Source organism: Chelon labrosus (genome assembly GCF_963514085.1).
Source record: "Chelon labrosus genome assembly, chromosome: 18".
Taxonomy (NCBI): Eukaryota; Metazoa; Chordata; class Actinopteri; order Mugiliformes; family Mugilidae; genus Chelon; species Chelon labrosus.
In genome coordinates, this window is record NC_140351.1 from 24,132,212 (window position 1) to 24,204,300 (window position 72,089).

The window sequence follows — 72,089 nt, forward strand, 5'->3', positions numbered from 1 at the left end:
CAAACAAATTAACCAAACAAACTATCGACAATCAAACTACAAACAAAATTTACCAAAAAGAAATTCTAATGAGAAAAGAAATAAACAAAACTACACCGCACCTTGGCAAACTAACTTTAAAACACTCACACCCACGCATACCATCCATACAAGTTCAGGGCATCCAGCCAGAGCGGTAGCCACACAAATGCACACACACACACACACACCACACGCCACAGCAGGGGTAAACAGGTTCGGCGGCAGAAGACAAGCCGGCGAAGACCGCTGATCAGGACCCCGATCCAAACAGCAAAGCAGCAGTAGCAGCCTAGCAGTGAAGCAGCAGCAACAGCAACAGCCTAGCAGCGAAGCAGCAGCAGTAGCAGGCTAGCAGCGAAGCAGCAGCAGTAGCAGTCCAGCAGCGAAGCACAGTAGCCGTTATCATTCAATTTTCTCTTGACTTAGCTTTAGCGTTATGTGCTCCGGTCCTCGGTCCAGATAATCAGTGTCCCTTCCAAAGAGGGAGAGGGGTGAAGAGGATCAGCACAGCAGGGGAAACAGCCACCACATTTCCTACAACCGGCAGACTATGCTCCGGTCGGTGGCGATAAGCAACCCCAATATATTGCTTCGACCGCGATGGAGATGTCGGATCTGTGCTCTGGGGCGAGCGGTGAATACAACAACCCGGAAGTGGGCGGGCTGCAGAGGCAGGAAGCGAGAGGTCAGGGGGAAGTGCACAGCCTACCTTTATCCCCTCGACATGAGCAATGATTGGCTTATAGGCCAAAGAGGGCATATTAAAACAAGCTTATGTCCGATGTGACAGTGGCACCTCATACCACTACAATAAGAATTCATCACACGACTCGCTCTACTCGGGTAGTAGTAATAGTAGTGGACTGCTAGTGGTGATACACACGCACACACACACACAGGGGCAAGAAGCAGACTTTTCAATCTCAAATCCCAAAATTTGAAGGGGCACTCGAGTGGGTAAATATATAACCCCCAGACAGATGAAACCGGTAGTTTAAGCTTCTGGTAAGGCTGGGCAGTTTGACTGCCAAGTTGTCTGGCAAACTATCGAGCCTTTTTTATTTGTTGACACGTAGAGAGGGGGGTGCACCGTTCCCGGAGGTACTGCAATACCAGGTCGATGCGTGGAGTGGACGGAGCAAGCCCCTATTCCATCTCCCAGCTCCAAAAATCTATTTAATATATGGTCCCCGGGTAGGGGACGTATCAGATATTAAACTAATAAGAACAGATATTTTTTTTTTTTTTTTTTATTTTATTCAAGAAAAACACAAAAAGAAGGCATAATGTCTTTCAACACCTTCAGTGAGGTGGCCCAATAAAATACATAAAAAGGAAATAAATATAACATAAGAAAGCAAAGGGACAGACATAACACATAAACTGTCACATTCAAATTTCAAAACAGAAACTTCCATCCCCTTTCTTATACAGCGATCTTCAAAACAAAACGATAAGAAAAAAATCAAATTTCAGACTGCACAGAAATTTGGGGTTCGGTCAAAAATATAGGTTTCCATCTGTCTTTTATTGCATTCCATCCCCATTTTTGGATTTCAAAAACACATAATTTTTCAATTTCCAATTTGATACATTCAACTACACCATAGAGTGTCCATTCAGACGTGTTGTTAAGGACATCTTGTCTAACGTTCCACAGTTTAGCCTTTGCTAACGAAATCAGGATCACCACCGGTAACTGTTGATTACTGTCCCCTTTTTTTAGCTTCAAACTTCTCACGACTTCATAATCAACAGGGGATGAAGACACAAATTTACCTTTTAACATTTCCCACACTGAATTAGCAAAAGGACATTCCCATAATACATGGCAAATTGTTTCTTCAGCCAAGCAATCAGGTCTAGGACAGTGCTAATGTCTGGACAGCTTGTGTCTGTACAAAATGGAGCGAACTGGAAGTTTTTTGTGCAGTACTAACCAGTTAAAATCCTTCAATCTGTTTTCCAATCCTTTAACCTGTGCTTTAGTCCAATCTGTTTGCATTGTATAAATGTCATTGTGGCATAGCTTTTCTACCAACTTCTGGTATAAAATTCTGTGTTTTCTGACATTGTCCTTGTTTTGACACTCTACATTTTTCCTAAACCATTTTGTAATATAACAAAAGTGCCCAGGCAAGACTTCGGCTTTAGGGGTGCTATTGTCCCACTGCACAACAAAACGAAAGGGAATAGTAAGCCAAAACTTTAAAAATACCTGACATTTGTGCGTATAATTTCCTGATAATAAGTGACATATATTACAAAAAAACAAATCATCCAACTTAAGGGGGATGTTAGGAAGATCCCTCCCCCCATCTTCTATGGTCTGATAAATTCGTTCTCTTTTTATATATTCGTACCCACCCCAGAAAAACTGAAAAATTGTCTTTGTCAATGATTTACGGAAAGAAAAAGGCATTGGATATACATATGCTAAATGTAGCAATGAGGGCAGAATGTCAGCCTTGATGGCCATAACTTTGCCTATGTATGTTAAAGTCCTATTTCTCCAGATAGTTAATTTTTTATCCACCAATCTTAATTTCTGCGACCAGTTATAGAAACAATCTCCCTCAGGATGTCCGAAGGAGATGCCAAGAATGTTCATTGGACCAGTGCATAGTGTTAAGTCAGATAGAGTGTCTCTGTGATACACTTATGTGAGAGCATAAGAAAATTCGTTATTTACATGAGTATTATTCTAACCAGTGTTTTTTTTACTGTCGGCAATAACCAGCTCAGTGTTTAACATAATTTCAACATTTTATTGAAAAGATCAGTATTAATGTAGGAAGGAAGTAATCAGGTGGAACCAAAGTGCGGGTATCGTTGCACCGCGGTCCCTAAGGTGAGAGACTCCTCCCTCTCCCTCCAGACAGAGTTTCGGAGCAGAAGATGGCGGCTTGTTCTTTCACGCACTAACTTCATTGGTTCGGTTTTCCAGGTCAGTACCCGGTAAAACTGATAGAGACTATTGGTAACACTTTCTATGAAGATCTAGTTTATAACGCATTATGAGCACATGCATAAGACGTTATAATGCATTTATAATGCTTTATACATGTCATTATAATGGTGTATAATCATGTATAAGAACTTATACCAAGGTTTATAAAGTATTACAAGTGTGGACATAATGTATTATAAATGAAGCACTTATAATGTTTTATACCTGCATACTAAAGTGACAACAGTGTTTGAATGAAGAATCTGAAGTCCTGGGTCATATAATTAAATTCAATTCAATTTTATTTATATAGCGTCAATAACAATACAAATCGTCTCAAGACGCTTTACAAAAACCCGGCCTGAAACCCCCAGAGCAAGCCTGAAGGCAACGGTGGCAAGGAAAAACTCCCTTTTAACAGGAAGAAACCTCGAGCAGAACCCAGCTCATATGGAGGGACCCATCTGCCTAAGGCCAGCCGGGTACAGACAGAAGAAAGAGAGAAGAGAACAGCAAAGAGAGAAGAGAAGAGAACAGCAAGATAAACATACATCTGTCATAGATACACATATATGACTAAAGTGTACATGTGGAATCTTATGATACAGACTGATGATATTTACTATTTTATTCCTGATTATTCTTCCATAATTCTTGTACTTTCGTTTAGTTTAGCTGCACAGTTATATATAGCCTTTTTATTTCAATTGATTATTTCGTTTTTCCATACTTTTACTGAGTTTTTCATCTGGAGACGGGGACGCTGGCGAGACTGACGCCGCTCCGTCTGGCTTGTTTTTGTTTGGGTTTTTCATTTTTTTTCGCAATTTAAGTTTAATTTTTTATCCTGACATTGCTGTAATTTTCTTGCACTTTACCCCATCGTGGGTTTTATTTATTTTTTTTGGAGGACTAAGTTTACTGGCCTGGACTGAGTTGAAGGCTGACGTTACTCACAGCTGATAAGTGCGCTGCGCTCCACTGTTACTGAGCTGGTGGTTATTGGACTTTTGGCTACACAGTGTCTCTCTTTCCATCCTGTCGGCGAGTTTGTTTTTTGACCAGCTGCTAGGTCAGTCGGTTGACTACCTTCCAGGGAGATCGAGGCTTTGTGCTGTGTTCGTGCTTCCATTTTCCACAGTGTTTGTCTTGTAACGTTAACGTTACATGGGCAGATTTGTCTACACCGCCGAACAACTCCGACAGCATGTCTACACCGCCGAGCAACTCCGACAGCATGCCATCACTTCCATCGATGAAGATGTGCTCCACATTTGCCAGGCTGCGGGGATCCTTCGGAGGAAGCGCTATATGCATAGAGGGTCGCGTCGCTCTCTCACCATCCATCATCGAGCGACGGAGGATGCCATCCCGACTCTGCAGTCTCGGTGCGGCTCTCCTGGACGGTCCACTCCTGTTTGCAACTCTGCATACCACACTGTGGACTCCGGTGGGGAGGCAAATCCCTGCCAGATGCGTGGAGTGGATTTTAATGTTTTGCGCTCTGTACAGAGATTCACCCCACAGTCACTGGTCAAATTCGAACTTTTTAACACTCAATCTATCAACAATAAATCCACACGGATTGAAGAACACATCAGGGAGAAAGGACTTGACTTCATGTGTCTGACAGAAACCTGGCACCAACCCGAGGTTTACTCTGCCCTAAATGAAGCCTGTCCCCCCGGCTACAGTTACTTGGAGGCAGCTCGCAGCACTGGCCGCGGTGGTGGCCTAGCTGTCATTTACCGACAGGACCTGGAGTTATCCCCCATCTCGCTGCCTACGACATCTTCCTGTGAATGTCTTGCATTTAAATGTAAGCCCCCCTTTCCCATGACTGTTCTCCTTATCTATCGACCCCCAAAACCAAATTCTGCCTTCATCCCAGAAATGTCTGATCTCCTCACAACACTCTGTACTACCTCTGCCAATACCATAATCCTGGGTGATGTAAACATTCATGTCGACACAAAGATCACAAAGTCGTGTCAATGGAGCTGCCTTTCCCCCCCACCCACACCAAACCAAAGCGACAGATCCATTTCAGAAAAATGAAAAACATTAATGCGGATGCCCTGGCCCTGGACCTTCAACTTCTCTCCTCTGGCTCTACTGACTTCCTTTCTGTTGATGACTCTGTGGACTTCTACAACCAGTCCCTGAGTAATCTCCTGGACCTCCACGCCCCCTTAACATCCAGGACAGTCTCATTCTCGTGCTCAGCACCCTGGTACACCTGCGAGCTGCGAAAGATGAAGGCGGCTGGGCGTGTCCTTGAGCGACGGCTCAAGGCCTCTGGATTGACTGTCCACAAACAGGCATACAGGGAACATAGAAGGGCGTATGCAGAAGCTCTGAGGGATGCACGTTCCAGGTTCTATTCCAACATCATCAACAACAGCCCCGGTGACTCCAAACAACTTTTTTCAACAATAAATCACCTTCTTAAACCCCCCTCACCCTCCCACTCGGAGACCACCGAAGAGAGGTGCAACATGCACATCACTTTCTTTAAACAAAAAGTTAACACCATCCGCTCTCACCTCTCCACCACTGCGGCCCTGCCCCTCCCAACTGCTGAACTACCGCTTGAGATTGTCCAGCCGCTCTGCACTTTCTCTGATGCCACACAGGAGGAAGTAGAGGACATCATGAAAAAAATGAAGCCGTCCACCTGTGCCCTTGACCCTTTCCCTTCAGCCATGCTGAAGGCAAATATCTCTGCCATCTCTCCATTCATCACCAAGATCATTAACTACTCCCTCCTGGCCGGCCATATCCCATCTGCATTAAAAACTGCGGTCATCAGACCTCTACTGAAAAAACCCACCCTAGATCCAGAAGTTCTCTCCAACTACAGGCCCATTTCCAATCTTCCATTCCTATCAAAGGTTCTGGAAAAAATAGTTGCAGCACAACTCCATGATCACCTCAGACTCAATAACCTGTATGAGAAGTTTCAGTCTGGTTTTCGCCCTGGCCATAGCACAGAAACAGCCTTGGTCAGGGTCACCAACGACCTCCTGATGGCAGCAGATACTGGTTCCCCATCACTACTCATCCTCCTGGACCTCACAGCTGCCTTTGATACAGTAGACCACAATATCCTTCTCCACCGCCTGCAATGCACCATTGGACTCTCAGAAAATGTTCACAACTGGTTCACCTCTTACCTGACCGACAGAACTGAGTATGTCGCCCTGGGCAAAGCCAAGTCACACACCCACAACGTCACCTGCAGTGTTCCTCAGGGCTCTGTGCTGGGCCCCACCCTCTTTTCTCTCTACATGCTTCCCCTTGGCAATATTATTAGCAGACATGGCATAACATTTCACTGCTATGCGGACGACACGCAGCTCTACCTCAGGACAACCCCCACTTCTTCTGCTCCCCTACCAACTTCCACATTGACCACCTGCCTGGAGGAGATAGAGGCGTGGATGAGGTTCAATTTTCTTCAGCTAAACAGTTCCAAAACAGAGGCCATCCTGGTTGGCACACCACATCTGCTCCGCTCTTCTACCATCACCAATATCACTTTCTCTGGCAAAACCATCTCCCTCTCCACATCTGTCACCAACTTGGGTGTTAAAATGGACCCACAACTCACCTTTGACACCCACATCAAACACCTCTGTAAGACAGCTTTTTACCACCTCAAGAACATCGCGAAACTCCGTCCAACACTCACCCTAGCAGATGCAGAGAAGCTCGTCCATGCCTTTGTCTCCTCCAGGCTGGACTACTGTAATGCACTCCTCATTGGGATCTCTGGCAAGAGCATCCAGAGACTCCAGTACATTCAGAACAGCGCTGCCAGGATCCTGATGAGGGTACGCAAGCATGACCACATCACCCCCATTCTGAAATCCCTTCACTGGCTCCCTATCCCACTCAGGATTGAGTACAAGGTCTCCCTCCTCACTCACCAGTGCATTCATGGACATGCCCCCCTTTACCTACAGGAACTCCTTACCCCCCACACTTCCTCATGCACCCGGTCTGCAACCTCAAACACCCTTCAAACCCCCAGAACCCCCAGGTGATAGGGCCTTTGCTTCTGCTGCCCCCAGGCTGTGGAACGCCCTCCCTGACCACCTGAGGGCCCCACAGACTACAGATACTTTTAAAAAGGACTTAAAAACATATCTTTTTAAAAAAGCCTACAACTAAATTGTATTTTTTTCTTTCTTCTATTTTTATTTTTTAACCTTAATTTTAAATTTTTGACCCTGGATTATTTAACTTACATTATTTTTAAACTGTTTGCCCTGTAGCACTTTGAGATTGCTTTAAATGTAAAGTGCAATACAAATAAAATTGATTATTATTATTATTATTGATGATGTTACATGACAGTTTGAAAATGTAAGAGGAATCATAGGCAGGTTGGAGAATTGTTCATTCAGGTAGGAGTGGATAACTGCAGGATTCCATGAAGACTGGGCAGGCTGATGAGACCACGACAACAGATGTAGTATAGAGCTCCACAGGAAACACACCACTCCAGGCCAGAGATACTCACAAGAAGAGGGGGGAAGAGGGGGGGAAGAGGGGGGAAGGGGGGTGGGACACACACAGCAGTAAACATTCTACATAGTAATAGCACAGAATTGTATGACTAGTAGTATATAGGAAATTAGAGGGCAAGAGCTCTGTGCCAGAGAAAAGAAAGTGGCGGATAGCAGCATAACTAAGGGATGGTTTAGTCCAGCCCTAACTATAAGCCTGATCAAAAAGGAAAGTCTTAAGCCTGACCTTAAAAATAGAGAGAGTGTCTGCCTCCCGAACCCAAACTGGGAGCTGGTTCCACAGGAGAGGAGCCTGATAGCTGAAAGCTCTACCTCCCATTCTACTTTTTGAAATTCTAGGAACCACAAGTAGGCCTGCACTTTCAGACCGAAGTGATCTGCTGGGATGATATGGTACAATAAGGTCTTTAAGATACGATGGAGCTAGGCCTTTAAGGGCCTTGTATGTAAGGAGGAGGATTTTAAATTCTATTCTAGACTTTAAAGGGAGCCAGTGAAGAGAAGCTAAAACTGGAGTAATATGATCTCTCTTGCTAATTCCTGTCAATGCTCTTGCTGCGGCATTTTGAATCAACTGGAGGCTTTTTAAAGAGCTATTTGGACAGCCAGACAGTAATGAATTACAATAATCCAGTCTGGACGACACAAATGCATGAACTAGTTTTTCGGCATCACTCTGAGACAGGATATTCCTAATTTTGACGATATTACGCAGGTGAAAGAAGGCAGTCCTAGTCACTTGCTTTATGTGACATTTAAAGGACATATCCTCATCAAATATAACACCAAGGTTTTTTACAGTAGTACTGGAGGCCAAGGTAATGCCATCCAAAGACACCATGTGATTAGATAATGAATCTCTGAGATGCTTAGGACCGAATACAATAACTTCTGTTTTGTCTGAGTTTAAGAGTAGGAAATTACAGGTCATCCAAGCCTTTATGTCTTTAAGGCATGCTTGGAGTTTAACCAACTGATTAGTTTCATCTGGTTTCATAGATAAATATAGCTGGGTGTTGTCTGCATAGCAATGAAAGTTTATGCCATGTTTTCTAATAATCTTGCCTAATGGCAACATGTATAACGTGAAGAGTATTGGTCCTAGCACAGAACCCTGAGGAACTCCATAACTTACTTTTGTATAAGTAGAGGAATCATTATTGACATGAACAAACTGGAATCTGTCAGATAGATAGGATTCAAACCAGTCTAATGCAGTTCCTTTAATCTTGACCTCACTTTCAAGTCTCTGTAGTAAAATATTATGATCAATAGTGTCAAATGCAGCACTAAGATCTAGCAGAACAAGTATAGAGACAAGTCCACTGTCTGAAGCCATGAGGAGATCATTGGTAACTTTAACCAAAGCTGTTTCTGTACTATGATGAACTCTAAAACCTGACTGAAACTCTTCAAACAGACCATTCTTGTTTAAGTGGTAACACAACTGATTAGCAACAACTTTTTCTAGAATTTTGGAAATAAAAGGAAGGTTGGAGATTGGTCTATAGTTGGCTAAAACATCTGGATCTAGAGTGGCTTTCTTGAGTAAGGGCTTAATTACAGCAATCTTAAAAGACTGAGGCACATATCCTGTTAATAAAGATAAATTTATCTGGTTCAATATGGAGGTGTTAATTAATGGAAAAACTTCTTTGAGCAATTTAGTTGGGATTGGATCTAGAAGACAGGTTGATGGTTTAGATGCTGTAATTGTTGAAGAGAGCTCAAGAAGATCTACTGGGGAGAAGGATTCCAGATATTGATAAGGTCTTACAAAAGTTTCTAATGTCGCTGTACTTGCATCTTTAACAGCTGTTGGAAGGATGCCTTGAATATTTTCTCTAATGCCGACAATTTTATTAGTAAAGAAGCTCATGAAGTCATTACTACTGAGGGCTAAAGGAATAGATGGCTCAACAGAGCTGTGGCTCTTTGTCAGCCTGGCTACAGTGCTGAAAAGAAATCTGGGGTTGTTCTTGTTTTCTTCTATTAGTGATGAATAATATGCTGTTCTAATACTACTGAGAGCTTTTTTATAAGTTGTTAAACTATCTTTCCAGGCTATGCGAGCTTCTTCAGAATTAGTGGAATGCCAAATTCTTTCTAGCTTTTGGACTGCCTGTTTTAAACAGCGCAACTGTGAATTATACCATGGAGCTAGCCTCCTCCTATTTATGACCTTCTTTTTCAGAGGAGCAACTAAGTTTAAAGTTGAACTAAGCGATGCTGCAGTGCCATCGACAAAATAATCTATTAGTGCAGGGGTTAAATTGTGGTTGCTGTCGTCCACAACATTGGTACATGGCACTGAGGTAAATAAAGAAGGAATTAATTCTTTATATCTAGTTACAGCATTGTCAGACAAACATCTACTGTAATGAAATGTCTTTTCAGTTCCTGTGTAATCCATTATTGCAAATTCAAAGGTTATGAGGAAATGATCAGACAAAAGAGGGTTATGAGTAAATACTGTTAAACCTTCAGTTTCTATGCCATATGTTAGGACAAGATCTAAGGTGTGATTAAAACTGTGAGTTGATCCGTTTACATTCTGAGAAAAGCCAATTGAATCTAATAATGATGTAAATGAGGAGCTAAGGCTGTCACTGACAACATCAACATGGATGTTAAAGTCACCTACTATAATGACTTTATCTGTTCTAAGAACTAAATCACATAAAAACTCAGAGAATTCAGCTAAAAACTCAGAATAAGGAGCAGGTGGGCGATACACCACAACAAAAAGAATTGGTTTTTGTATTTTCTGGTCTGGATGGGGAAGACTAAGAGTAAGACTTTCAAATGAATTAAAGCTCTCCTTAGGTCTAGGATTAATAGATAAATCAGAGTGGAAGATTGCTGCCACTCCTCCTCCTCTACCTGTGCTTCTAGGAATATGATAATTACTATGACTGGGTGGAGTAGACTCATTTAAACTAACATATTCATCATCCTGTAGCCATGTTTCAGTCAAACTAAATAGATCAATCTGATGATCAGTTATCAGATCATTCACTAAAAGAGATTTAGATGAGAGAGATCTGACATTTAAAAGACCACATTTAATTTTCCTATTCTTCTGTTCTACCAATGAACTTGTACTGATTTGTATCAGGTTCCTATGAGAAACTCCTCTGTTGTTATTTTTTGGTTTAAATAATCTGGGAGCAGACAGAACATCTATAGAGTTGATAGAGTTTAGGGTGTGAGACAGTCCTAGAGAAGCGGCAGAGAAGTGTGTAAGACTACAACTCCGCCTCCTGGTCTGAACTCTGCACAGCAAATTTGCCAGTGTTAAATTAACACACACAGTGTTAATTTTAACACCAGCAAAGTGTCTATATGCATCCACTCTCAATCGTGTTAAATTAACATTTATGAAAGTGTTAATAAGTTAACACCCAATTTTAGTTGATTTAACACTCTGTATTGTCAAAAATCAACACTACATAACACTTTGTGGTGTTGTATTCACACTACACTGGTGTTAGTGTTAAAACAAAATGTTAAAAAAGAACACTGCTTTCTTCAACACCAACACCAGTGTAGTGTGAAGACAACAAAACTCGGGTGTTGAAAATGACTAATGGTTACACTACTAGGTGTATACCAATAACACTATCAGGTGTCAAATTTCCCCATACCCCACCAACTGAAATAAAAGGCAAATGGCAGAAATTGTAGAGAAAATGACCTTTGTATTAAATCCATTTTAGACAATTCAATGCACATTTGAGACAAAACTGCAGTAAGGCACAATATACATACTTTCATCATTTTCAGGTGAAAACTGTCTGTCATAAGGCCTATAGTACAACAGATCATCCACACAAATTACTCTAAACACATCATCCACCTCCTCAATGCTGAATGCATTCAGGTGGTCATCAAAATGCATGGTAATAACTTTAGTGGCCAATAGAAACACTTCATCATCTTTGATAATGATATTGTTAATCTTATCAAAAGTAGGCATTTCATTTTCAACACTTGTACAGACAAACATTCCAATCTGGTACTCTGTTCCATGGATTTTCACCCAGGAAGTAGTGGAGACACTAGGCAGATTCAAAGTTGGACAAGACCTCAAGACCACATTTCCCTCCAGATTGCTAGTTGAGACATGTTTAACAGGACCAAACTGTAATCTTTTGAAATAGAAATTCTCCCAATGAAAAGCCAACTGATGCTGATGTTTCTTCACTAATGTTTTGGTTAAGTTTTTAAAATTCTTCACCGACTTCTTAAAGAAGTTGTGCTTGCCTTCGAACCGCATACACCACATATGTATAAGTGGACCTATTTTCCTAATACATCTGGGGTAGTGTATCATCAGATGATGCTTTGGAATGAGCCTCTTATCTGTAAACACCAACTTAAAAAGTTTGTGATGGTCAGAAATGAGGTGCTTCAAATAATAAGTCATACCATCTGTTATAACTGGTGAGAATACAATGTTTACAATCTGAATCAAAAGCATAATCACATTCCAATAACTGTTGTTATGGTCAACTAGGTCTCCAAAAATCAAGGGAGTATTTCGCAGGAGGCACCAAGACTGAATGGCATTGAGCCCGAGGTCATTGCCATCATCATTAACTTTGACTCCACTGGGTCTGTTCTTTCTCTCACTGTAACCATAGTTAAAGCTCTGAATCCTTTGAGAGAGAGTGTTTAAAGAAATGAAGTCCTTCACCAAATACTGAAAAAGAAGCTTTAGCTCATACTGTACAACCCCTTCTAGTAGGTCGTGCATAATATCCACTGCATAATTGTCTGAGGAATGAAAAAATTGCAGTGCATTTAGGGGACAGGTTCTCTTAACACCAAATGAGTGAACTAGAGTGGGATTTTGTGCTATGGCATTGCAGTGTTCTGAATAGAGCTCCTTTGTGCGAAGAATTAAGTCTGGGTCATCCTCACTAAAGACTGACTGCAAATGTGTTTTGTCAGTTAAACAAAATCGACAACAGTAGGTTGCACTGAACGATTCAACCATACCAAAAAGTCCATGTATAGCTAAATTATCCCCAGTAACCTGAACAACAGACCCCTTTAATGGTGTATCTGAAAAGGGCACATGGATTCCCTGAGTCTCCAAAACTTTTAAATCATGAACAAGAGGCTGTAGGATTGGATCGAAACCATATTTCTTCAAGTCCTCTGAGTGAAAAAGCGCCACAAGATGAATGTTCATCAAAACGGAATTCAGCTTCATTGGCAAATTTCGTAAAATAAAGTAAACACAGCCAAGTTTGTGAATGCCCTTTTTAGTTCCTAGCGGATTGGCCGTTTCAAAATCATCATAATAAAGCTGAATTTGAAGAGCGTGTTCTTGTTGTGAAAATAATGGATGATTTCTGAAATATGAACCATCATTAATGTCTTTGAAAATGCCATCTTCATGAAGCTTTACTTGCTGAAAACAGTTGCTGAGTTCCCGGTTGGTAAACATGGACTCAAGAGTTCCCAAAATAGGCACATAAACAAATTTGTCATTAACAGGAATTTGACTGTATACACCAGTAGTTCTATCTTTGCGGAGATCATAACGTACACCAAGAACATGCTCTACTGGTTCAACGATTTTCCATTTTTTCTCAAAATGTCTTTGCCTCTTAGTTTCTGTATTGAGGAATGAAAATGGATTTTCAAGCTGCTCAAAACAGTCTCTAACTTCATTCAGAGTTTGTTCAGTTACCTCAGATGAAAGACATTTAAGAACAGTGTCATGTGCTTGGACATGGACATCATTGACAAATTCCTCCATTGAACCAACTAAAGATTGCACAGTACTTTCAGGGACTCCAGATGCTTGTACTTGAGCGACAATAGAGCTGCACATATCCAGTAACTGTCTTTTTTCAAGAGGAGCTGGGTAACTGACGAGAGAAACTGCACTCGGCAGTGGATCAGGAACACAAACATTACTGTCAACATTGTCCAAAGGATCAACAGAACTTGAACTTGAAGCTACACAGTCTGTATGCACTCTTAATAAATGTTTCTTGAATCCACAATATGTGTAAAAAACAGAGGAACACCCACTCTCGCCACATTTCAATCGCAATGTCCGTCCAGGGTACAAAGCATGACTAAACTTCAAATGTTGAAAAAAAACTGAGCAACTTTTGTGCTGTACCTTGCAAACGTAGCAGGTAAACATGTTCAAACCTCAGTATGATCGACTTTTGCCCGGATTTCCTTGACCCGCGGACTCTCTTTTGTAGTGCCGACATCAATCCCATACACGGTAGTCTGAATGAAGGTGTAGAAGTTGCACAAGGCCTCATCGTAGGATACAGCGAAGACGAAGTGGGCCTTAAACAGTTCGTCGAAGGCAGCCACAGCTGTCTGCGCCACACAGGGGATGGCCTTCTGGTCGAGGATGACGTAGAACTTCTGGATACTACTCTTCTTTTCTCCAACACAGAGGAGGAAGGGCTGTGCTGATCCAACTCTGCCAAGGAATGTCACCATGCTTGTCCCCACCTAAGAGTGTTAGAGGGGAAATTAGGAACAGTATTTTATGTTTGTTTACTTACAAACACAAAAAAAATAATTTACCGCATTTACGCAAAAAAAAAAAAAGGCATCTAAACACCTCTAAATGACATGGCACGTTAAAACTTTCAATTTGAAGCTTTATCCAAATTCTCAAGAATCAGTGGATTAAGAGTTAAAAGTGGCGAAGCAACATTCAGTCACCATCTATATCCTGAACGTACCTTCATGAACTTGACAACATGGTCAGTAGCTTCAGTGGCACTGATTTTCCCGTGCCTTTTCCCTTTTGCGGTTGGAGGCAAGAGATGAATAAGCAGGAGGATAGCTGCCAAGTCACTGTCCCATCCTAGTGGATTAGTATAGTAACACCCACATCCCATGAGTATACAGTCATAGCTCATAGGTGCATATGAAGAACACTGGCAAGTACAATACGTGTACACTTACCATAATCATTCGCTTCCTCTTGAGCAGACAGAAGGTCATCCACATGAGTACCAGGGCGAAGGCTTTTGCAGACAGTGATAATCCTAGGTTTGTAGAACATTGGCCATTTTGCGATAAACTTGCCCGAGACGTCTTCTCCAAATAGCATTTTGAAGTCTTGGTTAATCTAACACAGACAGAAACCATGTCAAAACATGGTACAAAACACATTTAATAATTGGTACATCAAGCTAGTCTCTGTTTTTCTTACCAAGCCTGGTGTATCCAAGAATCGGGGGAAGTGATCTAGGATGACTGAAGACTGGTCTGGATCGTGTAGCATACTCTGACGGTGCTTGAAGGTTGCCTTCATTTTCTCCCTCACAACTGGTTGGTCTGCTGAATGCTTCATCGCAGACATCGCTTCTCTGCATTCATCACCTGACAGCTGCTCAGATGTTGACGTCTCACGCAGAGTCTTAGGGCCATGTTGATCAGCAGACTTGGAGCTCCTCTTGAAATCACTTGTGGTATTGCGCTGAACAGTTTTCAATCTGTAGGCCAGGTAACCTTGGCCACTGTGAGGATCGTAGTAATGTTCCTGTCAGACAAGAAAACAGGCAAGAGGTACTGTCAATATTAAAAGCCATCAAAACTGATGCCTGTATCAGGACCTCAAAATAAGGCTTTTCTCTATACATGACCACATAATACTCTGCTACATAATACTCACATATCCAGTTGGTGAGGCCTTATCCTTCAAATTGGGGAAAAGGGTGACTATTCCAAGGGCATAGGTCACACGGACATTGATTGGTGGGACTCTCCTACACCATAGCAAGATATTACCATATTACAAAATTACTCAGAGAATCCATAAAAATCCAAAAACAATCAACTTTTTTCTCTGTCAAAAGTTAATATGTTGGTCTTTGCACTATTCACGATTAAATAAAGGGTTAACATAACTTGTAAATCATAGCATTCTGTTTTCATGAACATTTTACACAGCGTCTAAACTTCTCTGGAATTGGGGTTGTATTTCATTGGTCACTTACCCATGACTCTCAATCATATCTGCCACCAGGATGTTGACGAGTTTCCTTCTTGTTTGATCAGAAAGGCCTTTGGTCGCATTGTACTCTTTGAATATGTCTTCACCCCCGTTTTTTTGATGTAGAGCTACATAGACCATCTGCAATATAGAAGTTGCATGTAAACTTGCAATGCATTTTGAAAATGGCTCGACATTCTACCCCACAATCTAAGAACAACTTACATCTTTTGCTGCCTTACTGTCAGGTGGTCCTTCTAACAGTTGCCTTCTCCGTGCTTTGGTGCAGTCTGCAATTACAGTGGAGCCTGAACTCACAGACTCAACTGATGAGAATGACCTCACAGACTCAGTGGGTGAGAATGATCCCTCATCTGAGCAGAAGGAGGCCTCAGAGACCTCTTTCTCAGCTAAGAGTAGAAAGAGGGTGTGGCAGTTTTATAATATTTAACTTTAATTGGAAAATATATTTTGTCACTGTTCCTATTGTAAATGCAATGGGAGGGGCGTTTCTGTGTCTTACCAGAGTCCTCAGTAAACACTTTGAAAGATACTGCAGCAGATCTCACTAACTCATCAAAAATGTCAGCATCTACATCAACTCCTGAGGAGTCCTTCAGGTTCACATCAGGGTCATTTGGCAGGCTGAATTTAGCTGAAACTGAGATCCAAAACACTTAATTTCCCAACTATTAACCGCTGTTGATACAGTAGCTTTGTAAAATTCCTGCATCCCTGCAACTAATACTTGGGTGCCTATACACAGAAATGCCTTATTATCTCATTGGACTATAAGAAATCTGGTAGTAAGTAATGCACTACCGCGACAAGGTGGCAGTAAAAGCTGTTTAGCAACAGCACCACAACCACATGCCATTAAGTATAACCTATGTTGTGATGAAATAACTTCAGATAAACTCTCAGTAAGGTTCTGTTTTAGAAAAGTACATAAAATAATCATAAGGTTTATACATTTTGCTATTAATAATCAAAAACTGACACATATTGGCATGCAATAATAGGTGTGATGTGAAAAATCAGTAGGTTACCCTTTTACTTACCTTCTTGAATGAACTGAAAGTAATCGTAGCTGTCATCCTTCATTGGTATTCGAACCCATTTCAGGACACCCTTGCACTCCACTTGAACAAGCATTTCTTTGTTAAAAAAAATAAAATAAGATACAACACAAATGTCAGGTAAACAGTAAAACATGCCAATGCACCAGTATGTTCATGGTGATCTGACTCCATACTGTCCAATACAACTACTAATACAGACCATTTTCACTTCCACGAAACCCAGCATAGCCTAAACAAACATATTTATTTGAAATATTTGACTGATGGTCAGTGGGAAAATGTTATTTTCGATTTGTGCTTTATTCGGTGAAAATGAGCATGCATGCAAGTCGAACTGCCGAGGGAGGATAACGTTCACTTTTTCCCTGTTCACCACAACTATGTTTTGCATAGCCTATTTCCCTTAACTAGGCTACCAGACATATTGCCATTCCCTCTCTCACTACAATCTCAGAACGCCATCCTGTTCTTCCTTTATCTTTCTTCGTTGTTGGTATATTTACTTTTCATTCATTCATTCAATCTTTATCTCTATTTATTTATAACTTGATGAATTCGCTAGATGGAAGAGCGTTCAGCTTTTACTACGAGGCGCGAGGACTTTAGCAAAGATCCTTAGAACATTCTCAGCCGTCTCTGCCTGAGTTTCGATACTAGCGAGTGCACGAAATCATAGACATAATAAAGAGTAGACGCCGCATCGACCGCTACTGCCTATTGGCGCTGACGAGCCGTGGGGCCGCCATCTTGGACCGGTCACCCGCTCCACTCAGTGTAATCTGTTTAGCAGGCGCAGTGAAGTGTCAGCGCATTTAATCAATCATAACTCGCTGAATACTTAACTGATTTTCACGCGGGTTTTTTTTGCTGCAAACGTCATACATGTAGCTATAAGCCTATTCACAAAGTACAACCAATAATAATTTTCAATCTTACTTGTGAAAAGTAATCCCCTGAGCCCTGTTATAAATAGTCCGCCGGTTTTTACAGAAATACGCTGCACAGTGCTCATGCAGATCTGTGCAGATCTGACCATAGAAATAGATCTGACTTGACGTGATGCATGCTGGGTTATTATGCTCATAGACCTCGAATATGATTGGTTAAAATGAACTTGTTCTACCCAGCATGCATCACGTCAAGTCAGATCTGCATGAAGTCGAACGCACCTACTGTCTATGCACGAAATAGCGCGAAACCGCTCATGTTTGTGGGAGATGTAGTTTTTAAGCTGCATTCGCAAAGTCTTTCTACAATTCGCACAAGTAATGTGTTTCGATGTTGCGGTGTATTTATTTAGACAAATATGGACATGGTTAGATGTCCATGTCACAAATCAGACCAATCATGTCAATGATGGCTTAGCATGTGTTTCTCCATCTCAGCTTGCAGCAACCAAATGTGGCTAGCAGCTACGTTAACTTTAACTTAACGTTAGCCTGCTTGCTTAGCATTAACGTGCTACTCCCGCCGCATTGTAACTTTCAACACTGACATAAATAGTACAGCCTAATAACTTTTTAAAAAGAAGCATTTTAAAAAAGGCCAACGATATATTCCCGCTCACACAGTAGGTTCATTATCAGGGAGTAAACTGTACACTAACGTTATAACCTAAGAGCATTGAGTTATAACCTAAGAGCACTGAGTCATGCTAAAAATCATTGCTATAACCTAGCTATTACCGAAATCATTGCTATAACCTAGCTATTACCGAACGTTATCGGATAGTACTTTGCCCTAGTGGAATTCATACAAAACAGACGGTTACAATTAAATAAGTTATGAAGCTAATATATATTATCATCAAATATCATGCGTGTGACTAGTCTTGATTACCAAGTCAGTCAGTGAAATTGAGCACTTACCTTCTACCGTCTTCCCCGAGAGAAAATGGCGCAGGAGAAACTTCTTTCGTCTTGATCACGTCCTGGAGAACCGTTACGTGAGGGTGTGGCTTAGATCTGCCTTAACACCGTTGACTGCTAACACTCCGATTTGACAACGTCAATTAGTCACAGGCAACACTAGCAGTGCTATTTTATAACTGGGTGGTGTTAAAATAACACCAACACTCTTTATTCAACACCGACACCGACATTTTAACACTCATATATTTGCTGTGTGGGTTGTCATGGTTTCGGGGGGTTAATAAAATCGGCCATATTCCTAGAGATGAGAGCAGCACCCGCTAAAGTTGGGTGGATGCCATCTCGCCTAATCAGACCAGGCTTTCCCCAGAAAGTGTGCCAATTGTCAATGAAGGCCATGTTGTTTGCTGGACACCACCTAGATAACCAGCGATGGAATGACGACGTGCGACTAAACATGTCATCATTGGTCAGGTTGGGCAGGGGACCAGAGAAAACTACGGAGTCCGACATAGTTTTAGCAAACTTACACACCGATTCCACATTAAGTTTTGTGACCTCCGATTGACGTAACCGGGTGTCATTACTGCCGACGTGAATAACAATTTTACTGTATTTAACCTTAGCCTTAGCCAGCAGTTTGAGGTAAGATTTAGTGTCGCCCGCTCTGGCCCCTGGAATGCATCTAACTATGGTCGCTGGTTTCTCTATCTTCACGTTCCGCAAAATAGAGTCGCCAATCACCAGAGTTGGTTTCTCAGCGGGTGTGTCGCTGAGTGGGGAAAATCGGTTGGAGACGTGAAGGGTTTGGTGGTGATCCACGGGCCTTGTGGGACTATGCTTCCTTCGAACCGTCACCCAGCCGCCCTGGTTTCCCGGCTGCTCGGGAGCTGTCGGGGGACAGCTAACTGGAGCTATGCTAACAGGAGCTACTCTTTGTCGGTCCGCACCGGCTACAGGGCCCTGGCTAGCTGCTGGTTGTTTTTCAATGGTGCGGAACCGTGCTTCCAATTCGGAAAGCCTCGCCTCCAGTGCTACGAATAAACTACATTTGTTACACATACCATTACCACTAAAGGAGGCAGAGGAGTAACTAAACATGTGGCACGAGATGCAGGAGAGAGAAGGGGAAGCAGAGGGAGAAGCCATGGTTAATTCGCTAACGTTAGCAGACAAAGTTGATTAGAAGAGAGAGTGTGTGTGGTTCAAAAAGTAGCTATAGAGGACAGGTGGTTGAAGATACGTAAGAATTCCCCGCAATAAACAGAACGTTTTTTGGAATTTGAGCGACGCTAACACTCTGTAAACAGCAATACCACACGGTGCAGAAGCAGGAAATGACGCAATACGCTTACTCACGTGACGCTAGGAGCAAAGTTCTAAGCATTAGCTTCTATAACACATTATAACCATCCTTACTCTAGCCAGTAGTAAAGACACACATAGAACTGCTCAACATAGAACAGATACTAAATGCTCAGTTACGGAAAGGACGTAATGCCTTATAAATATCAATAATATGTTATAGGATGACTTTAAGAGCTTTTAGTAAAGTGACAACACTGTATAAAGTTATTAGCAAGTGTATGACATTATAACACATTTATAATCACTTAGGAGCAGTATTTTGCTGGCTGTAAGTAAAGTGTAAGTTAAAAATTAAACACCATAATGATCTTTGAAACAACTTTATTTTGCAGAAACAAAATATAAAGAAAAGGTGCATGTTATTCTGTACATATCAATACAACTGAAATCTGTAAAAAATGCATAGCTCACAAATTAAAATTCTTGCACCTGAGAGACTAAAGAATGCAATTTATAATTTAAATTAAAACTTGGAACAGACTAGCTTTTTTGCACATTTAATGTGCAATGGGTAGCAAAGTACCATTCTCTTTCATTTCGCTTATGCGCTCTTTAATCTCAGCTGTAATAGCTGCGCGACATCTATCCACAAAGGTGGAGAGCTTTTCAAACTTCTCATTCCACTGGCCTAGAGCTGTGAAAGCTTCAGGGGCTGCAAGGCTGAACTCTGCGATGACTGCCGTTCTGGCGATTGTGTTGCGGTCAACACCAACTTCTTCAAAGGCAGATTTCATGGACCCCCCCTCACTGTAGCTCTTCAGCACTGCCTTGTACCTTTTAATGATGTCTCTGCAGTTTTTCACTGAAAGAAAAAAAAAGTTCATCTGTCATTGGAAAGAGAATGCATTAACTGGTATGTTCAGTATATGAAAGGAGAGTACATAATGTTGTATATATACTTAACATCTTTTATTCTATTTTTGCCTGCTCTATCATTTTATGAGAGCACAGTAACATTACAGAATTTCCCCTCTGGAATCAGTAAAGTCTTTTAATTTTGTTTGTGAACTGCCTATCTCTTGGGGACCACGAAAAGTCTTAGAGTTAATGACATACTGTCAAAAATAATTAACTTTTTGGTAAAATGCAGTCTGTTCTATCTTTTTATTCATTATTATTAGTTCATGTTTTATATGTAATGGTTTTTTATGCAAGCAGTTGAAAAAAACACAGTTAAAACAGTCAAAACAGTCAATTTCACTCATTACTGATATATAAAACAATCTTACCTCGAACACGACTGGTTTCTGGTTTGGGGCTTCCACTCAACTTTGGTGATCTCTTCTTCAGCTTTTTCTTCTTCTTGGAGTCATCTTCCAAGGATGAATCAGACAATGGCGAGTCAATGGCAAAGGTCGAAGCAACTTCTGATTCTTCATCAGAGATGAAAACTCTTTTCACCTGACTCTTGGAAGACTCTGCTGCAATAAATAAAACAAACACACACAGTTCTAAAACATTAATTCATATTTTTTCTTCTTCTTCTGTTTCTAGTTATAACAAACATTGTAGAACAATCCAAGATGGTGGATGTCAAAATTCAAATGTGTGAAAATTCATGTAACCCAGGAGCAACACAACCTGGCATATAATTGATCACCTGAACTAGATGATGGCTCCACCGATCTGTAACCAGATTTGACTAGTTCCCTCATTAATTCAGCCTTGCTGGTCAGTTCACGCTGAAGGTAGTCTTTATCTGACTTCAGCATTTCTATGGTTTCTTCTCGGAGTCTCCCGCGCTCTCTCTCTGCCTCCAGCTGAAGTTTGATCATGGCCAGTTCATGCTTGATTGTAGGAGCTGCATTCAACACATTAGCAAGGATCACAAAAAAGAAAACAAAAAATATTTTTGTAAATATTAAATTAAAAAATTATTTTAGCTAAAAGCTATGACAGGGATGCTATGTCAAGTTTGAAACACAATCTATACCTTTTTAGGCCTATGCTGGATATGATTGATTCAATCAGCCATCATCTAACGTTAACTTTACATTTTCAAATGTATTAAATGGTTTGAATATGACTACAAAGTTTCAGCTCTAACTTACACGCTTCAATATTATGAACAAACCCACATTTAATGATGCATTTTGGACAATCTATAGGAAAAGAAACAACCTAAAATGGCAATACATACCCATTTTCTCTTCCTCCACATCAGGAGTGGAAGCCTTCTTGTCTTTTGGTGGCGGAGGATTCACAGCTCCCCTTCTCGTGTACATGGCTATTCATAAAACATAGTCAACCGAGGGTTAGCGTTTGAAGCATTATGCTTTGGCTATTGTTAGTTTGAATTTGATTCAAACTTTACAGCAAAACGCTCCCACATTAACACTATGCATTAACGTTTGCTTTTTCAACATGTTGGCTGGATTAGCTTACCCATGTGGTTGCTAACGTTTAAGCTTGGCCGACAAAACTTAGGCCAAAACCCCTAACAATAACTATATGCATTATGTTCATGTTTTACAGTCTGTGTTGAAAAATATTACCTTAGAGTTTGGTTTCGTTGTTTTTTGCAGACCGTAACCGTCCACCGCCTCTCTTTTCAAACTTGCAGTCAAGTGCGTCTTTCCTCTGTCGTCCTCGTGGTCCCCTGTGCTAGTGCTACATTCAGGACTAATAAGAACTCGGAGATTCTGGCTTCTGACAATCAATAAATTTCGTTCATGCTGTAAATATATTCAGTTGCTTGATTTCAGTTCACTTGCATAACCTCTCAGCTAATGTCACCTGCCAACACAGGCTAACTAATTTTAGTCAATGCAATAGCAATTAACCTCTATATATTGCTGTAATCATAGTGTAAGATAAACTAAGCAACCATTATAATGTATAATTACAAATGAAATGTACGTTGAAATGTCAACAAAAAGTAGCTCTGAAAAGACAGCAGAATTTAAGACTTTAAACTAAAGAATTACAAGTTGGAGAACCATTCAATTTATTTTTAACAACTCGGAATTCCGTTTTCCCAGCGTTCCGATTTGCATGAACGCGGCAGTCCCAGAAGGCAATTTTGGACGCAAGCGGGAGATCGCATGGATCTATGGGAGATCGTCGCTGCCCGCTCTTCAGGTGAATGATGCTAACATGGCAAATTTATTGAGTGATGAAATTCGTCGATTAATACGACAAGAGGACACGATACGCAGCCGGAGAAAAATAGTCGTATGGATGCAAAGAAGAGGAATCCTAATGCATGATCTGCTCCACCTGCAAGAGGCCCATGCACCTAAACGTTGTCTCCAAAGCTGATGGATATGTATGGTAAGAAACGCCATTGCTACGTTAATTTTATGCTCAGACATGTCCACTTTTCACATCCTGTCAACGGCTTCGGAGGGCGGAGGGGGAGATATGAATTCGTAAATATGTCCGGTTTTCATTGTATTTTACGGGACCGTTCAGCAACTGATGATGGTGTTTTGCACAACTTACTACTGTACATTGTTGTGCGCGCGCAAATGTCAGGGCAGCATTACCTCTCATTAAAAACTGTCCAAGAGTGGGGCCACCCCATAGCGTGTACCATGAAGTTTGAGTTTTGACTGCAGGCCAGTTTAGAGACATGTCCGACCGGGATGGGGGGCTAATGAAAAAAAGAAAAGAATGAAAAGAGGCACTGTTGAGCCGGCTCACCTGCAGCCCACACAGGTGACAACTGCAGGAGGAGCGCTCTGCTGTTTCTTCCTAGGATATTATTCATTATTAATTAATGTAGCACATACCCTTATACATAACGCATATGTAATGAATGACATCTGGTATGGGTAAATCCCCACCCTGCTGCAGGCACAGATGTCATATTTTGTAATTATCAGTTACAGTATTAGTTAAATCTATCGCCAATTACTAATTATTAACATTATTTTTCTTACTCACCCATTAGGTCTTGTGGCAGAAAAGGCCATCGGCAGAAGAGGAAATCTGTCAGAAATGGATCGATCTACTTCAACTCTCGTAGGCCTCTCCGAAGCCATTTGGAGTTCATCTATCGGTTGGTGTTTTATTTGTTAACATTACCCATTTTAATACCCATATGCAAATGCTGAGGTCCAAATTATTCATAGACTTCTGATTGCCTGTACATGATTTATGTTTTAATTTTTAATTTTACTAAGATCAACCATTTCTGTCAAAGGTATTCTCAGGGATTGAGGCTGAGACAGATGGATATGATGGAGGATGGCATTGCCAGAAGCAGTAGCACTTTGACGAAGATGGCTTCCACTTTGAGAAAGGTGTTGTATCAATGATATGAAAGGGATTTTAAGCTATAGTGCATAGGTTTTTGAGGTCATAACTTTGCCTCTATACATAATATGTGTGCTGCATTCAAGTGGTGACAGAAAAACAAGTTGCCAATCATTTATTTTGCCCCTGTTTGAGTCTCCACTTGTTTGCTACCCAACATTATTTCTTAAATCAGGAATAGTGCATAATTGGAGATCACAACTTACATTTGACATGTACGTGTGACAGAGTAGACTACTATATGACTGAAGCTCAAAAAGGTCTGCAGTAGTGATCTAGATTTATTTTAAAGCAGTAGAATATATTTTGTTGGAGAAGAACATAACATTTGGAACAATTAACCTGATTGAACAAGCTCTAATATTGAACTTCCATCTCTCAAGGTCTGCATTACAGCCATTGACAAACTGAGACACCAGGGGAAATTGAAGATTGGTGGACATCATTGCTTTGTGATGTTAGATGAAAGCAAATTCTCTCACAAGAGGAAAGTAAGTAGTCTGTACTAGTTATTTCTTTTGTAAATTATCCATTTGTTGTTTGTTTTTGCAGTGTGATTTTTAAAAAGTAATGAGCTGGTTTGAAAAGTGGCTTCCAAGAAAGCTTTTTTACTCCATCTGAAAATATTTGGTTTTTGCAGTATAACAGAGGACGCTTTGGACCTGCCTGGCGCCGCACAAAAAAGTGGGTTTTGAGCTTACTTGAAGTTGGGCAAACAACAAGAAGACCCATACTGAAGGTGGTGAGAGGCCGTTCAAGAGAAGATCTCCTGCCAACCATAATACACCATGTGAGAAGAGGCTCACAGATTGTCTCTGATGAATGGCGAGCTTACCAGCGGGCACTTGGAGATATGGGATTTGACCATCACACAGTATGCCATAAAAGGCATTTTGTTGACCCAAACACTGGAGCCCACACTCAGCATTTGGAATGTGCATGGCAGACGTTCAAGGTTGAAGTGTGGAGGCACCGTGGAAACCGTACCACAAAACTTTTGCAAGAACATTTAAAAGTGATTGAGTGGGAATACTGGCTGGGCAGGAATCATAGATTTCATATCATTGGCCGGCTCCTGCATGACATTCGTAAATATGCAATTCGTAACTGTTGAAAAATGAGGTACATCAGCTGATAAGAGTACTAAAATATTGTGCCTCTACCTACCTGTTTTATTTCGTATTTAAAACTTGTAGAGCTGCAAAAGTATTTTTTAAAGATGAAAAAAGTAATATGCATTTTTTTCTGATTTTGGTTTGGTAAGGTCAAAGGTCAATAAACCATTTTGTTTCTGCAAAATAAAGTTGTTTCAAAGATCATTATGGTGTATAATTTTTAACTTACACTTTACTTTCAGCCAGCAAAATACTGCTCCTAAGTGATTATAAATGTGTTATAATGTCATACACTTGCTAATAACTTTATACAGTGTTGTCACTTTACTAAAAGCTCTTAAAGTCATCCTATAACATATTATTGATATTTATAAGGCATTACGCCCTTTCCGTAACTGAGCATTTAGTATCTGTTCTATGTTGAGCAGTTCTATGTGTGTCTTTACTACTGGCTAGAGTAAGGAAGGTTATAATGTGTTATATGACCCAGGACTTCAGATTCTTCATTCAAACACTGTTGTCACTTTAGTATGCAGGTATAAAACATTATAAGTGCTTCATTTATAATACATTATGTCCACACTTGTAATACTTTATAAACCTTGGTATAAGTTCTTATACATGATTATACACCATTATAATGACATGTGTGAAGCATTATAAATGCATTATAACGTCTTATGCATGTGCTCATAACGCGTTATAAACTAGACCTTCATAGAAAGTGTTACCATTTCGGTTTTGAGGTATTCTGATATGTTATGAATGACATGTGATGAAGGAAATGTTAGTGTTCATGGAAGGGAGTTATTCCTGAAGTTACAGAGGAGTAATCATATGTCTGGTCTGTGTTCAAAAATGCATTACAATTTAAGCAGTTGTCCCTATGTGTATGATGTTTCATGGTGTTGACTGAAGTCATTTAAATATTCATCTAAAGCCAAAGAGGGTTTATGATTTACATTATTACATTAGTATAATGGTGGATTTCTTGAGTTAAAGAACAAAAATACCTCCATAAGTGAAAAACACATGATCTATTCTTTGAATATTATTGCACTTGAAAGGAAGAGTGATGTTTATTTTTATAAAGACATGGTTATTTCTGTGAATGAGTGTGTGGAAGATGTTGCAGATGTGTAAAAAAAATAGAGACAACTACATTGATGTATTCAAATTTAAACTAACAAATGGACTTTAAAACTGAAACAAGATTACACTAGGGAATGTTTATTTTTATGCCATGATTTTGAAAGTTTGTAATAAAGAGACAGAGTTTCGGAGCAGAAGATGGCGGCTCGTTCTTTCACGCACTAACTTCATTGGTTCGGTTTTCCAGGGAAGTTAAGAGCGGTGGATCCCAGCAACCAGAAGGAAGAAAAAAATCATTTGTTACTCCAGTTCCATATTGAAACCCGTAACATCTCTTCTCCAACCCCATGTTCCCAAAAACTTATAATGTGTCTTTTTTTTATTAATTTTTGAACCAGAAGCAACAGAAAAGTTATCTAGTACGTTCATGGCCTCCTTCAGACTGTTGTCATCTGCTACATATAATACAAGATCATCTGCATATTGCGACAATTTCAACACCTCCCCTCCTGGTAGTAATATTCCTCTGATATTAGGATTCTTCCTGATTGAACAAGCTAATGGTTCTGCATATAAAACATACAGCAAAGCAGACAGAGGACAACCCTGACAGACCCTCTTTTGTTGTATTTCTTTACTAATATTGCCGTTCACATTAACTCTGCTATTTATGTTGTTATATAAAATCTTTATCCATTTGATAAAATTTGAACCAAACCCAAAACGAGACAAAACTCTTATCATCAATGAATGACTAACTCTGTCAAATGCTTTTTGTTGATCTAAACTGATACATATCGCTGCCAAGTTTCTATCCTCTATATATGCCAGTAAGTCTCTATGTAACTGTATGTTCCATGTAATCCTCCTTCCCACCACACCGCTGGTTTGATCTATACCAACAATAAATGGCATTACAGAGGCTAGGCAGTTTGTTATGACTTTAGACAATATCTTATAGTCTACCCCTAACATTGTTAAAGGTCGGTAGTTAGTTAACAACGTCGGATCATCCTTTTTAGAAAGTAAAGATATTACTCCCCCACGCATACTCTTACTCATTTTCCCCAAAACAAATATTTCATTATATACCTCCAACAAATGTTCACCAATTAAATTCCAAAAAGTGGCATAAAATTCTTTTGTGAGTCCATCTCTACCTGGGACTTTTTTATCTTTCATTGACTTTAACGCCCTATATAGCTCTTCCAGCCTCAATCCTTCCTCTAATTTCTGTTTTGTTTCCATTGGTACACTTTTATCTAAGCATCCTAAGAAATAATTTCCCTTCTCCACATCAATATCTTCTATATTAAATAATTTCCCACAATGCAGCCTGGCCATCTCCAGTATTTCTTCACTATTCTCACACACTTCTCCATTTTCTCTTTTCAACCCGTGTATTATCTGCTTTTTCCTTTGTGCTTGAGCTTTTTTGAAGAAATAGGCAGAACATCTCTCGTCTTCTTCATATTTTTCCTTCTGTAATTTGAACATGAAATTCCGAGCTCTCTGCTCACACATCTCCAGTTGTCTCTTCAGCACCACAGTTAATATGTCTCTATCCACTTCTTTTCCCGTTACATTCTTTTGAATAAATAAGTCTTGAATCTCCCTTTGTATTTCCCGAAACTAATTACGTTTGTATTTAGATCGTTTTTTACAGTAATCAAGTATATAATGTTTTATTCTTTGTTTGGTGTCATCCCACCACTCCATGATAGAAGAGTACCAACCTTTTAATTCCACACATCTATTGAAAAAGAAAAAAAAGGTATCCTTAAATTCTTTTTCCTGCAAAACTTCATCGTTCATTTTCCAGTATTCTTTCCCATATTTGGGTGTGTGTAGTTCCAGTGACACTAAAAGAAAAACGTGGTCTGAATAACCAACTGGAGATGTCTGAACAGAGGAAACTTTGGTACCCTGTGGAATAAACACATAATCAATTCTGCTCTTAGCTCCACTACTATTCTCCCAGGTAAAACCCGTATCTTTTTTGTTAACCGACCTGTAAGAGTCTACCAAATTATATTTTTGTAACAATGACTTACGTAAATTTGTGTTCCTGCCTTTATCCAATGAAATATTAAAATCCCCTGCCACATACACCGATCTGTTTGTCATGAAACAAGTATCCAAAGATTTCAGGAGCTCCCTGCGGGCTGCAGGGTCTGTATTTGCATATATATTAATGATTCTCAGTTGTATTCTTCTCCAGTTTACATCAACCACCAGGACTCTCCCATGAACAAAAGAAAAACCATTTATAATTTCTATTTCTGTGTTATTCCCGCATAATAAGCCCACCCCGCTTGAATGTACTCCACCCACACTCCACCTAGAGTCTCCCTTTACCCATTCTTTTGAGAACTTAGATATGTCGTTTTTTTTTTTTTAAATGAACTTCCTGGAGTAGGCAAAGAGTAAAATCTAGGGTAGCCAAGTGAGAAAAAACTGTCCTTCTCTTACTGATATTTTGTAATCCTCTAACATTTAGAGTAATAATTTTGAAGTCCATTGTCTTTTATAGTGTAGTCTGTCCTATTACCCAAAATGCCCACACAAAAAAAAGTGAAGTATAAATAAAAATATTGACATACCTAGACACAATGTAGTGAAATTATGTATATTTATGCTCTGATACCAGTAAGAGTAGGGCTCCTGCCTGTTCCAAACTCCTTGCATCTTTTGTCCTATTGGCTGTGGTGGCCTATGTCCCTATCGGTCCACGTTCCTGGTCGCCGGGATCCACGAAGACCCCTCCTCTGTCGTCCACGAGCGACCCAGGCCCGGTGGCTGATTTCAGTCTCTGGGTCGGAGTGGATACGAAAGGGGGACCGGGGGGAGAAGAATTGAGCAAAAGGGACGAGGGGGGGTCCATCTGTACTGCTTCCTTCTGGGGCCTCCTGGTTGAGGGAAGCAGCTTGGACATCACTGGGGGGGATGACTGTATCGGCTCTGGAGGACTGGGAAGCACTGTCAGCTGACTCCTCATCGGCAAAGTCACTCTCTTGTAACTGGGGGCTGAGCCTCGTGTCAGATGGTAGCTGAACTGATGTCAAGTTATGGGGTGCAATATCAGGACTGGAGGTGACTTTCCTCTTCTTGGATTTTTTCTTTCTTGTCACAGTTCTCCAATCCACATGCTGCTCACCTTTTCCGCTTCCATTTTCCAACTCCTCAGCTACTCGAGACCCCTCCTCCGGTCCCCTTATTGTTTGTAGTTCTTCTTGCTCTACTCGCTCTTTATTGATCTCCTGTATCACCAGCTCAATATTTCTCAAACCAAAATCTGCATCCAAGGTACTTTTTGTGGCCCCAGCATAAGATGGTTTGGGACAATCTTTTGCCAGGTGTCTAGCCGAGTTGCACAAGTGACAGAGCCTTTCTTCATGACAGTCATTCATATAATGCCCCAACTCTCCACAGTTCCGACATCTGATGTTAAAACAATTCTCAGCAACATGTCCTTCAGTGTTACATTTCCGACAGAATTTTGGTTGCCCGGCATACACTGTAAAAAGCCTCTCAGTGGCTTTGTCCATATGACTTTATTTTTAAAAGTATATTTACTCCAACAAATTGATTTCTTTTTGTTTTTTTTGTTTTTTGAGCTTACCCTAAGTAAAACGTGTGTATATTTTCGTAACTTAATATTTTCTATAATAAAATTAATTTCACTGGATTTGACCATAAATTAATTTCACAAAACTCAGTTTTAAAGCTTATGTCAGACGTAGAACGACACGCCCCGCCCACCTGCAACGGAAGAACAAGCCCGGACAGATTCTTCATCTTCTCTGAGTGTAGCTTCGAACGTTTTCACTGAGCCTGAGGATAAAAAATACTTCACCCACCTCAGGTAAGTAACTATTTGTATTGTTCAAAGTTAGATTTTGTCCGAATTAGCATGACTGTATTGTGCTTGTTGCAAAGGCATTACTCTGTTTCCTACATTATGCTAGCTACATTAGCGGCCGCCAACGCCATTTCAAATATACACAACAGTTCGTGACCTTCAACCAGTTAGCTAGCTAGCTAGCTAGCTAGCTACTGTCTATACCTGTGCGCGTTATATGATAAGCAAATTATGTATTTGCGCAGTAGTTTATTTCATACAGATAGTGCGTAACTTCTAAAAATAAAAAACATTATCGTTGCTTAGACTTCCTCACTGTCTGTCTGGCACACACACACATGCTGGTGGTGACTGTCACATACCCGATAAACAGTGGCGAATATTACCATTTATCCGCACAATGGCTTAGTGTGGAATGACCCGAAGGGTCGGCATTTAACAGTCATTAGCTTGTGGTGAGCAAACTACCACGGCGTCCCGGCACCATAATACAGTATACTGTATTCTCAACCAGCGGAGCTCGCTGCACCTTAGCACGTAGCCACATTTCCCGCCTGCAGTAACAGATAAACAGTAGAGCTCCTCCAGGTGTCCTAACAAGAAGCTTTGCTATGGATATCCAACAGTATCTGTTGGCCCCACTGTGGTACACTCACACATTTGTCAGTCATTCCAGTTGTTCCACTAACACACCTTTTCACTGAGAGGCCCCATCGGCTGCAAACATGGATTATCGGCACTGATTTGAATATACCAGTTTTACAGCTTAACAAGTGTATGTTCACCATGTACTGTACGCATAATTCATTCATTCATCGTATGTTAATCTTCTGCTTATTCCTGTTAAGGGTCGCAGTTGTCATCGGACGAGAGGCGGGGGTTCACCCTGGACAGGTCTCCAGTCTATCACAGGGCTACCACAGAGAGACACTAACACCTACGGCCAATTTAGAATCACTAATGAACCTAACCAGCATGTCTTTGGACGGTGGGAGGAAGCTGGAGAACCTGGAGAGAACCCACGCAGACACAGGGAGAACATGCAAACTACACACAGAAAGGCCCAGTCAGCCCATGGATTCGAACCCGGGACCTTCTCGCTGTGAGGCATCAGTGCTGCTAACCACCTCTCCACTGTTCCGCCCCTGTATGCATAATTTCATTTTTCTGTGTATTTGTTGATTGAAAATGCCTAACCCAGATTTCTTGATGTGTATTAACTTTGTTGATACGTTTTAAAGCCATTTAAGTTAGATTTTTGATTAACTTGTTATTTGCATTACCATCCTTCCTCTTGATATTTTAATTAGTTAACTGCCACATAAGAGCGCTATATGATGATATCATCACAAAAAGTCAGTGGGGGTTTTACATGATTTAGGATTATTGCCTAAAGTTGGGTCCGTGATGAAGGACCTTTGGACACGCCTTGCCATGCATTCATTTAGATTGCCCATGTTGTTTTAAATGCTCTTCTAATATCTTTTAAAGGTGTTCTGCTAATATGAGGTCAGATGTTCATGATTGTAAATTGTTGCAAAAGTGTTAATGTTAATGTAGAAATGTTTTTAATATTATGTACTTATGGTGTTTTCCTAAGCAGCACATTATAAGCTCATGTTCTTTTATGCACTGAATATGGATGGACTTGGTTTTTCTACTTACCACTGTTTGGATATGGTATGATTTAATAAATGTTCAAAATTGATATATCTCTTTATGTGTTAAATGTATGATAATGCTAACTAAAACAAAGAAATAAAAAATAATAAAATAGAGTACATGAGTTATTATTTTTTATTTTCATGTTACTTAATTAAGTTTCATATACTGATGCTTTTTCATTGATTTTACTCAATTTCTTGCCCATTGTTTGCAAATGCTACTTAATATTTTAGCATACAGTGAAATGCATATTATTAGGTTCTCCTTACTCAAATTACTAGTTAGTTCGCTAAACTTCGAAAAAGTGGTTGGAAAATGTTGCTTTAATTTTTTTGAGTTAGATCTAAGTAACAGTTTTTACAGTGTACATGAGAAAACCACGATTTCCGCCGATGGTAAAGGCAGGTGGGGGATGGGTGAAGCCATCGTGTCCATTTGTGTCCTCTTTCAATTGGACCCGGAACTGTCTCTTTCCAGTCCAAATTCCTAATGCATCTTTTATTTCTCTTACACCGGGCAGAACTATCACATGTCTTCCAAGGAAGTAGCGTATGGTCTTTTCGCTGACCCAAGGATTAAACATGTGGACTGTCAATATACGAAAGTTGTTTCTAGATAAAGACAAAACTTGAAAGGGCATCAATGCTGGGTTACCCCGTTGGGCAGCTAACTCCCGTGTCTCCTCCATACATGTACTTATGTGAAAAGTCACGTCATAGTACCGATCTCTAGAATTTTGCTGCAGACAAAGGATGTTTTCTGGTTTTAGTTTAAGAGCCTCGAACAGGACATCTCTCCCAAAGGTAACTCTGTTGGGCATGGGTATCTCTTTGTCCTTTAACTCAAACCTCAAGGAATTATTCAAGCTTAGTCCAACTGATGCATCAGCTGACTGGCGAGCGGCCGATGCTGCCATAGTCTCTCTGTGAAAGGTAGGGTTGTCCACTCTTAGCCACGAGGCCAAAGAGGTAGAACTCAAACCTCAAGGAATTCTTCAAGCTTAGTCCAACTGATGCATCAGCTGACTGGCGAGCGGCCGATGCTGCCATAGTCTCTCTGTGAAAGGTAGGGTTGTCCACTCTTAGCCACGAGGCCAAAGAAGTAGATTTTTATTGTGTCCCATACACCGCACGACAACAATAACCCAGCACTGATAAGAACAGATTTTTTTTTTTTTTTTTTTTTTATTATTATCAAGAGTTAAACAAACCAAAAGATACCTCTACATATTCGACTCAACAAAAACGCTATCTACAAGACACCAATAAACAACCAGTACTATGCATGGAATTGGAACACAAAACAGTAATGCCAGGCATCCTCGCATCAATCAAATTGAGATACAATCATGAATCAATGTCCATAGCAAAAACCATTAAAGAAATAAAACATAACATTACTCTCTACCTACCTAACACAGTCCCCCCACACACACCTTTCCACGGCGGCGTGTTTCCCCCACTTACGGATGTCCCTTTCTCTTCTCCCCTTGACCTCCATTTGCACCCTCCTTACCACCCCTTCCATGCTGCTTTCCCTGTTACTTTTTATCAGTTCCAGCCTAGCCAACCACAAAAACCTCTTGGTCAGGCTAACTATTATCCACATGGAGGAAACCACCTTCCCTGGCCCTGACCCTAACCCTCTTTCAACCTTATCCCATGTCAGATTATAGCCCGGGACCATCTGCCCTAACCATTGTCCCACTTTGCCCCATACAACCTCCGCAAAAGGACAGTCCCACATGACATGCCTAACCGTCTCCTCCCCTGAACAACCGCTCCTAGGACACACAGGGGATTTTGTCAACCCATGCCGATGCATTATTTCGCGTACTGGCAGGCATTTATGGAGACACAACCAATTAAAATCTTTTAGTCTATTTTCCAGACCCTTTGGTTGAATCCCCCTCCAAATGCTTGCGGGGGTTCGGACCACAGGAGGCGCAACCACTCCCTGGCTAACCACTTTGTAGAGGGCCCTGTGGTTTACTCTAACAGCTGATTCAGTTGCCTCTGAATGAGCCTTCAGCCACCTTGCTGCATGATGGTAGTGCCACGGCTGCTGCTCCACCCGGGGGGCTAGATTACTCCAGACCATCAGCCCCCTGGCCTGGTAAGCGAAATAAAGCCTCAGAAAGTAGCCAGAGGGGTGCACAACTGGAGCAGATAATTCCCTGCACAAAAATGAAACAAAAATGCAGTCCAACTTCAGCGGGAGGTGTGGCACATTTCTCCCCCCTACTTCAACCCCAGCCAGCATGCGAGGCCTCGACACATACTCGTATCTCCCACCCCATAGGAAATCAAACACAAGGCGCATAAGAGGCCTCCCCATATTGACTGGCATTGGGTATATGTAGGCCAAGTATAGCAGAGAAGGCAGGATGTCTACCTTCAGGACCAGTACCCTCCCTATCAGGGTAAGGCACCTGCTCTTCCAGAGCGTCAGCTTTCTCTGGACTGCCGCAAAACGCACAGTCCAATTGGCCGTGGCATTATGGACTGAATCAAAACTAAGCCCAAGTAAAGTCAGCGGTCCCTTGCACAACGACAGTCCTCCTGGAACAACTGTCCTTCCTTTCCAGCAACCAAAAAAACTTGACCGACGACTTGGAACAATTAAGTTTAGCTCCAGACACCCGACCAAAATCCTGGAAAATCTCCAAGGATCGAATCAAACAAGCGTCGCTGTCTAACAGCAGTGTGGTGTCATCTGCGTACTGGGACAGCTTGACCCGCAAACCTCCACTACCAGGAACCAGGAAACCTTTCACTCCTTGATCGGCCCGAATGGCTGCAGCGAGGGGCTCCATGTACAGAATGTAGAGCAGTGGCGAGAGCGGGCACCCCTGTCTCACCCCTGAGTGCAACCTAAAAAAAAACCCTAGGTGGCCATTAACTGACACCATGCTACCCACACCAGTATATAATAAACGCAACCACCCAACAAAAACACTACTGAAACCTAGCCTCTCCAAAACCCTGAACATAAAACCCCAATGAACCCTATCAAAGGCCTTTGCCTGGTCGAGACCAACCACCATCAGGGGCAGGTGCCTGTCCTCCACCCAAGCAACAGCATCCCTTATGAGTTGTTAAGTCCGTATGTTCCCCTTTTTTGAACAGAAGGGAGATAACTCCAGTGGCCAAAGACCCTCCCATTGTACCTGTGCAGAGTATTGCCGACAACACCTCTAACACTACCGGCCCGAGTATATCCCAAAACTTGAGATAGAACTCTACCGACAGCCCGTCGATGCCAGGCACTTTCCGCTTGCTCATTCTACGAAGGGCACCTTCTAACTCTCCGAGGGTGAGTGGGGCTTCTAAAGCCTGGGCTATGTCTGCCGGCACCCGCTGGGTAAGTAAATCCAGAAAAACCTTCCCTCCCCCTACATCAATCTCTTTCTCCATAAAAATGTTGCGGTAATAATCCGTGGCAACACGCACCATCTCTCCAGCATCTGACACCACCTTGTCCTGCTTGTCCTTAATCCCAGTCATGACTCGCTTTTTCCTGTCTGCCCGTATGGAGTTAAAAAAAACAGAGGAACACGTCTCATTCTTCTCAAGGAAATCACGGCGAGCCCTATACAGATATGCCTGTGCCCTCCCCTCATAGACTACCCTGAGCTGTTCCTTCAGGGAGTCACAAGCCCTCTGATTTACCATGCCACCACAGTTTCCTTTCGCATACTCAAGCTCAAGTAGGCGCTGGAGGCGAAGTACCCCTCTCTTCGCCAACCATTCCTTCTTTTTACAGTAACTTAAACAAAACCCCTTTATTCGTTCCTTGGTGACCTCCCACCACTCAATCACCCCAGAACACATTGGTCTGAGTCCAAGAAGACCTCTAAAAAACCACTGAAAAACCTGAAAAAACGAGTCCTCTTCTAAAATACTATTATTCAGTCGCCAGAAACCTGGCCCAAAAACAGGCGCACATGAACGCACTTCAAAAAACAGACCATCATGATCAGAAAAGAAAACTGGGAGCAGTCTCCCTGTCATCAAACTAAAAGACTTTGTGAAAAAAACATAATCCAAACAGCTGGCAGAACCCCGCGAGTTGCGCCATGTGGGACCACTAACCATTGGCCTTACCAACTTCCCCCCATCTACCAGGCTGTGTCTGGACATAAGCCCGGAAGTAAAAGAGTCGCTGGCATCTAGCCCCTTGCCCAATTCTACATTAAAATCCCCCCCCCACAATTACCTGCCTATTTGTCCCAAGATGGGGCTCCAGCAGCCCAAACATCTCTTGCCTGCCAGCAGAAGTGTGTGAGCCATAAATTGCAAATACCCTCATTTTGTTTGCACCCCATGCAATATCGCAACCCACCATCCTCCCCTGAACCACAACGAAAACATCCTCAACCACAATCTCCCTCAACCCAAACAGGATCCCGACCCCTGTGGAATGGACCCCCCCCCCACACACCAAACTGAGTCCCCATTTGTCCATTCCCTCGTAAAAATCCCAACATCCCCCTTGTCTCTTAAGTGGACCTCTTGCAAGAAACAAACAGAAACATGCAGAGACTTTACAAAATCAAAAACAACTCTTCTTTTAACTGAGTCTCTTAGCCCTCTCACATTAATGGTAAGAACCTTAAAGGAAGACATGAAACAAAGACAGAGGGTTTTACAAACTCGAAAAACAAAAACCCTACTATGAGTAGGGGTCCTCGCTGTCCATCTGCTCAGCCCAGGAAAATGGCACGTGGTTTGGCGATGTTGATGGCCTGCTGGGTCCCTCAAAAGCATTGTCCGTTTCTGGGGTTGACAACATGAGCAGGCCTGGTGACAGGTCAAACTCTAACCCCTTGCCCGCAGGAAGCAGTTCGTCCGAGATCCCCCTCATCTGATCCAGCAGAGTATTCACCAACTCCTGCCCTGCATCTCCCATCCCCTGTCCCTGAGACCCTCCTACTGCTACTGCTGCAGCTGTACTTGTATCCACTTCAGGCCTTTTTTCTTTTTGCTCTACCTCAGACCCCACACCCTCTTCTATCCTTTCGTCTTGAGGCAGCCCCTTCTTCCCTTTCCCCTCACCCTTTGCCTTTTTGCTAAGCCCCCCAGCACTGCTTTGTCCACAATCCGATGAGTTCCTAGGTTCAAAAACCTGTGAGCCCCTCCGTGCCCCGTCCTTGGGCTTAGAGGAGAAAACACCGGGAGCAAGGATAGGGAAACTACCCTCTGTGCTGTCAAGGGGGGCCTGGACATCTCTGCCCTGTCCCACGTCGCTGCGTTCACCCCTTTCCTCAGCCGCAATGCCCGCTGGATTGCCTCTTTTCCCTGGTTCCTTGATTGCAGAAAATCCCCCGGGGAGTTTGGCCACTTCCGCAAAGGTCTTCCTGCGGCTGGGACAGCTCCGGTACAAGTGGTCAAGCCCACCACATCCATGACAGACTTTAGGCGAAGTGCAATTTTTGGCCTCATGACCTCCCTGTCCGCAGGAGTGGCATCAGACCCCTGTGCAACCTGCCTCTGTGTGACCCGATTGCCTGCACTTGCGGCAAAAAGCTGGTTGCCGCGGGTAATAAAGATAGCCCCGGTCCCCACCGAGGCTAAAAGAGGCTGGTGGATGCTTCAGACCACCAGGCCCAACCGGGTCTGAGTTGAGGAGTACTTGAAACTGGCGCCTTCCAGTCCAGAAACCCAAAGGATCGTTGACATACCGTGCCGCTGACACCACCTCTCCATATTTCCCCAAGAAAGATGACAGTCCCTGATCCGACACGAAGGGATTGAACATGTGTACTGTTATGATCCTGAAATTGGGTCTGTCCAAATTCAAAATCTTGAAACCAGCCAGAGCACCGAGCCCAGACTCTCTCCTACACGCCTCAGTCACACGTGTGAAGACATCCTCGCTCCTCATGGTGACGTCAAAAGCCTTCTCCTGCTGGTTCCACTGGATGCACATAACGTCATCCACCTTCAGATGAAGCTGTCCCATGATGACACTCCTGCAGAAGACGGCTCTGGAAGACGCTTGTTCATCCGTTGAGGCTACCTGGAAGCGTAGAGTGAACCTCAGCCCAACCTTGGGAATTGGCTGGTCAATGGGAACCGTGGAACCCGTAGCAACCATTTCGCCGTCACCTATCTTTTCCGTTGTCGTTCTCGATAACCGTAGCCGTTCTCATTGCCCGTCTCCGTACTTGATCTTAGCCAAAAGGCCGAGAAGCGATACTCACAACGGCTTGGAGGATATCTGGCCCTTCCCCGCACCGTAACCCTCACTCGTGGTTTGGTTTGGTTTGGGACCGGAACGCCAGTCGTGTGACCTGCATTGGAATGATCACACAGCTTTTCCAGAACGGCTTCAACCAAACCATATAACCTTCACGAAGGCAGGTATTACTAGTCCAAACGAATCTGCTCATGATATATCCAGTGGATTGTATCATTGGTTCACGTTTCTGGCCAACAGAAAGATTATTTATGATTTATAGAATGCATTTGGCAACTGAGACACTAATTAACAGCCTCCCCTGAACTGTGGGGTTATGATTGTCTGATTGAGAAGGAAGTGCGTCTGTGTGCAAGGTTCCACTGCAAACGTTGCAGAAACAAGATTGAGAGTTGATTTTTCCACACATTATCAGGGGAGAGCGCGAACGCAGTGCCCCACTACCAGAAATTATGCAGTCGAGATTCCCACATTTGGGGAATTCGCACGGGTCAGCACAACCTGGAGTGCAACGGCTGAGCCTCGCCCTGGGTAAACCGCCTTCTTGATCACGGTATCTCCCCTGCCAGGTAAGTATGAGTTGTACAGATCACAGACGGGGGACTCCCTCACAGACACACCGTGCTGACTGATGGTGCTGACAATCTACACGTCACCAAAAGCAGGCCCTACAGGGGGCTGTAGGCCTCTTTTGTTGTTGTCTGGAACTCGGGTTGCTTTCTGTGCCCCATTTGAATGGGATCTGGATGGGCATCTACTTTCAGTGTAAATAAACTAACATAATAAGAAGTTATCCAAAGTGACAGAACATTACAGACCTGATAAATGTCTACATCATCGTGTAGTATGTTTATCAGTCAGGGACACAAAGATCCTAGTAGCCTGTCAATAACCACATTTAGACTACAACATTTATTTTTGCTAGAAATTTTCAGTTTAATCAAAAAGGCTTTCAGGATGAGGATTTAGTTTTAAAAGGTTATTAAGTCTGGTTAATCATCCCTCTTTACCATCAGCCAGTTCCTGTATTTGAACATTCTGTTGTTGATCAAAATGTCCTGATGTGTAACAGGGCTATGGTACCTGGATATTCTGTGTTTTCTCATTTTAACATCTACACGACATCAAATGTTTGTTTTAAAGAGGTGTGTTGTTTTATGAAATAATGAGGACATTTTAAATGAGAATAAATGTGATCTCCACACTCACCTCCTCTGACAAGAATCATCATCGACAGGAAAGTCACCAGAGACACAGAGCAGTTGCTCCTGATCATCCTCATGTTAGATTTAATAAAAGTACAGTATGTACGATGGTGAAGCAGAGCACAGGAAACACACAGAAGTTTAGTTTGATTTTAAAGAGGCTTTCATTCCTATCACGTGATGTTACCACTTCCCCAAAAGTGTTCAGTCTTCAGTCTCAATTGATCAACCACTGCACTGTCAGTCTTTTACAATTTGACTCCTATTTACATGTTAAAATGTGGAATACTGGAACAAATCAAATTAGTTAGAAACAGTTCAATGTCAACATTCAGCTGGAGATGGAAAGTAACTAAATGCATTTACTCATGTGTTTACTCCACAACTGATGGTTTTAGTTATTTTACAGATTCTTAAAAATAAATGTAACAAACTAATAAAAGAGAACAATCTTGAAGAGTCAAAACTCCACAAGTTCAAACATGCTGGTTTCAGCTGTTCTTTGTGCTGCTGAATGGGAGAGTTAGACATTTAACCATCACAGCTGTTATTTAAAGACATTAAGGAAGAGCAGAGCAGGTTTCTAAAGGGAAAACACTTTAATCAAAGGCTTCAGATAATACAGAAAAATAAATTAATAAAAACGATTAAAACAAATCTTTATTTACTAAGACAACTGTTCGTTGTGGGATAGTAAACATTTAGTTGATCGATCAACTCTCCAATGTCAACAACTGAAATGTTTTACAGACTGAATGAGTGATGAGGTAACAGTGCCCCCCTGCTGGACTGGAACTAAAAACAAAGATCATTTATTGTTTAAAAAACAAACAAAAAAAACAAGTAAAACTGCAGAGTAAACTGGTGGTTAAACAATATAAAAGTCAAAAAGAAAGGGAAGAAAAGAAAAATTGTCTGAGTCTTTATGTGCCATTTAAAAGAATCCACAGACTCAGTACAGTAAAGGTCAAATAAATATATTTACTTAAAATTCATGTTCATGTTTAACCCCCCAAGTCTTCAACATCTTGAAAGATGGAGAAAGAAATATGGTTTTCAGGTAGTGTTGCAAGTTGATGAGTGTAAAAAGTTAGTTGGGAGTATTGTGAATGTATGTAAGGGAGATGAGAAGAGGGAAGAAAAAGAAGAACTGCTGGATGTATCAAGAGTGAAATGTCAGAGAATTTTGTACGTGCCAACGTCAACGACGTGGCTGGCGTAAGTAGGATTCTACAGATGTCAATCCTTTGGCGACACTTAGAGGTGATGCTGGGAAACTGTCATAAATGTGAAAACTATTACTCCGATCGATCGGGACTGTGCCGGTCGACCCTGAGCAGAGCCATGCAAGCCGTGTGGGACGGAATTATCCGCATGTCAGCCAGGTATATCAGATTCCCATACAATGCATCTGAACAGGTCAACATTAAAGAGCAATTTGCAGCGAGAGACGGTTTTCTGAATGTAATCAGAGCTATCGACTGCACACACATTGATATAAAAGCGTCATCGCATGAATTTGTAAATGTCAACAGGAAACATTTTTATTCGATCAGTGTACAGATCATACGTGATGCGCAAATGCAAGTAACCATTGTGGCAGCGTGCCAAAGAACACATTTTTGCGCATCTCCACTCCAATGAGTACCGTCTCCAATTCTCTTTCTGTGAAGTTCTTCTTCTTTCCCGTCTTACTCATTCTTATGTTTTCGTTTTCTGATCGCGCAGAGAGGGGAATCTCAGGTGCAGGGTCAATTTAAATATAATTTGCATATTTAAAATAGGCGTGGACGGGGAGTTGCAAGGGGCGTGGACAGGGAGGAGTCGGGTACGCTCGATTGGGATGTACAAAGGAAATGTGCTTCGAAATGCTTCTAAATCTGAGCTTACGTCACGATTTAGAAGGAAATCTACGCAACTCTTCGTACATGAGGCCCCTGATGTATGCAAAAATTTGGCTCAGCCAAGCTGAGAGCAGAGCTACAAAACAGAGACAGAAAAAAGAGGAGAGAGAGAAGCAAGTGTTAAGTATGGAAAAAGCGGATGAACAAGATTCCGATGGTACTAACACGGTGCGGAGTGCTTTTGTGTTTCAAAATCCTGTACAGGCGACAGCCACTCCGATCCCTGGCCCCACTCCCTCAAAGCCATCAGCACTGCCACCCTACTACCAAGGAGGAGCAGCCACCAGCAACCAGGGAAGTAATGCTCCACAGACACAGACACAACATTTATATCCAGATTTAACAGGACTTGACAAAACTACAGCTACAGCACTAAACTCAAGTGACCTCGCACCGGTGGCAAGCAGAACTAGATCACATGTTGCATTTGGCAGCAACAGTGAACAGACCCCAGCATTTCAGGCACCCCTTATTGAATTGCCATATCCCCGAGCTGGTGAGGATAATTAATAATTAGACACCCACTGTTTGGGTTTACAGACCTTGGAATCATTCAGATGTCATGAAGACTGTTGAAGGTATTGTTTTTCCCAAAACAGATGTAGAACAATTTATCATAATAATAAGAGGTCTGTACAATAGCTACAAACTAAATGCAGATGAAATTACATGCTTCCTTATGAGCAGCTTAACTACCGACTGGGCTACAGTCAAACGAGATTGGAATCCACGCAACAAAGCAGGCATCCCACTTCAATGGAATGAAAATCAAGCACAGGAGACTTCTGCTGCTACCGCTGTGGAGGGCCGGGACATATATCTCGTGACTGCAGAGCTAAAATAAAGGGGGCTGGCGTGGGCGCGGTGGCTGGTGGGGGCGAGGAGGTTGGGGAGGCGGCAGACAAGGCCGACGTGGAAGCTTCCATCGTGAAGGCAACAACGGCCGAGCATCAGCATGACTGACCGCCCCAAAATCAGGTCATGCACACACGCACGCACAATGATAATGACATGAACATAGACAGAAGACCAGAACATGACCTTGACAAATAGCACGAAGAATATGACCCACACATACACGGAGAAGTGTTAAACTTGGATAGTGTTGATTTGTTGCTACATGCAGAAGGAGAAAAACTTTTTATCACTCTTAATGTTTGTGGTCTGGAGACCGTGTTCCTTTGTGATTCAGGAGCGTGCAAAACTGCAGATGAGCAGATGAAGCTCAACACGGCTTGCAAATGTCAAACGATAGGAGGATAGTTCTGTCATCAACTGGGAATAGAGTGGTTGAGTCCTTAATGAAACAGACAAAACTATATGATCCAGTTACTGGTTTCACTACAAAATTACAAATGGTACTTTCTTTCTGTTGTCCTGTCAACATCTTAGGGATGGTATGCGTGAACTAAAAATAGTAATAAAACCAACAGGGAAAGGCATGACAGCAGTCAGAATGACAGGCAAAACTAATACCTTTGTGCTGCAAGATATGACTCAACCTTTCTATTGGTACAGCATTGATCCAGTAACAACAGGCCCAGCATCAGTCACAGCAGCTTTGAAAACCGAAACGGAACAAAAAACAAAACCAGGAAATGTAGTGCAATCAGAATGTGAAATGCACATTACCACTCATTACCTAACGACTCCAGGGTCACACAAACAATACGAAGAAATTTTTTTCAAACAGCTTTGTATTGTGACAAACATGGGAATGTGGGAGCTGCAGTCAATGGTGATGAAAGATTCACATCTATGTTCAGAGCGTTTTCTCTCCCTCATATCAGTCTTGCAAAAACTAAAGAGGTATAGTGGCATGACATATGAATGATGGTATATGATGGAGAAAAAGTAACAGAGTCTTCCTGGCAAAAACATGGTGCTGAAAGTGACAAAACATTCTACCATCCCAGATTACAGCTGTACAAAAAGATCTTGAGCTGGAAAACAACAAGTCAGGCTCAGACACATTTGAGATCTATGAGCTGAGAAACCTCTGAAATTTATGCACTCACTACAGAACAAGAAGAAGAGCTGAAGTGCATACCTAAAGAGTTGTGGTATACAGGACCCACTGATGTCGGACTGCTTAAAACTGTTCAGCCTGTCAATATAACACCTAAAAGCTATTATAGACCATTTATAAGACAGTATCCTCTAAAACCCGAAGCAGAAAATGGAATAAAGGGACTAATTATAATAAAGGGACTACCCATGGGCGTGGTAGTTGGGGGGAAAAGGGGACCTGACTACCCAGGGCCCGAGTAGGGAGAGGGCCCATTTAAATCCTGATTTATTTATTTTTTTTAATGAATTGGGCCCTCCAATTAAGACTGTGCCACTAACAGCCATACTCACACCCCCTCAGCTGCAACAGGCTCTGTCTGTTTGGATGAGTCTCCAATTTCAGCTGAACAGAAAACTGAACTGTCTGGCCTGCTGCAGAGATTCATAGATGTTTTTAACCTGTCCAGCAGAAACACGGGGAGATACATACTGATCAAACACCACATTAGGACTGGGGATCCCCCCCCCGTCAAGCAACATGCTTATCGTGCATCCCCTGAGAAACGGACAGAGATTGAACATCAGGTGGCTGAGCTACTGGCGGATGGAGTCGTGGAAGAAAGCTGAAGTCCGTGGGCATCCCCAGTGGTCCTAGTGAGGAAAAAGTGGGGACAGTGGAGGTTAGCACTGATTATCGTCGTCTCAACGCAGTGACAATCAAAGACTCGCACTCCCTCCCACGAGTGGATGATAGCCTGGATGCTCTGGCTGGTTCGGCCTGGTTCAGCACATTTGACTTTTCCAATGGCTACTGGCAAGTGGAAGTGGCCTAGAAGGACAGGGAGAAAATGGCCTTCACAACCGGCCGGGACTTGTATCAGTGGCGAGCCATGCCTGTGGGTCTGACCAATTCGCCAGCCACATTTCAATGCATGATGGAGCTCATCCTTTGGGGCCTGCCCAGGCATATCTGTATGGTGTACTTGGATGATATTTGATTTACAGCCGCACATTCAAGGACCGCCTCCTTCACCTTGAGGAGGTCCTGTCCAGGATCCAGCTAGCTGGCCTGAAGTTGAATCCTGGGAAGTGCCACTTTGGCAGGGACCATGTTGCGTTCTTGGGTCATGTGATCTCCAGAGACGGGCTCCAGCCAGATCCACGGTACAATGATAAGGTGAAGACTAGGCCAACTCCCCGCACACCTTCGGAGGTTAAGGCTTTTGTGGGCCTGTGCTCCTATTATAGGAGGTTCATGTGTGATTTCTCCCACCATGCTGCACGTTTAAACTGGCTGGCAGGGAAAAATGTGCCCTTTGAATGGTCAGCAGAGTGTGAGTCAGCATTCATCTACCTTAAACAAGTCATCACCTCCACTCCATTTGTTAAGCCGTGGTGTGGGCATTGCGTGAATTTAAACACTATGTGGGACTATCTGCATTCTCCATAGTAACTGACCATCGCCCTCTGCTGGGCCTCAGGCGCATGGCCATTGATAATGACCCCACTGGTCGAAGAAGTAGGTGTTTTCTTCTTGGTTCAGTTTCTTTTCACACAGAGAAAAAATTCCAAGCCAAAATTCATTACTATAAATCATGTGAGAACGTTCACTCCACATATTAGTCAGATATATCTTGGGTATAGGCAAGAAAGTCAATACAGGAAGTTTATAACTAGTGCATATATTTGTGTGTATGTTTGTTTTATTTTCAGGCAGGTGAGGTGGGGTGGCAGAAACCAGGATGCTGCAGGAAACACTGTTGGCGAGGAGGTGGAGCAAGTAACCAGCTGTCTCTCAAGGGCAGCTCTGATCACAAAATACATGGCCAAGTCAGGTTGGTTAAAAAAATAAAATGGCATGCTTTGACACAGCACCAGATGATGAAAATTATTTGAATTTACATATTCTCTGTTTTGTTTGTACAGGCAGAGCTGATATGATAACAATGCTTGCCATGGGATGGAACAACAGGAAGGTGAAGAGTCTCCACAAGACACTGGCAAAGCGATTTGTCAAAGTAAGAAGTCTACACTGTATATTAACATTTTCATTTGTCATTTCATGATTAAATGGATGGTAAATGGACTGCATTTATATAGCACAGCTTTCTAGTGTTTGCAACCACTCAAAACGCATTAGAAAGCTAGTCAACATTCACCTCATTCACACATTCATACACAGGTGACTGAGGCTACTGTACAATGTGCCACCTGCTCATCAGAATATCATTCACATACACAGCAATATTGGGTTAAGTATCTTTCCCAAGGATACTTTGACATGTAGACTGAAAAGTATTAAGCATTTTTCAACAGCAGATAGATAATTGAATAAATATTATTCTCACATTGTATTTTTTCTTCTGAAAATATTATAAAGAGACTACAGAGAGAGCAGAAATGGAAGCAGAAATGGAAGCAGCAAATCTTCAGCGTCTCCAGCACGACCTCAACATCATTCTGGATGACACAGAACAGTGGGTTGAGGATGTGAAGCAGTGGGAAGCCACTGATAAGTAACATTAATTTGGCTGCATTTGGTTTTCCAACTCTGCTTGTTTCTGTTTTTCAAGAGAAACATCGTGCTCACAATAGCTTGAAAGAGCTCCAGAGAGAGATTGATGAGATCATCTATTCCCTCAGACAAAATGGTATTTAGTATTGCCACACTCAACAACTAATGCTTGTTTCTTGTTCTTACTAATAATAATTTTTTAACCTAGCAGACAGCAATCAAACAAGGCAACGGAAACGGAGGAGACTGGGTGAGCTCAAAAAGAAACTCAGAGAGAAGGTTATCCAGTACAACACTGTTGCTGCCGGTGAATACAAAATTGACACAGAAGCAGCATGCAGTCTCTCTGATGATGTAGTTCTTTCTTGGGAAAGACAAGGAGATGGTAAGCAAAGTGTTGGCATTTGTGTGCTTTAGAAAATAACAAAATTCAGTTGAAGATTAATCGAAGTAGTACCTCTCTGACTCTTTGCCTGAGAATTTTTTTTTTGTAGGGGAAAATGCTTGAACCTTGATGATTGGGGCATTCTGAAATGAATGAAAAGATGGTAATGATTTGTTAACAGACATCTTCTCAATATTGCCATGAGAAAAAAAGTTTAAAATAATGCTAACACTTCTAATAACAAAACTGACTGGTAACTGTTATTTGATGTTACAGTAACATGACATGGAAGGAGGACATCTTGGAGATAAGGAAATGTGCCCATGTTTTTGTTTATTTTTTAAAAAAAAGATCAATATGATTGTTTTTTATGTCTTTCAACAATACTCACATGTTGATGCTGAGGCGATCATCGGTTGCTATGATTATTATTTTTTATGATTATTATTTTATGATAATTTTAAACAAAAATATATCATATAGTTCAGACAAATCTGGGGTGCATTTTCCCAGGTAACATTTTTCATGGCTCACCAAACCAGAATCAAGAGCATTCTGCACTACAAAGATTGTAACACTGGAAAATACTAATATAACCAGTGCAGTATTCTGTCCTTTGTTGAGCCATCATGCAGGAGTGAAAGCATCCTTAAAAGTTCTGAAACTTATGGGAAACTGTAGATTTTTTGGCTACACAGCCATTGGCTATTTCTGCCACACTACAGTCATGTTACAGAGGGATGTAACCAACTTATTTTTTGCTTTTCGCGTTGACTCCAGTTCCTCCAACACTGTCTTGTCGTTCCAAGTCTTCTGACTTACATACACGTATTACTAATAAAACTAAAATGTGACTTCTGCTACTTTGTGCTGTGACTCTGTTACTACTGTTGTGCTGAATAGTTTCACTTTCAGTTTATGAATGCATGTTGTCTGACTAAATATTGATAAAACAACAGATAGCAATACCAGTAATACACTACTGCTGCAAACCTACCAGAGGGCAAAGGAGAGATGCAGAAAGCATGTGATGTAGTTTGTGAGAGTGCAGAGTAAAAGATGCTAACTAGGATATGATGAAAAAATGCCTTTTGCTGTGGAAAAACATGTCACTACCATTGAGAGAGACATTTTACCGATATTGGGATAAATAAGAGTAAATATTCAATCAATCTGTGGGACATAGTTAAAGACTAAATATTGACTTTACTTTGCTATATTCATCCTGAATTCACTGTGGATTGGGTGTAAATATGACATGAACATTTGTGTACATTACCATTAAGGAGACTTTCATAGATCCTGTTTATTGTGGCAAGGGCATCCTTAGTGTCCTCTGTGTCCATTTGCCATGGACAGAGGCACTCCGCCACAAAGCCGCCTGTGGTTCTCTTGGGAAGGAGGAAGACTGGGTGTCGCTCTAAAAGCTCCTATTTGTGGAGCTGGAACAAAGTTAACACAAAATCATAAGACTGAAAATTATAAACATATGAAGTCAGACTAATACTGAAAATGTATGTTTTATGCTTTGGTAAAAAGCTATACATTGAGAGTCGGAGTGAAGTACCAATTTCTGAGTAGCAATGTCAATAATGTCTTAAGCAAAAAACAAAACACACACTTAAATCCCATTTAAATTCAGTGAGGGACAAGAGAAAGATGCTTCTGTGTATCCATACATGTGAAAGCACTGCTACTAATACAAACTATATCAGAATCAGAAACATTTCTAAAATAAAAATGTTCTTTGTATGTTCTATATTTTTGGTCAACTAGATTGCTTTCATGTTATTGTGGATACAACAGTATTTTGTATTATTTCCCAAGTACTGTTTTGATTTTTTCTTCATGTTTGCATAGTCAACTGTGGACAAATCTGGGCAGTGTTTTACTTTGCATACAAAGACTATTTCTGATTGTCTTTGTCTGAAAATGATCTGATAAGAATTCATCTCAAATCATGTCGTGTTATTAAGACACTAGTTTAATCTGTCCCCTCTGCTCTCTCTCACTGTTTTCAGTACATATTTTTTTGGGGGAAAAAAGTCCTTTTTACTCAGAGATCACGTAATAACACTGCAACTAAGCCACCTCTTTACACTACCTTTATTTATTTACACTGAACGAGGTAAGATTGGCAGAATGCTACTTCAGTATGTGATTTTAGATGGAGGTGGAATCAAAACAGGTGATGCTGGGCTCAAAGAGACATGAGGCAGAGTGTGAGCAGCAGCCTAACTACTCACAGGTGCCACTTAACAAGTGATTCTGCTGCTCTGCTCTTTTCTAATGACAGGTAGAGCTGATCTTTATAATAACCTCATGAATTTATAACGTAAATCTTACGTAAACGTAAAGCAACATGCCAGCTCCACCTTTTACACAGATGTGACACCCACAGCATACTGGTTTGGTTGGTTCTGGTGCAAGCACAGAGGAGGAACAACATTGACCCTCCCCCACCCCCCATTTAGCAATTGTACCGTTGATACGGAATAAGGGCGCAATAGTCCCGCTTTGAACAAGCAGTGAAAAAGGGGCTTGTGCTTGGTACTTTTTATGTTGATTCAGTTGAAATACAAAAACATAGCATTAAACAAACAAAAAAACAGGTGGCTGAGGTTCCTAAAACCAAATCAAAGTTGAAAGCACTTCTTTAGTGTGCACACAGAGGAATGCATAACTAAAAATATCCTAATTTGTTAAATATTTATGTTTTATTAATACAGTGTGTGCAAATTTTTTTATGCTATGTTCATTTAGTGCTCTTCCGACACTGAAATCAAATGTGGTATTACAGAAATATAAGGCAGCTGATGACGTATTAAGTACATTAAGAACTCAGAATTTCATGCATTTATCTTGGTTCATGAAGAACCAAGATGAATGTTAGAATGCTGTTAGAATGCTGAAAAAGGTCAGTGAAGTGACAGCAATATAGCAATATGTATGTCAATTTCTTTACTTAATATTCTATGAAAACAATCTAAAAGGAAAAAAAATTGTTGCATCATGCACATTGTTGATGCTGCAGGTTTGTTTTTGCCGCTCTTTCCAGTCCAGCATATCCAGTCAATGGCATAAATGAGTTCCTCATGCTCAGAAGCTTGGAAATACATATTTGGTTTACATTTCTATCACATTTAGATCCTAAGATACACACATTTACAATTTTCCATTTTATAATAGGCCTACCTACCCATAATCATTGTATAACAATACCCATAATAATTTGGAATATTTTTATTTTTTTCCTTTCCTTTCATTTTTCCCTTCAAACTTGCTGCACCCAACAACTTGTACGTGCCTACGCCAACACCATGGGTCCTTTGGCGACACTTAGAGGTGATGCTGGGAAACTGTCATGAATGTGAAAACTATTAGTCCGACCGAACATGACTGTGCTGGTCGACCCTGAGCAGAGCCATGCCAGCCGTGTGGGTCGGAATCATCCGCATGTCAGCCAGGTATATCAGATTCCCATACAATGCATCTGAACAGGTCAATATTAAAGCGCAATTTGCAGCGACAGCCGGTTTTCTGAATGTAATCAGAGCTATCGACTGCACACACATTGATAAAAAAGCAGGTGCAGAGTCGATTTAAATATAATTTGCATATTTAAAAGGGGCGTGGATATGGAGTTGCATATTTAAAAGGGGCGTGGACAGGGAGGGGTCGGGTACGCTCGATTGGAATGTACAAAAGAAAAATGTTTCTAGATCTGAGCGTGTGCCACGTTTTAGAAGGAAATCCGCGCAAGTCTTCATACATGAGGCCCCAGCGCCGTAAAAAGGTGGCCAGGTCAGAGCAGGAGACTGTGGAGAAGGCAGTAGTGGAGGCAGTAGATGAGGCAGTGGAGGAGACAGCTGGGGTGTCAGTAGAGGATGAGTCAGTGGAAGAGACTGTGGAGGACACCATAGAGGAGACAGTGGAGAAGCAACTGGAAACAGGGAAAAAGAGAGGACTAAGTGGAGCAGCCACCTATAAGTGTTCCTTTAAGAAGGAATGGTCAACCCGATGGCCATTCATCACAATGGGACCCACCAGCTCCTTCTACTGGTGCTCAGTCTGCAGACAAGAGAGCTCCTGTGCCCATCAAGGTGTGAGGGACATAAGCAGGCATGTGGAAGGCAAGGGACATCGAGCCAAAGAACAGGCTGTAAACTCAGCCAGCAGTGTTGCACAGTTCTACACGCCAGCAACTTCTGTTGGAAGCATGAGTGTACAAGAGGCCAAGGTACATAACACAGGAAAACCAAAAGGCTGGTGGCAATGTTTGATGAATTGCATGTTCCTTCATATTTTTGGTTGTATTACCATGAAAACTTTTCTAATGTTAATGAGTTATTTAATCAATTGTTTCTGTTGCAGACGAGGGGCCTCATGTACGAAGACTTGCTCAGATCTAGAAGCACATTTCCTTTGTACATCCGAATCAACATGGACTTGAGCGCACATGTTGTACCTAACCCCTCCCTGTCCACGCCCCTCTTAAATATGCAAATTATATTTAAATTCACCCTGCACCTGCGATTCCCCTCACCGCACGATCAGAAAATTAAAACATAAATATGAGTAAGACGGGAAAAAAGAAGAACTTCACAGAAAGCGAATTGGAGACGCTACTCACTGGAGTGGAGGCGTGCAAAAATGTACTCTTTGGCACGCTGTCCTCCATGAGCCACAATGTTCTGCTTCAACAGAAAGGTGATGTCCATGCTGTCCGTGAGCGAGCTATACAAAATGCCTTGTATTATCGCTGACAGAACTCATAATGGGTAAATGTAAATTCTCTAACGACTGGCTCATAAATCCCAAATATAAAGACTGGTTGGCTAAAGATCCCCGATGGATAAAGGCGGCGAATTGCAGACTTTATGTGATATCCTCAGTACCGAGAGTCACAGCGTTTTTGGCTCAACCCAGCGTGAGAGTCCGATTACATCAAATGAACTTGCCCACACACCAACTGATGAATGGTAAGAACATGCAAATATGTATATCCTTGAAATGACTAGCGAATGTTAGCTGTATTGATGCCGCTGTTGCAGTGGCTGGCGAGTGGCAGGCTACCCCATTAGCCAAACGAGCTAAAGTAAACGAACTGATTTGTATTCAATTGTACGATTGCATGCTAAGCAGGGCTCGACAGTGCGAGCACCTCGTCGCAAATGCTAGTAAAAAATAGTTCAGTGCGAATTGTGATTTGCAATTAGTAGCATGTGTGCAACTACCGAATTTTACCGTTCAATAAATGTTTAATGATGTGTTGCTGACGTTTGGAGGTTGTGGCCGGTTGTGCACCTGAACGCAGCCTCAGCTGAAAAAAAAAAAAAACGTGATTGACACATAGTGAGCGTGCTTGCCGACGTGCTGCGGAAGGCGGTTAAAGGCAGAGGGAGTGTTACGTCCCTAGGTGTGTCCAGGGGAAAATCAGGGACAAACACAATACAACCAATGCTGGAGTCAGGTGTAACAAAAGTTTAACAATATTTATTGAAATACAAAAGATGACTAAACAAAAATCTCCTCAAAAACAAAAACAGTGGGGAAGATTTGGACCACGTGGTTGTGCCAAATAAATGAAAGCAATAAAACAAAACTAGGCCTGGCTAACACTCTGCCATATAGAAAAGAACAAACAAAAAGGGCCTGACTATCTTTTCTAGTAAAAGAACGTTATCAGAACTACACAGGTGGCACCAACCAATAATCCTAGTGTGTATAACAAAGGAATCCTACGTGGTGGAGTGTAAAGGGTACCCCAATCTTACCTCTGGTCCGCACCTTCCACCACAACTGAACTAAATCAAACAGAAAGGGTCCACACGTCTCAATACCACGGTAGGAGAGAAAACAAAAGACCGATCGAGCCGAGCAACAAGCAAAGGACAGATTTTGAACCATGAGGTTCTCAAACAAGCTGCAAGCAGTACACACAACTGGCATGCAGCAGCAAATCAGGTGCAAGTGAAGTCGACGACGAGGAGCCTGTAGCTGGAGCCTTATGAAGGAGGTCCTGTGGTGGCAGTTGGATCAACCAACCAATCAGCAGGCTCTGACAGACATCCCAGGTGGAATCACTTGCAGCCTCACCAGTAATCACCTGAACACACAGGGGAGGGGGAGAGAGAGAGAGAAACCAAGAAAAACACACTGCCCCCGTCTGGCACGTAACACCCCCACCCTTACAAGTCCAAACAATATGTTTGGAACCATATCTCAATACTACACAGCACGTGACAAGGCATCAGCAAGGACATTTTCAGATCCCTTTTTGTGACAGATTTCCAGATGGTAATCTTGAACAATGAGACACCAGCGCATTAGACGTTGGTTATGGTTACACATTCTAGAAAGGAATACAAGGGGATTATGGTCGGTGAAAACCTTAATAGGTTTAACACTAGATCCCAAGTAGACTTCGAAATGTTGCAGGGCAAGCAACAGTGCAAGTGTTTCCTTTTCAATGGTAGAGTATTTCAGCTGATGCTCATTGAACTTGCGGGAAAAATAACTCACAGGATGATCAATGCCTTGATTGTCCTCTTGCAGAAGGACAGCTCCAGCCCCAACTCCACTGGCATCAACTTCCAGCTTGAAAGGAAGTGAAAAATCTGGGGCAGACAGAACAGGAGTGCTACACAGAAGACCTTTAAGGTTTTGAAAAGATTCTTGGCACTCACTAGACCAAACGAAAGGCTTAGCAGGACTAGTCAAAGCGGTCAGTGGTGTTGCTACCGAGGAAAAGTTTTTGCAGAACCGGCGATAGTATCCAGCCATCCCCAGGAAACGACGCAGCTCTCTCCGGGTAGTTGGTACAGGAAATGCCGAAATCACTGAGATCTTAGCATCTGCAGGACGCACCTGTCCTCGACCAACCTGCTGACCAAGATAAAGCACAGTACCTTTCCCAAACTCGCACTTGGCTAGATTGAGAGTCAGGGATGCAGCTGCAAGACGTTTAAAAACTTCTCTCAGTGTTGACATGTGACTAGACCAGTTATCAGAGTATATCACTATGTCATCCAGATATGCTCTGCAGTTCGGCACACCCCCTAGTACCTTATTTACAAGCCTCTGAAAAGTTGCAGGAGCATTACACATCCCGAAAGGCATGACTGTGTACTGCAAAAAACTGTCAGGGGTCACAAAGGCAGAAATCTCCGAAGCATGTGGCGTTAATGGAACTTGCCAATATCCTTTTAGCATATCAAGCTTGGAAATGTATGTTGCAGGACCAATTTCATCAATGCAGTCGTCAATTAGAGGCAACGGATGAGCATCAGGGACAGTTACAGAATTGACCTTGCGGAAGTCTGTACAAAATCTTGGACTTCCGTCAGACTTTGCATCTAGGAGGCAAGGTGAACTCCATGGACTCGAGCTTGGCACCGCAAACCCGTTGTGCACCAGATACTCAACTTCTTTTTTCATGAGCTGTCTTTTAACAGGATTCACCCGATAAGCATGCTGCTTAATAGGTGTAGTCCTAGTCAGGACGATATCATGGGTCATGACAGTAGTCTGCGATGGGATGTCACCAAATAGACACGGAAAATCAAAGATCATTCTCTTAATGTCTTTGTATTGGTCGTTAGGTAGACATGATAAGTATTGGGGCAACTTGGACAATACCTCAGTATTACTCAGTCTTGCCCCCTGTGGTGCAGCATTACGCATCACCAACCCATCATCCACAGGAGAGACAACTTTTGCAACAGAAGCCATGGGTGACACAGCACTTACATCATGTGATACAGACAACCCATGTTCCTTTTCTCGGGACCAATACGGTTTCAACATGTTGACGTGACACACCCTAGTCTGTCGCCTTCGATCAGGAGTTTGGATCACATAGTTCGTTTCACTAAGTTTCTTCTCTACAACATAAGGACCCGAAAACTTAGTGGACAGGGTAGAACCAGGTATCGGCAGAAGAACCAAAACTTTGTCACCTGGCTGAAACACATGAGAAACTGCTCTCTTGTCATAGTGTTTCTTCATCTTTACCTGAGCAGAGGTCAGGGCATCCCTAGCCAAAGAGCAGGCCAGCTGAAGGCGTTTTTTGAGCTTGGCTACGTACTCTGGACTGCTTTTGACCATTTTCTCTGGTGTGACAAGCTGTTCTTTGAGAAGCTTTAAAGGCCCTCTAACCTCATGTCCAAATACCAACTCTGCTGGACTGAATCCTAGTGACTCCTGCACAACTTCACATGCAGCAAACAGAACCAATGGGACACTGTCATCCCAATCCCTCTGGGAGTCATGACAGTATTTGCGCAACATGGATTTCATAGTTTGATGAAATCGTTCGAGTGCCCCTTGGCTTTCAGGATGGTAAGGGCTAGATGTCACTGGGGTGATTCCTAAGGTTTTAAGTGCTTGGCAAAATACCTTCGACTTAAAGTTAGTGCCTTGATCAGTTTGTACCACTTTTGGTAAACCAAATGTTGAAAAAAATTTCACCAAAGCCTTGGTGATAACAGGAGCTGTAATTTTTCGTAGAGGGATGGCTTCTGGGAACCTAGTGGAAGCACACATAATTGTCAGAAGAAACTGGTTTCCACTTTTTGCTTTGGGCAAAGGCCCCACACAGTCCAGAATTACCCTTTCAAATGGTTCACCCATGACAGGTATAGGATGCAGGGGAGCAGGAGGAATCACCTGGTTGGGCTTGCCAGTAATCTGACATACATGGCATGTTTGACAATAATTAACAACATCCGATTTCAGTCCTGGCCAAAAGAAATGCTTGAGAACCCTAATATAAGTTTTAGTGACCCCCATGTGTCCTGACCATGGGTGGTCATGTGCCAAGGACAGCACCTGCAAACGATATGCTGTTGGTACAACGACTTGATACGTCACCTTCCACTCATCCCCCGAGATGTCACTAGCCCACCAACGCATTAAGAGACCATCATCGAAGATGTACGCCATTTTCTTCTTTCTGGCCTCCTTCTGATCAAGGACAGAAGAGAGACATTTGGAAAGGGTTACATCACCTTGCTGCGCTGCAATAAATTCCTTCCTAGTAGCTGGTAGGTTCTCAGCCTTGACATCAGAGAGAGTCGACATTTTCCCAGGAGACGGTACCTCAGGCCGACTTGGCGACCCAAGCACTGTATCTGCAGACTGCTCTGTAACCAGAAAAGTATCAGACAAATCAATATCAATGCTGATCGCTGATTGAGCTCTTGTAACCACACATGCCGGAAAAACATCAGGATGGAAGGTCTCTGACTCGGAATTGGAAGTGGGTCTGTCTAGTACCTCAGGTACAGGTATTACTTTACCTCCAGCTATATCATTACTTAAAATGAAGTCAATACCTTTAATTGGTAGGGCAGGGAGGACAGCTACTTTAAAGAACCCACTGACAAGCAGAGACTGTACATAAACATTGTGCAAAGGGGCAGATACAAATCTCATTCCAACCCCCTGAACGACTGCACTTGACCGACATGATGAGCTGGATGACAGTGGCAAAATACCTTCCCTAATTATGGACTGAGATCCTCCGGTATCTCTCAGTATCTTTACTGGCTGCTGATGTTCTCGACTTCCTGTAAGTGAAACAAAGCCATTTGAAATAAACGGTTTGAAACAAGGATCAGGGCCATTGTCTTCCTCCTGTGACACTTCAGTGATAGTTGGCGTCATAACCTTAATTAAACCGACTCCCTTTGGATGTTGAGAAGTAGATGACTGTTTATGTTTCAGGGAAAGACACTCGGCAATAATGTGACCTTTCTTATGGCAGTAGTAACATTCCCGATTTTCACGGGAAGGAGACTGTGGTCCTTTGGCCTTCTCAACAGTAGGGTGACCTACTTCAGGTCCTGAGGGACGTGCTGCTGGAACTCTAACTGGACGAGAAGATACAAATACATTCTTGTGAGTCAACACAAACTCATCGGCCAAGACAGCTGCTTTAGACAGGGATGTTAGCTTTTGTTCATTTAGGAACACTACCATCTTCTCAGGTAACGCACTCTTAAAATCTTCCAACAATATCAACTGACGAAGTGATTCAAAACTACCCTTAACTTCACAAGCAGAACACCACTTATCAAAAAGAACACTCTTTTCCCGTGCAAACTCAACAAATGTCTGAACACCCGCTTTTGTGTGGCCTCTAAACTTCTGTCTGTAGGCCTCTGGCACAAGCTCATAGGCACGCAAAATGGACTCCTTGAGTACGTCATACTGCAAGCTATCTTGTAGAGAAAGAGAGGACACAACCTCCTGTGCTTTTCCTACGAGCTTACAGTGTAGCAAGATGGACCACATATCCTTAGGCCAGCCTAGTGCAGTAGCAATTCTTTCAAAAGCACTAAAATATGTGTCTACCTCAGACTCTCGGAATGCTGGTACCAAAGCGATATTCTTACCGACATCAAAACTTTGTGTACCAAGGGACGTCTGTGAAGGTGTGGAGTCCTCATGGGCATATGATAATTTTGTTGAAGATTTTTTCATGGCTTCCAATTCAAGGCGCCGCAACGAGATCTTTCTCAGCTTCGATTTCCAACCTGCGAATTTGTAAACGAAGCTCATACGCTGCCTTGTGAGTCCTTTCCCTTTCCTGGGCCTCTAGCTGAAGACGAGCAAGCCGAACCTTTAGCCTAGCATCCATACTTGAGCCCTGGACTTCGGGGGAGAAGGGCTCAAAACGAGGTAAGGTTGCAGGTAGGGCCTCACGTTCAGTCCCCTTTGCTTGAGGTGTAGCTGGCGTGGCCTCATCACCTTTAACAGCAGAAGCCTCTGTCACGACCTGGCTCATAAGCCATGACAAACGACAAAGAAACGCGGTAAAATACAAAGGTCAACTGATTTATTAAAGCAAACCAAAAGAAAAACCCATAAGAATGAATGAGATTTGTGTGTGAAGATCAGTGTGTCTGTTGATGGGTGCATGATAGTGTAGGTGTAGTGTTGAAAAGTGTTAAAACAAAACAACCAAGCCAAAGCCAACACAACCAAAACCCATGTTGGAGTCCAGGTGGTAGATGAGAGAGAGAGAGAGAGAGGATCATGACTGCCAGGTTTTGTAAGCTCTGGGAGACTGGCCAGGTGCTCCCAGTTGCTCATGATTAACCCCGCCCACTGAGGTACCTGCAGAAACAGAGAAGACAAGACAAGGGAAAACACACAACAGGCCCTAGTGGCAGGTGGCCGTCACACCCCCCTCCATAAGAAGGGATTCCAATCCTGGGATACCAACCAAAATACATAATGCGGACATTACAGAATATCCCAAAAACCAACTATAACATTTAGAAAAATATTCTATATTTGTTTGCCCTAAATAGGCTATATGTATATACACTTTTTTTTTTTTTCTCCAATCATACCAACTGACCTGATGCGCTTATAACCTCCAGCACTCGTCAAACCCTTCCTCTCAGCAACCTGGTACCAAAGGAAGCGCTTTAAGAGAGGAAAGGGAAAAAACAAGGACATAAAGAAATAAACATACACCAGCAACTAAATTAAACACCGGAAGGTTTAGTGATGAGGTGCTCTACACAACGCGTCTGCCACAACGTTGTCAGAGCCCTTGATGTACCGAATGTCTAACCAGTATGACTGTAACAACAACGACCAACGGATTAGTCTCTGATTCGGACACTTCAGAGAATTGAGAAAAATTAAAGGGTTGTGGTCAGTGTAGACCACCACAGGCACAACACCAGACCCCACATACACATCAAAATGTGTCAAAGCCCACACCAAGGCTAGCGCTTCTTTCTCAATAGTCGAGTAGTTTAGCTGGTAAGAATTAAACTTCCTCGAAAAGAAGCTAACAGGCTTCGCAACACCGAAGTCATCTTCCTGCTGAAGACAAACCACCCACACGTTAGTGGCAGAAGGAGGTTGCTCCCCACCAGCAGTTAACACACCCATTTCAATTAAATTAGCCTTCAAAATGCCTTTAACCTTTTATCCGATACCTCAATCTCAAAATGGTCCGCAATCTTTAACAGTTCTTTTGTGCACCTATCCAAAACTTCTTCAGTTGGAGCATTAACAAATTCAGACAATTCAGCCATGGTGCACACAAGAGAAAAAAAAAAAAACTAAAGTTGCTTCTCTCAAACAAGACAAAGTGAGTGAGCCAAGTGAACACTAGGCCAATCAAGACCACAAACGGAGCACACAATCCCCACTAAACTACCTAACCAAAACCTAACTAAACTCAACCCTAGTCTTCATGAAGTTACTTGCGGTGGGTACTTATGCACTGAAGACCGCTGGTGTGGGAAAGCGACCATTAGCTGGCAACAAACCCATCACCACGGCCATGCTCCCGAGACAAAGCTCTAACCGCTTTCACCCCAACACTACAAAAAAACCAAACCAGCGAAACTCAAAGGAGCAACACCGCTAATACCTAACAGGGGAAAATGTCTCCAAAACACACAGTGACCACTGAACCACACTCACATAATTTCAACCTAACATTGAACTCCACTTAATGTTCTAAACCCTTACAAATTTCCGCATCTCCACAATGACACAAAGTGTAAAACCAGCTACTCAAAGCTTTCACTTTTACACTCAAAAACAATGTATTTACGTCACTTCATTCATAAAAGTCGCGAACAAATTACAAATGAACAAGCAGACGAGCCCCCACTTTGTCACGACCTGGCTCATAAGCCATGACAAACGACAAAGAAACGCGGTAAAATACAAAGGTCAACTGATTTATTAAAGCAAACCAAAAGAAAAACCCATAAGAATGAATGAGATTTGTGTGTGAAGATCAGTGTGTCTGTTGATGGGTGCATGATAGTGTAGGTGTAGTGTTGAAAAGTGTTAAAACAAAACAACCAAGCCAAAGCCAACACAACCAAAACCCATGTTGGAGTCCAGGTGGTAGATGAGAGAGAGAGAGAGAGAGGATCATGACTGCCAGGTTTTGTAAGCTCTGGGAGACTGGCCAGGTGCTCCCAGTTGCTCATGATTAACCCCGCCCACTGAGGTACCTGCAGAAACAGAGAAGACAAGACAAGGGAAAACACACAACAGGCCCTAGTGGCAGGTGGCCGTCAACAAATGGATCCAATGGACCAGCTGCCCTAGGCAGGACAGGGCTTCCAGGCACTATCAGGATTCCTAGCTCTATCAATCCTTCCAAAACTCTGTTTTTCACCTCTTGTTTTCTAACATGTTTTTGGACAGGAATTTTATAGTGTGCAGCAATACATACCAAGCCGTCTTTACGACAAGCCTCAATCTTGTCAGGACCAGGATTTTCAATAAAATCTTGCAAATTGAAACTCATTCTGACACAGACTCAACAGTGGTTGGTTTGTAGATGTAGGGAAAAAGATCCCGGACGAGCCCCCACTTGTGTTACGTCCCTAGGTGTGTCCAGGGGAAAATCAGGGACAAACACAATACAACCAATGCTGGAGTCAGGTGTAACAAAAGTTTAACAATATTTATTGAAATACAAAAGATGACTAAACAAAAATCTCCTCAAAAACAAAAACAGTGGGGAAGATTTGGACCACGTGGTTGTGCCAAATAAATGAAAGCAATAAAACAAAACTAGGCCTGGCTAACACTCTGCCATATAGAAAAGAACAAACAAAAAGGGCCTGACTATCTTTTCTAGTAAAAGAACGTTATCAGAACTACACAGGTGGCACCAACAAATAATCCTAGTGTGTATAACAAAGGAATCCTACGTGGTGGAGTGTAAAGGGTACCCCAATCTTACCTCTGGTCCGCACCTTCCACCACAACTGAACTAAATCAAACAGAAAGGGTCCACACGTCTCAATACCACGGTAGGAGAGAAAACAAAAGACCGATCGAGCCGAGCAACAAGCAAAGGACAGATTTTGAACCATGAGGTTCTCAAACAAGCTGCAAGCAGTACCAGTGTTTCCCACAGATTTGAAAGCAATGTGTGGTGGTCGGCCGGAGGGGGGGGGGGGGTTGGAGGTGGAGGTTTGGCCCCGGGGGGGGGGGACTGCCCTGTGTCTGACCGATTTGGGGGGGGGATTCCTAAAGGGATTTCCTAATTCCTAAAAGTTAATAATTAAAAAAAAACTTTATTACATTAATTTTAACACCCTATATATACCGTATTTTCCGGACTATAAGGCGCACCTGAATATAAGCCGCACCAGCTAAATTTTGGGGAACATACAGATTGTTCAATATATAAACCGCACCCGACTATAAACCGCCGGTGTTTTAATGTTTAATTACCGTAAGGGTTTCTTCTACCACGGAGGGGATTGTCGGGACAGAAATGACTTTTTGGAAACGCAAAGCGTCCCATTTATTTACATTTGAGAAACACAATAAATCTTTCAATCAATCGATCGATCAAACTTTCACATCTTTGACATTACAAACAGCATTCGTGCAGTGCACAAATAATACAACGGTGCGGTCCTAGCGCACTTCCTGCAGTCATAGTACCGTAGTAGTGCAGTATAACAAAAAACAAAGCTTACAACGCTTGACGAGGCAATAACGTTAAATGGCTAAATTTAATTCGTTTGTAAAAGTTCTTGCCTGTAACACGGCAGCAAAAGTGCAGAAACCCGCTGCTCAACAAAATAACCAGCATCTTTTTCGAAAACAGCCAACACAGCAGTAAAGGTGCAGTAACACGGCCGTTTACTGTATCAAAATAACCAGCCTACTATACCAGAAAAGTCAGCCAGATGGATTGCCTTTAACGTAAAAGCAGCTCTCGTACTGCATTTGGACTCACTTGGTTTGTTTTGCTCTCGTTACCTGCGCGAACTGTCTGTCTCACTCTTGCGCTTCCATGATAGTGCGCCCCTGGTGACCGTTAGCTGTAACAATCCATATGTCCGTTGTATAAGCCGCAGGGTCCAAAGCAAGTGTGTGTGTGAGAGAGAGACGCGTGAGTGACAGAGAGAGAGAGCAGGGAAAGGAAATGCAGCTGAACGAATACGCTGCGTGTTTTAAATAGCGTAAAAAAATAAGAACGAAACGCAATATGTTACGGTCCGTGTTGAATCTTTTATTATTTTTTTTTTGGTCGGTGTTGAATCTGTGGCGGTCGGAGTTGAATCTGTGGCGCACCGCCACAGATTCGTCTATGTGTGGGAAACACTGAGTACACACAACTGGCATGCAGCAGCAAATCAGGTGCAAGTGAAGTCGACGATGAGGAGCCTGTAGCTGGAGCCTTATGAAGGAGGTCCTGTGGTGGCAGTTGGATCAACCAACCAATCAGCAGGCTCTGACAGACATCCCAGGTGGAATCACTTGCAGCCTCACCAGTAATCACCTGAACACACAGGGGAGGGGGAGAGAGAGAGAGAAACCAAGAAAAACACACTGCCCCCGTCTGGCACGTAACAGGGAGTATCTATGGTAACAAGGCGAAGCCAAACACACGAAAACAAAACATATGAACTATGAAGCGCATTAGCGATTATTTTAAAAGGGCGACAGAGCCAGAAGCTAAGGACCCAGGCACCGAGGCCGAAATGGCGGACGAGGACGAGGAAGAATTAGAGTTAGAGTCAGATGAAGAAGCTAACGTGACTGAAGAAACCGGAGGAGCAGGTGATAACGCTACCATTCCCAGCCGTAAAAAGTACAGGTTTAATGCTGACTGGCAGAAAACATTCCCGTGGCTCCTGGGATGATATCCTTTGTGTTTAAAGAGACTGAGCAGACTTTGATTTTGCATTTAGAACTATTTGGGTTGTAACTAATTGGTTAATTACATTTGAAATTCAAGGACACTGACCCCCTCCCCTCCCCTTTAAAATTCAAGCACATTCTGTGAACCCTGCCTGTTGTATGAATGTTCTGTGTTATGGCACAGACCAAAAAAGCTTAAGTCTGTTGTCAGTACTTGTTACAGTATTATTGTCTGCACTTTTTGGAGAATTTTACTTGCTGTTTTGATACTGTCTCAGTTGCACCAATAAATAACTGACAATACATGAGTTGTTACAGTATTATTCTCTCTGCACTCTTTAGAGAATAACTAAAACTTAAAAAGCTATGAATTTAATTGTTTTGTTTATAAATGCCTCCTCGTTGACCTCATATCACTTTATTAAAGAAAAACACATTATTTGGTAACTTTTCATCGTGCCCCTAAAATTGTGTGCTACTAGATTTTTCAACTTGTAAGCGTCAAGCCCTGATGCTAAGTATAGCAGAAGTTCACAACATTCGCGATGCAATGCGTTGTTAGCTTGTACATCTGCTATACTTGTAGAGCAACACCGTCATATGACGAGTATAAATTAAGTACCTTGAGCATCAGTGCGTTAGGCTATAACTGCTGGGCTTATCTGCGTTGAATTTGTTTTAGTAAACAGACTAGGTAATTTACAGTGTTCATTTCAAATGTTTACATCATGAATTAATCATGTTTAAGTTACCAGCCATGTTTACTGTAAGTTTACTTTATTTGCACAATGCATAAATCAATAGTAGTAATTAATCATATGATGTAAGCTGGCTACAGTGCACTGACATGCCCTCTATCATCCTATAACACGTATTATCTTTTACAATTCAAGCATTCTGGTGTCTAAATGTTCATTATTGCTGAATGTGAAGCTGATTATTTTTTCTCATTGAGCCAGAATTGATTATCTTTTTCAGTGGCACAGCTCCAGCAACATCCAGCGATGCAGATGCAGCTGCATCCAGTAGCTCGTTGAGGAATGTGAGTGGGCCAGAGGTTCTGTCTGCGGTGTACTGGGCACTTGATGGCATTGAGAATCATGGATCCTTCAACAGCTGTGCTGGAAAGAGTGAACATTTCCACCTTATGTTTCTAGATGTAGCCGCCGTTTTTCTGCGTTGTGTTATGTAGTGAGACGCACACTGGGATTGAGCATCTAAAGGAATTTAATTTTTGGAATAAAGAAAAAAACAGGCGTCACACACCGAGCCACACTGCAACTCTCCACCACTCAGCTCCGAGCACACACAGCTCTATCACTTTGTATATAACACAAAATATACAGCATAGTTTATACTGTATTAAAATTAATGTGAAGATACAGTGCACCATGTAAAACAAAGTCCATACGTAAAACCAGGATTCAAAGTGCAATGAAAATGCATTAAATCTCTCCCACATATTCTACAAGCTAAAAGAATTCAATTATTTTACCCACACTAGCTCATTTTTTATAGTGCAAAAATACCAAAAAATGAACTGAATTAGACAACTAGCATACCTTTGGAATAAAGAAAAAAAACAGGCGTCGCACACCGAGCCACACTGCAACTCTCCACCACTCTACAAAAAAAAAAAATGTAAATTCACCTAACCACAATTAAACGTCACATTAAATATGAAATGACACAATTACTGCACTGCCATAGCATGCAGAGCACAACCTCACGGCATCAGCATGAAAAAGAGAGAAACAGGAAGAAAAAAAAAAAAGAAAAAAACGGTTCGGCTAGCATAAGGCTAAGTTAGCTAACACTGCATGAATAACTCAGTTTAACTCGTAAATCGAATTTCAATCAATGGAGGCTCGACCATAAGTTCATTAGCATGTCACATTTCAGCATATATCAACATATTATGGTTTTGAACGAAAAAAATAAAATAAAATAAAATAACTAAGACGATAGAGAGAGCGCCTCATAAAGTGACTCACCAGCTCCGAGCACACACAGCTCTATGACCATATGACGCTAGGTGGTGCAACGCCAAACCAACACCCCGGGGGAACAAAGGACATATAATTGAAAATCACCGTAGGTAGTTACCTTTTTTTCTTTCTTTCTTTCTTTTTTTTTTTTTTTTTTTACAGGAGAAAAAAAATAATTTTGGGGAAGTTCACAACACAAAAGAAAGATTTTAGGGAAAATAAATAAACAAAACATAATAAGAAATTTTGACTTGGCTACATTAACATTGCATTACAGTAACATTGCCTCAAAGTTCACCTGTGGGGATGACAAGGCAGCTTACCTGACAACACTTGGCATTCCTTTTCACGGTCCCTCAATGGTTCTCACAGCACTTTGTAGTGGGTTTTTGATCTAAAAAGTGAGTTGAAGTATGTCATACCTGCTGTTATTTTATTACATTTTTGCATGCAAGTCTCAAAAGCCATTCCTTTAATGTATTATTTATTTATTTTACTCATTTCATTTGTTAAACAGTATTTACAAATATGTTTTATGTTGAAGCATTTGATGCCAGTGAGGCAAAGCCTTGTCTTGTTCTTTATTTTAATATATATATATTTTTTTATTATTATTATTTTTATTTTGTGCAACTTAAAATTAATGCAGTGCACTAAATTTATCTGGGTTTGGTCTTAATTCATTTGTATGCGCTACATTACCTAGCTACAATCTTCTGGAAATTATTTGGTGACATAATGACATACATTTTCAGAATAAGGAAAACAAATGACTAATTGCATAATTTATTTTAATAATAATAACAATCTATTTACTGAAATGTCACAAATTATTAGATTTTTTTTACAGAGAAGTCTGGATATTAGGGTATGGAAAAAGTATGGAATTTTGAAATTTCAAATGTGTAGGAACACTGTTTACAAATTCATCATGTGATGGCGCTTTTATATCAATGTGTGTGCAGTCGATGGCTCTGATTACATTCAGAAAACCGGCTCTCGCTGCAAATTGCTCTTTAATATTGACCTGTTCAGATGCATGCTTGTATGGGAATCTGATATACCTGGCTGACATGCGGATAATTCCGTCCCACACGGCTGGCATGGCTCCGCTCAGGGTCGTCGTCGGAGTAATAGTTTTCACATTTATGACAGTTTCCCAGCATCACCTCTAAGTGTCTCCAAAGGATCAATATCTGTAGAAGCCAGCGTACGCCAGCCATGACGTTGGCGTAGGCACGTACATGTTCGCAGACATTTCACTCTTGATACATCTGAACTTTTCCGTGAACGAGTACGTACGGAATGTTTTTGTACGCACGCAACCTTCCTACATGAGGCCCCAGGAGAGCTGAGGTGAAGGTTGCAGTTGCAATGGTTCAGCACAATGTTCCATTTGGCGTTGCTGACCATTTCAGCCCCTTGTACAACAGACCCGGCTTCAGAAACAAATTAAAAGAGGGGCATGACAATTTTTCAGGCGGGCACACTTTTTCAACCTACATTTTATTTGCTTCATGCTGAACAATGGCTCTGTGACCACTCCTACAGTGCTGAGAAATAATTTTTCTCTCACTAAAAAAGCGGCAGTTCATCCCAAAATCTAAAAAACACACAAAACACAATAGTGTAGTGCTGTGTCCATTTATTCAACTCAAACTTCAAGCATGTGCGTCAAGAACAGTAACAAGGGCTGCGGTGCGCAGATAACACCATGCAGCTTCACTTCTATAGGAAACATAACATAACATAAGCACTGATGTCAAGCTGAACACTGAAGTAAACTTTCATACTAGGAGAGGTAGCTACAGCATCAAGGGAGCACAAGGAGCAGCCCTGAGCAGTGTTACCCTTCTGCCTGCAAGTAACTTAAGTTGGTGTAAATGTGGGAGAGGTGTGTGAATGTGTGTGTGAGAGAGAGGGTCATTTTGGGATATTATGACACAGTTTTTAAACAAAGTATGAAATATTTTTAATACCTATCTGTAAGAAGACAAATATAAAAACACATGTACAATATACAGAGGTGCCAAAAGTACACACATTCTTTACTCAATTGGAAGAACAGATACTTGTGTAAAAACAGACTCAAATTCATTTACTCAAGTACTCAATAGGATGAGAGGGAGTAAGATAGGTTAGTTGTACACATAGTTAGTTGTGTACATGTGGTTGGTTACCACATTGGGAATTCTAAAAAAAACTTTTTTGTTTTCCCCAGTTTGGCCGGTTTGTACGGTTTGTACTAGGGATGGCCCGATCCGATACTTAGGATCGGTATCGGCCCGATATTGGTCAAAATTTCAGGATCGGATATCAGAAAAAATAACTATAGCCCGTCCGATCCGATACCCAAATGCTCCACTTAACTTTGCGCGACATGCCGTAAACAGAGAGCAGCTGCTGCAAGCGTGTGTAAACAGAACCTCGTGACAGTGAATTAGCCTAGCGCTCTTATCATGTCAGTTGTGTGGAGTTACTTTGCACGCAACGAAGAGAAATGTAAAACAGCCGAATGCAACTTGTGCAACGCGAGTGTCTCAAGGGGTGACAGCAGCACTGGACGCAAGTGTTTGTGACAGTTATTTAAAGTTAGCAGTCACTTAAAGCAGCTATATGTCCTATAGCAGGGTGCCCATTACGTTGATCGCGATCGACCGGTGCGGGCAGATGGCGTGCCATTGAAAAAAATTAAATGTTTTAGATGTTAGTCTGGCTTAACATTATCTGTTGCACCTCCAAAACAAACAGCAAGACAAACGTTCATCTTTATTTGTTTTACTTTATATTTGCAAGATGCCCTCAGTTCAGCGGCACACATCCACAGCCACGCACAACTTCAACCACAACAACTCAAGACTACCGTCTTTCTTAAAGAGACAGCGCTATTTTTCTAAAGGTGTAGTGCACCAATTTTTCTTGATAAAAATAAAAACAAAGATGGATTGAGCTTTTAACACTGTAGTACCAATTAATATGACTTAGGATAGGTAGATCACTTTGACTTGTTCATTGTAAAAGCAGCTTGCAAGCCAAAGAAGTGTGGGCACCCCTGTCCTATAGTCTTCAATGGAACATTGGAACTGAGTCCATTCTATATCTAGTTTGATATGGGTGTTTTACATACCGTTCAACCCCAGAGGTTACATGTAAAAGAAGAAACATTCAAGTTTGCAGTTTGCACTGATTTGAAGTTTAAATAAAGAGCTTATGGCTTGAGGCACATCGTGGGCTATTTTATTTCTTCCCTTAGGGGAGCAGAATATTTGTTGCACAGTTTGACCATGGTGTTTTTAGATGTCCATATTAAGCAAAGTAAATCTATACAAACTATATGTATCATAAACAACTTAATAGAGGAGAAAAGAAGGTATCGGTATCAGCAGATACTCCAAATTGCAGTATCGGTATCGGTATCGGACATGAAAAAGTTGGATCGAGCCATCCCCAGTTTTTTACAGCCATATACTGCACAAAATTTGGGCATTTTCCTGCCGTTGTCCTGCCGGTATCCTGCCTGCAAGACACTTCTTGCCCCCCATCTGCTGTTGTGACGTTCCGCGTGACGTCATCTGCAAACCACCTATTGGTTGGCGCATGGGCGTAGCGGACGCGGGGTGCACGGGGGACATGTCCCCCGCACTTCCTGTATCTACAACCATAGACATATATACAACCACTTAATTCATTTTTAACATGTTGAAACGCGTTTTTCCGAGCCGCATCATGAGTATCACGGAGCTAAGGTGGCAAACAAACGCCGCTGACGTGTGTCAGCAGAGGGGGACGTTGTGCTTCAGACATGTTCAGCAAACCAGCCAAAAGGCAAAAAACTTTAGACAGTTTTTTCCAAACAAACCGTGTAAGTTGAGTAATGCTGTTACATGTAGATAATGTTTAACTAAAACAGAGACATTCTATATTGTATATTATTGCCTAGGACTTTGGCTAAAAGATGACAAATAGATGTCAATTTAGTTAGCTAAGCTAGCTAGTTATAAACCAACTCCTCCTTAATTTCTGCACATTTTTGCACATATTTTTTAGATCTTTATACAATAGAAAGAGCAGGGTGAGGGAGGAGAAAGTGGGCCAGAGGCCAGCAGCAGGGATGGTCACGGAGGGTCTTCACAGTAGGTGAGGAGAAAATAACTTAAGTCCTTATAATGTCTCTGGCTGAGAGAAAATATTGATAGCATAAAAGGGATTTTTTGGTTAAATTCTAATACTACTGTATTTCTAATTCTGTTTCAAAATGTTGCTTTCCACTTTTTTTAAATCTTTATTGCCACAATAGAAAGAGCAGGGTGAGAGAGGAGACAGTGGACCAGAGGCCAACAGGGATGATTATGCAGGGTCACAGGTGAGAAAAAAATATAACTTGCTGAGAAAAAATATCAATAGCATAAAACTGACTTTGTGATTAATTTCCACAGCTATGTCACCACTACTATTCTTAATTATATTTATAACTTTTGCTTTGCACATTTATTATCTATATTATTGTATGAGAAATTGTAACTGGCTAAGGAAATGTATATAGGGTAAGAGTGACTCTAAGATTAGCATTTCCACTGCTATTTCAGAACTAGTTTTATCTATACTAAATGTTTTTGTCTGTGTTGCAATAGGCAGTACAGGGAGAAGGTCATGTGTCAGAGGAGAGACCAGGCTGCAGCACTGACAGGCAGGGAGAAGCTTCAGACAGAGATACAGCAGAGGATGGACCTTCTGTAGCCACTTTAAAACCACATCAGCCAGATCCTAAGACCATTGTGTCTCAGAGACTGGCAGACAAAACTTTAAGATTTCAGAGACAGTGGTATCAGGACTTCCCTTGGCTTCATTTCATCCCAGGTGTTGAAGGAGCATTGTGCTTTTACTGTCGCAAAGCATTTGGTCCTGGGTTTCACTGACTTTGTGTGTGCATGTGTGGCGACTGGCACGAGTGTCTGGGTGTTTATTGTTTTAGTTGGGTGTCTCCGCCCCAGCCCCTAGTAAAGTATAAGCCAGAAGCTTTTACTTAGTTTATGTAGATTATAGGTTAATTGTCATATTATATAACCATGGGTTTGGTAGGGTCTCTTAGCTGAACAGGGCCTCTAAATGTGTTTTGCCTGGGATTTTGGCACAAGGGATTATAACATCTTATCCTGTGTATTACTGAATGGTACATGTCCCCAAGTTCAAAACGAGATCCTGAATTTATTGAGTCACTCAGTAATTTGTGAAATTGCAGATAACATCAGGTCACTTACGCAACTGCAGTTTTCTGTGATAATGGATGGAACACAAGACGTGTCAGGAAAGGAGCAGGAGGCAGTATGTGTGAGATACGTTGATCATGATTTGATAGTTCATGAGGAATTCGTTCGCATGTATGAAGTGCCTGTGACCACAGGAGAAAACCTTGCAAAGGTTATTATGGATGTACTGCTCCGTCTGAATTTGTCAATCACTGGGTTGAGAGGGCAAGCCTATGATGGTGCTGCTAACATGGCAGGGACATATTCAGGAGCACAGGCAATTATCAAGAAGCATCAACCTCTGGCTCCTTATGTACATTGCATTGGAAGATTACAAAAGGGCAATGTAGTTGTTGTTGTTGCTTGCCTTGGAGGTTACAGAGGAATTGGAGTGCCTCAATAAGTCTCTTCAGAGTCGTTCACAGACAGTTGATGGTATGCTTGCTGCTGTCATTTGCGTCAAAGAGAGCATAGCTGAAAAAAGAACGTTTTGAAAATGAAGGGCTGCTGATGATCAGGAAACTTGAAAAAGTACTCTTAACAGGAGTGACAGATGATGATGTTTTGCTGCAATACCCAGAAGTGTACACACCTTCTCTTCAAGTGCAATTAGCAATGTTCAAGTCCAAGTATGACTTTCAGTCAAGCAGTGAGGCTGCTGACATTCTGCAAGGAATGTTGCCAGAGGTCAGGGGTCTCTTTGAACAAGTAGAAATACTTGTGCGGTTGCTTCTTACAGTGCCTGCCTCCTCCGCTGAGGCTGAAAGAAGCTTCAGTGGTCTTCGGAGGTTATAAACCTGGCTCCGAAGCACATTGACACAGTCTCGGCTCAACAGTGTAGCTGTGTGTCATATCCACAAAGATAAATTGGAAAAACTAAATAAGAGGCAAATTGCTCAGCAATTCATTGCAGCTAATGAGAGGCGCAAAATCACGTTTAGGTGCTTCCGTTAGGTGAGAGGCACAGTTATGTAGGGCTGGGTATCGAGTTCAATGCTTTTTTTGGCATCGACCGAATTGCCTCAATACCATCGAGTATGGAAAAATGTCTTGTCGTTCAGTACTGTTGGGCCTGGGTACTAAGGCACTCAGTATTGGGGTTTGGCTATCATGAATAATTAATAATTATCAAAAATAATTATTTGTTATTAAATAATTGGATCTGAATTAATAGATCACCTCGGGGCACCACCCTTCTAGGAAGGGAAAAGATAGCCAATTAATCAAAACAGTCTCATAAATTATACTAAATTGTCAATTTGGAGTTCGGATTAATAATTTACTTAATAACTATAACCAAAATTACCACGTTAACAACTAGTTACAGTTGAAGGAATTTGAAGTTCTTGGCAGTGTAGAGGTTGGCAATATTCACTCTTGTGCAACATTAAACAGACAGGTATGTTTAAAAGACATTTATTAACAAGAATAAAATTAAACATACAAGCTAACTACAGTGTACTCAATACAGATGTGTGTGTGTGTGTGTGTGTGTGTGTGAGCCAAAATGGCCGCTGGTTGTGGGTGTGCCAAGATGGCCGCCGGTTGTGGGCGTTCCAAGATGGCCACCGGTTGTGGGCGTGTCAAGATGGCCGCCGGTTGTGGGCGTGCCAAGATGGCCGCTGGGGCCTTGAGGTCTTGAACACAAAGGAAACAAGATGGCTGCTGAGTGGGGACACTCATGTGCCGTGTGCTGGCCAAATGCCTTGGTGGAATGTGATAAGAGGTGCCAGGTTAGAGAAAGGATGGTTAGTTTAGCATGCAAGAGACCCTGAGTCTATGTGTTGCATAATCTAAACTAACATCAAATCACTATACTAAACACTCAATAAAACAAATATCACATCAAATCAAAGTTTAAGTTCTATGCTTTGCTTAGCTTAACTAGGCCCAGGTCATACTACCAGATTTGGTGGAAAAGTCAATTTCTGGTGTGTTGCTCCTTTAGCTGGCAGTTCTTGATGGAAGGCCAAACTGGGAAAAGTTGTAGTCCTTGCTGTGTTTTCCTGATGGCAGACGTTGGAGGGAAACTGGCCGCTCCTTGAAGTCCTTTGAAGTGGCTTGTTAGCAGCTCGGTGCTAACTAGCCGTGTGGCTCCTGTTGTTTGGGATTTTAGCCTGCAAACCTTCTGTTTGTTGGCTAAAAGACCTGGTGTAGATTCCTCAGCAGGATCTCGCTTCGCTGCTGTAAGGAGAACAGGCCTGGCACCCAGCTGCAGCCGAGCGGCTGGGGGTCTCCACGTGAAGGTGTGGAGTTGTAGAGGGTAGGAGGATAAGAGAATAAGAGAGAGGACACTGGCAAAACAGCGCATTTTATATGACCTGATGACCTCAGAGGTCACATGCCACTGTCAGCCAGTGAACTGCTTGGTCAGTTTCACACCTGGAGGATTGTGGGAGTTCTGGTGCTTCCCTTTGTTTCCAAGACATGTGGTTAACTTGGTTATGCATGGTGAGCTTCCATAGCTCACCCCCAGGTTCAGATCCCAACAGTACCAAATTTCAATACCTATGGGGTTAACCTCGCCAACGTCACCCTGTACTGTAGATGCCCCAGGATCATTCAATGTCAACTCAACCAGAGTTTGGCAGCTTTAGAGTTTAGATTTTGACTTTGATAGTATATCATTTTTAAAAAGCTAAAGTCGGATTCCTGGTGCTGTGCTGTTTGTGTGGTTCTTTAGCTGCTAAGGAGAGGTGCAATTGAATGCGAGAGGATGATAAATCACTCAATAGAGTCTGTGGATGGGCACGGCCCCCCAATGCCGCCCATGCCGCCGGGCCTGTTGTACAAGGAATGTTTTAGAGACTCCCCCACGGCTCAGAGCTTTGAGAGCGCAAGCACCAAAACAATGTGCATCATAAATGAAGCAGTGGCACCACACTTCAAAAAGGAACTGGTGATGAAGATGATAGAGAATCCCTTCACACTTGTTACAGATGGCTCAAATGATACAGGTATGAGTTTAACAACTACCAGTAATTTGTATGTTTGTATCTATTTCTACATGCACACTCATACAATTTTTGAACAACATGTAGGTTTAATTATGCGCCTTATTGTTACAGGTCTAGAGAAGATGAATCCCCTCACAGTGACAATATTTGACACCAACAAAGTTGTGCACAGATTCCTCGATATGTGCAACCCTAACCCCCCCCCCC